General features: G+C 42.2%; 2 pseudogenes; both read left to right on the top strand.

The window, feature by feature from the left end:
* The window catches only part of LOC128064057 (zinc finger protein 665-like), an 11,171-nt pseudogene extending 10,102 nt beyond the window's left edge, over positions 1 to 1,069 (top strand).
* Positions 1,070 to 33,892: 32,823 nt separating this feature from the next.
* On the top strand, positions 33,893 to 65,510 carry LOC128064054 (zinc finger protein 665-like; annotated as a pseudogene).
* The last annotated feature ends 6,579 nt before the right edge of the window (positions 65,511 to 72,089 follow it).

Here is a 72,089-nt window from a genome sequence, read left to right as displayed (position 1 = left end):
GAAACCATATAAGTGTGATGTATGTGGCAAGGCCTTTATTCGAACAACAGGCCTTGCTGTTCATCAGAGAATTCATACTGGAGAGAAACTATATAAATGTGATGTGTGTGGTAAGGCATTTAGTCATACTGGACACCTTGGAGTTCATCGGAGAGTTCATACTGGAGAAAAACCATATAAGTGTGATGTGTGTGGCAAGGCATTTAGTCATACTGGAAGCCTTGCTATTCATCGGAGAGTTCATACTGGAGAGAAACCATATAAATGTGAAGTATGTGGCAATGCCTTTAATCAAACTTCAAGCCTTGCAGTTCATCAGAGAGTTCATACTGGAGAGAAACCATATACTTGTGGTATATGTGGCAAGGCTTTCAGTATAAGTTCAAGCCTTGCAGTTCATCAGAGAGTTCATACTGGAGAGAAACCATATAAATGTGATGTGTGTGGCAAGGCATTTAGTCGTACTGGACACCTTGCTGGTCATCGGAGAGTTCATACTGGAGAGAAACCATTTAATTGTGGTATATGTGGCAAGGCTTTCAGTGAAAGTTCAAGCCTTGCAGTTCATCAGAGAGTTCATACTGGAGAGAAACCGTATAAATGTGATGTGTGTGGCAAGGCATTTAGTCGTAATGGCAAACTTGCTGTTCATCGGAGAGTTCATACTGGAGAGAAACCATATAATTGTGGTATATGTGGCAAGGCTTTCAGTGAAAGTTCAAGCCTTGCAGTTCATCAGAGAGTTCATACTGGAGAGAAACCATATAAATGTGATGTGTGTGCCAAAGCGTTTAATAATACTGGAAACCTTGCAGTTCATCAGAGAGTTCATACTGGAGAGAAACCATATAAATGTGTTGTATGTGGCAAGGTGTTTATTTGTAGTGGAAACCTTGCTGTTCATCAGAGAGTTCATAGTGGAGAGAAACCATATAAATGAGGTATATGTGGCAGGGCTTTCAGTGTGAATGCACACCTTGCAGTTCATCAGAGAGTTCATACTGGAGAAAACCTTACAAATATAAAAGTTGTGACAAACCATTTAGGCACAGTCATCCATAACTCATGATCAAGCAGGTCAGACAGGAGAGAAACCATATAAATATGATGTATATGGCTGGTGCTTTACTTGAAATGACGAACTTAGAAACCATTGGAGAATTCATACTAGAGAGAAACATTAGAGATGTGACAGTTATGAGAAACATTTTAGTGCAAATGTCGTGAGTGTGACGAAGCCTTTAGTCAGTGTTCAGGCCTTATAACTCAGAGAATTCATAATGTATCGAAAACATTCAAGTGAAGTGAATGTGGCAGAGTTTCTAGTGCATGTTCAGCATGAACTGCCCATTAGGCACATCATACAGCAGAGAAACCACATAAATGTTATTTATGTGACAAACCCTTTGGTCGCAAGGAATGATGTTGCAGATCATCTGAAAATCCATACTGCAGTGAAAACTTACACATAAGTACAGTAAAATATATCAACTTTTTGACCGTCAGAAAATTCAAACTGGAGGAAAACTACACAAATGTTTTAGGTGTGGGAATGCTTTGATTCTGTGTTCAGGCCTAACACCATCACTTAATTTTTTGTTTTTTTCAATATTGTGATGGTTTTTGCTGTACATCAACATGAGTAGGCCGTAGGCATACATACGTCCCCTCCCTCCTGAACCCACCTCTCTCACCACCCTATCCCTCCAGATTGTCCCAGAGCACTCGCTCTTATATCAAACTCCCACTGGCTCTTTTACATATGATAATATATATGTTTCAGTGGTAGTATCTTAAATCCTGCCATCCTATTTCTTTTCTTTTTTTCAATAGTTTTTCCTTAGTGTTACTTTTTCTATCCACGTTATGACCCAGATTTAATGTTTAATTTACATTTCTTTCCTGCCTTAAGTCAGTGGGTTATTTTGAGACTTTAGTAACATTAAAATGCACATAGACAATGGCAGGGAACATAGTAGGTGCCCTGTAAATATAAAGACAGTTCCTTTAGGACTTGAGTTCAATCAATTAGTACACATAGAAATATTTATAAATAGTGCCAAGTTGATAATTTTGGTGAAAATAAATTCTAGTGTCTTCTTAAGATGTCATATTTTACAATGTGCTTTGTTGTCCACAACTGACAGATCTTTCAGAAACAGACAACAAAGAAATGAGAGAAAATCTATTACAATTTTCAACAAGAAGTAAATTGCCTAATTACCGTCAAGCGATCATCTAGTAATTTGACATTCCATTACATTGAAATTGAAGTGAAAGTGAAGTTGCTCAGTTATGTCTGACTCTTAGCAACCCCATGGACTACAGCCTACCAGGCTCCTCCATCCATGGGATTTTCCAGGCAAGAGTACTGTAGTGGGTTGCCATTGCCTTTTCCGGAAATGGTAATGGGGGAACATAAATGTTGGTATCATTTTGTATGGTTGATTTTCTCAAGTTTCCTTTGTGATAAATGTAAGCCTGCCTGCTAGCCTTTTAGAGCTGGGTAGGAGCTGTATCTTTCCAGAGTTCTGAGGGTAAGTTCTTTTCAAGCTCTGTAATTTCCTGTTCTCTTCTTTTCCTTATTATTTCCATCCTGAAGAGTACTGTCTCCATGTGTCTATTTCTCAGTCCAAAATTATACTTGTTTTTTAAGGTATAACTCACTACCTCTGCCCTCTAAGGTCTTTCCTGATCCAGCCAACAAGAAGTAATCTTACCTCCCCTACAGCATTTCTTCTTGGATATTTACTTCTTTTGTTGACGCCTTAAGCTTGGGCTGTGTCTTTACTTCTCTATATTCCCTGGTAGTACATGGCTTTCTACTCTGTACATGACTCTCACAATTACCTATGTTACTATGTGACAAGATATTTGATTTTTAGAAATATTATTTGAATATTACATTGAAGTATTGGCTTAAGTATTATAATGATGTAAACAAGTTTTCTCATATAAGTATTTGAAGCTTTCTCATCATAAGCATGGAACAGAAACTTTTATCAAGAAGAATGCATTTCTCATTAAAAGTTTCTCTCTAAAAATCTTTAAAATTTATTTTTGACTATGCTACGTCTTCATTGTGCTGGCTTCTTTCTCTTTTTGCAGCAATCAGACTATGAATTCTCCACATAAACTTGGCTGGGGTATGGTTGGAGACTGGCATTTTAATGCTTCTTTTGGTCAGTCCAGAGGATTCAGTGTCTTTTTTTTTTTTTTTTTTTGGTTGTGCTGAGCCTTTTTTTCTTTTTTTTTTGTTGTTGCACGTAGGCTTTCTCTAGTTGCAGCAAGCAGAAGTGACTTTCTAGTTACTTGTGTGCAGGTTTCTCATGCTGTAGCTACTCTTGTTGCAGAGCACAGGCTCAGTACTTGTGTAGCACGGGCTTAGTTGCTTGAGGCACATGGCATTATCTCAGACCAGGATCAAACCCGGGTCCTATGCATCGGCAGGTAGATTATTTACCACTGCACCACCAGGGAAGTTCTACTCAGTGTCTTTTAACTGGGCGCCATGTATGTTAATACACTGCCAAACAAAATGGGGGTCATCAACCAATAACTAGGAGATCTGAAAACCAGGAGAGACTACCCCAAACTTCTCTGGACTCACTGAAGAAGTGTATGGACCCAAGAGACCCTTCCCGAAATACCAAGGCCAGAATGTCGAAAACACAGTATAAGGTCTGCTTTTCTCCATCCTGCATTCCCCTCAGGGTGCACTGTCGTGGACCACTGCAGTGGGTAATAAGTTTGATCCTTGAAGAAGTGAAATGTCAAGCCATTTTTCTCCTTTAAAGTGTTAGTATGAAGTAGCCCTTTCTAAGAGTTGTGTGTTTCACATTCTAGCTTGTCATCCATACACAAAGCCAGTTCTTGTTTACTTAAACTGCTTAAATTAATTCTAATTACAGGAATATTCATGCGTTCAGCTAGCACACCACATCCAGCCCCACCCCACCAGCCCCCCACATCAACCCCCACCCAACCCCAACCTGGACAGCAGACCAGGTTTCACTTCCCAGGCCCCTTAATCACTTCAGCCTCATCAGTAGGACTCCAAGTACAGTTTGTTTCAGTTGCTCAGTCATGTCCGACTCTTTGTGACCCCATGGACTGCAGCACGCCAGGCCTCCCTGTCCATCACCAACTCCCAGAGTTTACTCAAACTCATTGTGTCGGTGATGCCATCCAACCATCTCATCCTCTGTCGTTGGACATGCAGGACTCCAGATGTTATGCCAAAACCTTTCTTTCCATTGTGACTATCCCACAGAATTTTAAGGATTTATTAAAAGTGGTACAGTTACTTAAACTAATGAGCAATCAGTGGTATGACGCAAGACGTGAAAGACCCTCAAGTACTACTTAACCCTGACAAGACACCTCTGGATCCAAAGGGAGGAACAAGCAGGTAGGTGTATGCTCCGCCCGACCCTGCCCCTCTCACATCCAGAGGCAGGCCTGTGTCCTAGGCTCTGACCCTCATTCTCCCTTTCCTTTGGAACCTACCGCTTGGAAGTCTCTGCTATCTCCACTCAGACGTGAGTTTACAGCAATTCGTGAAGCCGAAACGTGGTAGGTGTGGTTGCCCCGGGAATAGTGAGGTACTGTTTTTTGCTTTTTAGTCTTGTTACGGTCTGCGCGTAGGGTCCCCTCTACTCCATATCTCTGGTCTCGGGTCACTTAGGACCTTCCTAATCCCCCAGCCTTTCCTCCCCAAGTAAATTCAGTTGTTACCTTGAGAGGCCTGTGGTCTAATTTCCTTTCAGTGTAAAATCCTGAGGTAACATATATCGTGCATGAAATATATAGTAATTTATAGGAGGGAAGTCATTAAAATTGAGACATGACGCTTGATAATTTTGTTAATATACCAAAACTCTTGTTCAGGAACTAGCTTAGAATTTGATCTTTGCAACTGGTGGTGGAGCTGGAGTTCTTTCTCGAGTGTTAGGGAGGTGTATTACTGTCCTCTTCTGGTTTATATGACCAGGGTAATAAATTGACTACAGAGACTCTTCATTTTAGGAGATAATTTTCAGTGATGCTGGTTACTGGTATGAGCTCTAGAATCAAAGAAAAATATAAAGTGGTCTCTCTGCTCAGACATTTCCGACTGAGACCCCCATGAAGTGTAACCCGGCAGGCTGCTGTGTCCATGGGATTTCCCAGGCAAGAATACTGGAGTGGGTTGCCATGTCCTAATCCTGGGGATCTTCTGACTCAGGGATAAAACCCCCATCTCTTGCATCTCCATTGGCAGGAGGATTGTTACCACTGAGCCACCTGGGAAGCCTCTTTGATGTGATACTAGTTTTTTATTTGAATTAAAGAAGTGAGAGTTTTGGTTGGTAGTTTTCCAGTCAATGAGACTCAGTGTGGATAATGCTGAATTATGGATTGCTGACAGGTGCAGTGGAAAGTGGCATATAATAGTGGGGAAATATCTTAAGAAATCAGAGAATCTGAAGACGATTGAGGGATAATTTTAGCTTTTGTGCATCAAGGTTGACTGTCAGTGATACACTAAACCTAAGGTGATTATGTGGGGCAGATGGAAAAGGAGCAGTTAGCTTCAAGTAATGAGGCCTGGTTATTTGTGGGAATGTTGTTGGTGGAATTCCTGCCCGCAGTAGTAGATATAATGGTCATCTGAATTAAATTCACCCATTCCAGTCCATTTTAGTTTGCTGGTCCCTAGATTGTTGATGTTCACTCTTGCCATCTCTGTTTGACCACTTCCAATTTGCCTTGATTCATGGACATAACATTCCAGGTTCCTATGCAATATTGCTCTTTACAGCATCGGATCTTGCTTCTATCACCAGTCCCGTCCACAACTGAGTGTTCTTTTTTCTTTGGCTCCATCCATCATTCTTTCTGGACTTATTTCTCCACTGATCTCCAGTACCATATTCGGCACCTACCGACCTGGGGAGTTCCTCTTTCAGTATCCTATCATTTTGCATTTTCATACTGTTCATGGGGTTCTCAAGGCAAGAATACTGAAGTGGTTTGCCATTCCCTTTTCCAGTGGACCACATTCTGTCAGACCTCTCCACCATGACCCGCCCGTCTTGGGTGGCTCCACAGGGCATGGCTTAGTTTCATTGAGTTAGACCAGGCTGTGGAATCCCTTAGAAGAAATGGAGTAGCCATCATGGTCAACAGAAGAGTCTGAAATGCAGTACTTGGATGCAATCTCAAAAAAGACAGAATGACCTCTGTTCATTTCCAAGTCAAACTATCCAGTGTCACGGTGATCCAAGCCTATACCCCAACCAGTAACGCTGAAGAAGCTGAAGTTGTACGGTTCTATGAAGACCTACAAGACCTTTTAGAACTAACACCCCCAATATATGCCCTTCTCATCATAGGGGACTGGAATGCAAATGTAGAAAGTCGAGAAACACCTGGAGTAACAGGCAAATTTGGCCTTGGAATATGGAATGAAGCAGGGCAAAGGCTCATAGAGTTTTGCCAAGAAAATGCACTGGTCATAGCAAACACCCTCTTCCAACAACACAAGAGAAGACTCTACATATGGGCATCACCAATGGTCAACACTGAAATCAGATTGATGATATTCTTTGCAGCCAAAGATGGAGAAGCTGTATACAGTCAACAAAAACAAGACCAGGAGCTGACTGGCTCAGATCATGAACTCCTTATTACCAAATTCAGACTTAAATTGAAGAAAGTAGGGAAAACCACTAGACCATTCAGGTATGACCTAAATCTAATGCCTTATGATTATACAGTGGAAGTGAGAAATAGATTTAAGCGCCTAGATCTGACAGATAGAGTGCCTGATGAACTACGGACAGAGGTTCGTGACGTTGCACAGGAGACAGGGATCAAGACCATCCCCATGGAAAAGAAATGCGAAAAAGAAAAATGGCTGTCTGGAGAGGCCTTAGAAATAGCTGTGAAAAGAAAAGAAGCGAAAAGGAAAGAAGAAAAGGAAAGATAGAAGCATCTGAATGCAGAGTTCCAAAGAATAGCAAGAAGAGACAAGAAAGCCTTCCTCAGCGATCAATGCAAAGAAATACGGGAAAACAACAGAATGGGAACGACTAGAGATCTCTTCAAGAAAATCAGAGATACCAAGGGAACATTTCATGCAAAGATGGGTTGGATAAAGGACAGAAATGGTATGGACCTAACAGAAGAAGAAAATATTAAGAAGAGGTGCCAAGAATACACAGAAGAACTGTACAAAAAAGATCTTCACGAGCCGGATAATCACGATGATGTGATCACTCACCAAGAGCCAGACATCTTGGAATGTGAACTCAAGTGGCCTTAGACAGCATCACTACGAACAAAGCTAGTGGATGTGATGGACAGTTGAGCTGTTTCAAATCCTGAAAGATGATGCTGTGAAAGTGCTGCACTCTATATGCCAGCAAATTTGGAAAACTCAGTAGTGGCCACAGGACTGGAAGAGTTCAGTTTTCATTCCAATCCCAAAGAAAGGCAATACCAAAGAATGCTCAAAGTACTACGCAACTGCACTCATCTCACACGCTAGTAAAATACTGCTCAAAATTCTCCAAGCCAGGCTTCAGCAATATGTGAACCATGAAATTCCAGATGTTCAAGCTGGTTTTAGAAAAGGCAGAGGAACCAGAGATCAAATTGCCAACATCCGCTGGATCATGGAAAAAGCAAGAGAGTTCCAGAAAAACATCTATTTCTGCTTTATTGACTATGCCAAATCCTTTGACTGTGTGTATCACAATAAACTGTGGAAAATTCTGAGAGAGATGGGAATACCAGACCACCTAATCTGCCTCTTGAGAAACCTATATTCAGGTCAGGAAGCTACAGTTAGAGCTGGACATGGAACAACAGACTGGTCCAAATAGGAAAAGGAGGACGTCAAGGCTGTATATTGTCACCCTGCTTATTTAACTTATATGCAGAGTACATCATGAGAAACACTGGGCCGGAAGAAACACAAGCTAGAATCAAGATTGCCAGGAGAAATATCAATAACCTCAGATATGCAGATGACACCACTTTTATAGCAGAAAGTGAAGAGGAACTAAAAAGCCCCTTGGTGAAAGTGAAAGAGGAGAGTGAAAAAGTTGGTTTAAAGCTTAACATTCAGAAAACAAAGATCAAGGCTTCTGGTCCCATCACTTCATGGGAAATAGATGGGGAAACAATGGAAACAGTGTCAGACTTTATCTTTTTGGGCTCCAAAATCACTGCAGATGGTGATTGCACCCATGAAATTAAAAGATGCTTACCCCTTGGAATGAAAGTTATGACCAAACCTAGAAGGTATATTAAAAACCAGAGACATTACGTTGCCAGCAGAGGTTCGTGTAGTCAAGGCTATGGTTTTTTCTGTGGTCATGTATGGATGTGAGATTTGGACTGTGAAGAAAGCTGAGCGCTGAAGAATTGATGCTTTTGAACTGGGGTGTTGCAGAAGACTCTTGAGAATCCCTTGGATTGCAAGGAGATCCACCAGTCCATTCTAAAGGAGATCAGTCCTAATTTGTTTTTGGAAGGAATGATGCTAAAGCTGAAGCTCCAGTACTTTGGCCTCCTCATGCGAAGAGTTGACTCATTGGAAAACACTCTGACGCTGGGAGGGATTAGGGGCAGGAGGAGAAGGGGACGACAGAGGATGTGATGGCTGGATGGCATCACGGACTCGACGGATGTGAGTCTGAGTGAACTTCGGGAGTTGGTGATGAACAGGGAGGCCTGCTGTGCTGCATGGGGTTGCAAAGAGTCGGACACGACTGAGCAACTAAACTGAACTGTTGGTGGAATATTGTCAGAGATTAAAAAAAAATTTTTTTTTGAAAATGCTTCTAGCTTACAGAGTTTTGATAGAGTTGAATAGGAGTGGGTTGTCTTCATTAATTAAAATTAATTGGAGAAGGGAGTTTGTCCTAGAATTGTGAAGCCAGTGGCATGAGTGCTGTACACAGCTGTGTGGGATGTACAGACAGGGTTATTAATAGGCTCAGGTCTTGGTGTGCAACATTTGGGGTGATTGGATAATAAGATCTTAAGAATCCAAGCCTGTGAGGATTGGTAATCCTGTTAATGGGAGACTTCATAATGAGGGCTGTAGTGGGGAAACACATTGCTTTCAGCAGTTTATCTACTCAGAGTGGGGGATACTGATTTTACTGTGGTTAGAATGGCCAGAAGCTTTGGAATCTAAGGGGCTGTGAAGGAGGCCCCGCTTCCTTAAAGAGCTGGCGTATCTTCCATTTAGCTCACTCAGGGACCACAGATGGCAGTGAGATTGGGGCCTTTCCTATGACTTCTTCACTGAGCTCAATCGAGCCAAATCTCAAAGACCTTTAAAAGTTTGTGATATCCCAGTTCCTGGCATGTTTTCCCAGGAGGGACCGTTTCTTGGTCTCCATCGGAGAAGGCAATGGCAACCCACTCCAGTACTCTTGCCTGGAAAATCCCATGGATGGAGAAGCCTGGAGGGCTGCAGTCCATTGGGTCGTGAAGTCGGGCACCACTGAGTGACTTGACTTTCACTTTTCACTTTCATGCATTGGAGAAGGAAATGGCAACCCACTCCAGTGTTCTTGCCTGAAGAATCCCAGGGACGGGTGAGCCTGGTGGGCTGCTGTCTATGGGGTCGCACAGAGTCGGACACTACTGAAGCGGCTTAGCAGCAGCAGCAGCAACAGCATACTGAGTGCCCAGTACCCTTGCATTTGTGGCTTGTATATTTCTGTGTGTTGCCCAGGCCCAGTGGTCTCTGCTGTTTAGCCCTGTTGCTCAACAGAGCACAGACAACTGGCGAAAACATGTGGGAAAGTGGAGAGGAAGTTATTGGGGGTCTAGGAGAGTTGTGAGAGGAGGCAAGTTTTGGCCTCTGGATGAGCCTTATGAATGGTATATCCGTGTGTTGCAAGCATAGTGCTGTGACCCAGTGCAGGCTCGCTCTGCCACCTGTGAGAGAGGCCAGTGCTTCGGGAAGACGACTTCTTGAGGCAAACAATGGGATTTCATTTTGAAAACCAGCTGACCAAGAAGATGGCTAACTAATATCTCAAAATAGCTATCTTGTTGGTGTCTGGATGCCAGATTCTTTTATGAAACTAAAGAAGCAGTGAGGAAATAAAGTCAGAAGGGAGGATCAAGAGGGAGAGGCAGTGGGGAAGTAAGGTAAAAAGTGCCATCAGTAAAGGGCCATCAGTCTTGCAGTACATCTCAGGGACAGCCAGCCTTCTGTGTTGATCTCTTCTTTCCTGCAGGCATTCACAGGTTGTGAGATCAGAGCATCTCCCTGTGAGCTCAACAAAGGCACTTTAGTTTAACAGTCAGGCCAAGAGGTAGGGTCCTCTGAGGCCAGCCATTATGGATGATTACAATAACCACAGCAGTGAGAAGCAAGGCAAAGAAACAGTTCCAACTTGGAATCAGCATTGGCTCTTCCCTGCAACAGTTGTGGGAACATGTTGTGTGGAACTGTTGACAAGGGTGGTCTCAGTTTTGACTGGAGGACCTGGATGTGGGCTCATGGCTAATTGTGGGTTGCCTGGAAGGACAGCGCGCCACAGTGTCTTAGCTCAGTTTCCCTGGGACACAGATGCTCTTACTGAGGTTTGTATGCTTTGGTTGATTGGGAAAGTCATGATCACACTTAAGAAGGAAGGAAGAAAGTGGAGTTGGGAAGAGGACTGTTACCCTGCAGTGTGTTAGAATCAAGGCCTGAGCTGAGCCCACAGGGAGGGATGGGTGCATTGGCCCTGGAGGTGGAATCCAGAAGTTTCCCCACAGCATTGACTCCATGGAGTGGATTTTGTGATGTCTTTTGGAAGGGCAAGAATCATTATGCAACCTGTAAAATAACTGTTGGTAAAATCCCAGAGGGGCTTCCCTCATAGCTCAGTTGGTAAAGAATCCGCCTGCAATGCGGGAGACCTGGATTCGATCCCAATACCAGACCATCTGAGCTGTCTCTTGAGAGACCTTTATACAGGTCAGGAAGTAACAGTTAGAACTGGACATGGAACAACAGACTGGTTCCAAGTAGGAAAAGGAGTACGTCAAGGCTGCATATTGTCACCCTGCTTTTTTACCTTATGTGCAGAGTACATCATGAGAAATGCTGGGCTGGAAGAAGCAGAAGCTGGAATCAAGATTGCAGGGAGAAATATCAATAACCTCAGATATGCAGATGACACCACCCTTATGGCAGAAAGTGAAGAGGAACTAAAGAGCCTCTTGATGAAAGTGAAAGAGAGTGAAAAAGTTGACTTAAAGCTCAACATTTAGAAAACGAAGATCATGGCCTTTGGTCCCATCACTTCATGGGAAATGGATGGGGAAACAGTGGAAACAGTGTCAGACTTTTGGGGGGGGGGGGCTCCAAAATCACTGCAGATGGTGATTGCAGCCATGAAATTAAAAGACGCTTATTCCTTGGAAGGAAAGTTATGACCAACCTAGACACCATATTTAAAGTCAGAGACATTACCTTTCCAACAATGGTCTGTCTAGTCAAGGCTATGAATTTTCCAGTGGTCGTGTATGGATTGAGAGTTGGACTGTGAAAAAAGCTGAGCGCCGAAGAGTTGATGCTTTTGAACTGTGGTGTTGGAGAAGACTCTTGAGATTCCCTTGGACTGCAAGGAGATCCAACACGTCCATCCTAAAGGAGATCAGACCTGAGTGTTCATTGGAAGGATTGATGTTGAAGCTAAATCTCCAATACTTTGGCCATCTCATGCAAGAGTTGACTCATTAGAAAAGACCCTAATCCTGGGAAGGATTGGGGGCAGGAGGAGAAGTGGATGACAGAGGATGAGATGGCTGGATGGCATCACTGACTTGACGGACATGGGTTGGGTAAACTCTGGAAGTGGTGATTGACAGAGAGGCCTTGTGTGCTGCTACTCATGGGGTTGCAAAGAGTCGGACACGACTGAGTGACTGAACTCAACTGAACTGAAAATCCCGGAGATGATTTTGTTGCTTCCGTTTAGTATTTTCTGTTATTTTGAGTTGTAATGAAGAAGGTTTCCGCTGCATTTGGAAGAACAACAAAAGAGACCTTGGAGTGTATCCTTGTTAGATGTTGAAGTCTCACTGCAGCATGTACATCAGCGTACACATGTACTTTTTATTATTAGAGTTTGGAGATGACAGTTTTTGGGCTGGCTGAGGTCACTGTGACTGATAAGAAGCTGTCTTGAAACCGGTTTGCTGCTTGGGCGCCTTCATGTGTATTATTCCATCGTAAATGCATGAGTTGTTAAACCTTGGAATCTTTCTGGGGATTGCATAGCACGATGGATGGATTATTACTGCATGTGTGGATTGTGTGTTGAACCAGATGAAGTTTCATAAGGGTCTTTCAACCTCGATGGAAAATGATGCTAAACTTTGATGGCAGAGGGATTTCGTGAGGGAGGGGCCATAAAAAATCTCAGGATGTAAGGAAGGATCGGGCTCCCCAGGTGGTGCTAGTGATAAAGAATCACCTGCCAATGCAGAGACATAAGAGACGCGGGTTTGATGCCTGACTCTGGGGGAGGGCATGGCAACCTACTCCATGATCAGAGGAGTCTGGTGGACTACAGTCCACAGGGTCGCAAAGAGTCAGACGTGACTGAAGCGTCTTAGCTCACGGGCACAGGGAAGGATTATTCGTAGACTCCGGGGACCATCAGCTCCATAGCAATCTGGAGTACAGAGGCTTATTCTGGAGATGATGCAGCTGCTATTTCTTGCTGCCAGTGCAGCGGGCTTCTTTCCATGTCTTTCCAAATCACGCGCATGTGCCACATACCTGCACAATACAGGTAAGCAGGAACTCTAGTGAATGGTTGGTGGGAATGTAAATGGTACATGGAAAACAGTACAGAGTTTCCTCAAATACTACAAATAGAACATGCATAGGACCTCACAGTCTCACTTCTGATTATTATATCCAAAGGAAGCAGAATCAGTATATTTTTAAAGAATATTTGTTTATTTATTTGACTCCATTGGGTCTTAGTTGTGGATCATGGGATCTTCATTGCATCACACAGGACGTTTCATCGTGGCATGGGGGCTCTGGAGTATGCAGCCTCTGTCTTTGTAGTGCCTGGGCTTAGTTGCTCCATCTCATGTGGGATTTACGTCCCCATGTTATTTCTGAGGCTGCTATATCTGAGGCTCCAGAAGCAAAAGCAGGGGTGTGCCCTGCTTTTATGAAGGAGAGAACACGAGTTCTCTTTGTTGCAAGGCAGGTTCTTAACCTAGAATTCCTGTGACCACCAGGAATCTCCTGTGAAAAATCAGTGATTTGAACGAGTTACCTGCATTCATATAACCAATATTTCTTTATTCACAACAATCATTTGTTGTAGAAATAAACTAAATGTCTGTTGACGAATAATTCAATTATAAAAACGTGTGTGTGACAGGCTTCCCACCTGTCCCTACAGGATACATAAGAGACGAAGGTTTGACCCCTGGGTTGGGAAGATGCCCTGAAGGGGGGGCATGCCAATCCACTCCAGTATTCTTGACTGGAGAATCCCATGGACAGAGGACCCTGGTGGGCTAAGGTCCATAGCGTCACAAAAAGTAGGACACAACTGAAGTGTCTGAGCACACAGCACATGAGATAGACTGGGACCTGAGGCCCTTTACTGCAGGGCTTGCTCCTGGACAAATGTCTCCTTGGGCAACAGAACACAAAGACACTGGAAGGGACCAAAGAAACTATAGTCACCCACATGCGCAGTCAGGGCAATTCTGAACGATAAGAAGCATCAATTCTTTGGCTTTCTTCACAGTCCAACTCTCACATCCATACATGACTACTGGAAAAACCATAGCCTTGACTAGACGGACCTTAGTCGGCAAAGTAATGTCTCTGCTTTTGAATATGCTATCTAGGTTGGTCATAACTTTTCTTCCAAGCAGTAAGCGCCTTTTAATTTCGTGGCTGCAATCACCATCTGCAGTGATTTTGGAGCCCCCCCCCCTCCAAAAGTCTGACACTGTTTCCACTGTTCCCCCATCTATTTCCCATGAAGTATTGGGACCGGATGCCATGATCTTCGTTTTCTGAATGTTGAGCTTTAGGTCAACTTTTTTACTCTTCTCTTTTACTTTCATCAAGAGGCTCTTTAGTTCCTCCTCACTTTCTGCCGTAAAGATGGTGTCATCTGCATATCTGAGGTTATTGATATTTCTTCCGGCAATCTTGATTCCAGCTTGTGTTTCTTCCAGTCCAGCGTTTCTCATGATGTACTCTGCATAGAAGTTAAATAAGCAGGGTGACAATATACAGCCTTGACGTACTCCTTTTCCTATTTGGAACCATTCTGTTGTTCCATGTCCAGTTCTAACTGTTGCTTCCTGACCTGCATAGAGATTTCTCAAGAGGCAGGTTAGGTGGTCTGGTATTCCCATCTCTCTCAGATTTTCCCACAGTTTATTGTGATACACACAGTCAAAGGATTTGGCATAGTCAATAAAGCAGATATAGATGTTTTTCTGGAACTCTCTTGCTTTTTCCATGATCCAGTGGATGCTGGCAATTTGATCTCTGGTTCCTCTGCCTTTTCTAAAACCAGCTTGACCATCTGGAAGTTCATGGTTCACATATTGCTGAAGCCTGGCTTGGAGAATTTTGAGCATTACTTTACTAGCGTGTGAGATGAGTGCAATTGTGCGGTAGTTTGAGCATTCTTTGGCTTGCCTTTCTTTGGGATTGGAATGAAAACTGACCTATTCCAGTCCTGTGGCCACTGCTGAGATTTCCAAACTTGCTGGCATGTTGAGTGAAGCACTTTCACAGCATCATCTTTCAGGATTTGAAATAGCTCAACTGGAATTCCATCACCTCCCCTAGCTTTGTTCATAGTGATGCTTTCTAAGGCCTACTTGACTTCACATTCCAGGATGTCTGGTTCTAGGTGAGTGATCATACCATCATGGTTATCTGGGTTGTGAAGATCTTTTTTGTACAGTTCTTCTGTGTATTCTTGGCACCTCATCTTAATATCTTCTGCTTCTGCTAGGTCCATACCATTTCTGTCCTCTGTGGAGCCAGCCCATCTTTGCATGAAATGTTCCCTTGGTATCTGCAATTTTCTTGAAGAGATCTCTAGTCTTTCCCATTCTGTTTTTCCTCTATTTCTTTGCATTGACCACTGAGGAAGGCTTTCTTATCTCTTCTTGCTATTCTTTGCAACTCTGCATTCAAATGCTTATATCTTTCTTTTTCTCCTTTGCTTACTAGAACTAATCAGTTAATATAGTAAAGTTGTAGGATATAAAATTAATACTCAGAAATCCCTTGCATTCCTATATACTAACAATGAAAAACAGAAGGAAAAACGAAGGAAACAATCCCACCCACCTTTGCAATGAAAAGAATAAAGTACTTATGAATAAATTCACCTAAAGAAACAAAAAGACTTTTGTATAGAAAACTATAGAACTCTAATGAAAGAAAGATGACACAAATAGATGGAGCAATATACCATGTTCATGGATTGGGAGAATCAATATAGTGAAAATGAATATTCTACGCAAAGCAATCTACAGATTCAATGCAATCCTGGTCAAGCTACCAACAGTATTTTTCACAGAGCTAGAACAAATAATGTCAGAGAAACACAAAAAAACCTCAAATAGCCAAAGCAACCTTGAGAAAGAGGGATGGAACTGGAGGGATAAACCTTCCTGATTTCAGACTGTACTGCAAAGCTACAGTCATCAAGACATTATGGCACTGGCACAGAGACAGAAATACAGATCATTGGAACAATATAGAAAGCCCAAAGATAAATCCATGCACCTATGAACAGCTTATCTTTGACAAAGGAGGCAAAAATATACAATGGAAAAAAGACAATCTCTTTAACAAGTGGTGCTGGGAAACCTGGTCAACCACCTGTAAAACAATGAAACACTTTCTAAAACCATACACAAAAATAAACTCAAAATGGATTAAAGAGCTAAGTGTAAGACCAGAAACCATAAAACTCATAGAGGAAAACATAGGCAGAACACTTTCACAGCACGATCCACTATGAGCCACCTCCCAGGGTAATGGAAATGAAAATAAGAAGAAACAGATGGGACCTAATTACACTTAAAAGATTTTGCATAACAAAGGAAACTATAAGCAAGGTGAAAAGGCAGCCTTCAGAATGGGAGAAAATAATAGCAAACGAAACAACTGACAGTTGATCTCCAAAATATACAAATAGTTCATGCATTTCAATTCCAGAAAAATAAACAACCCAACTAAAAAGTGGGGCAAAGAACTAAACAGACATTTCTCCAAGGAAGACATACAGATTGCTAACAAACACATGAAAAGATGCTCAACATCACTCATTATCAGAGAAATGCAAATCAAAACCACAATGAGGTACCAACGTTTCACTCTCCTCTTTCACTTTCACCAAGAGGCTTTTTAGTTCCTCTTCACTTTCTGCCATAAGGGTGGTGTCATCTGCATATCTGAGGTTACTGATATTTCTCCCAGCAATCTTGATTCTAGCTTGTGCTTCTTCCAGCCCAGGGTTTCTCATGATGTACTCTGCATATAAGTTAAAAAAGCAGGGTGACAATATACACCTTTGACATACTCCTTTTCCTATTTGGAACCAGTCTGTTGTTTTATGTCCAGTTCTATGTGTTGCTTCCTGACCTGCATATAGGTTTCTCAAGAGGCAGGTTAGGTGGTCTGGTATTCCCATCTCTTTCAGAATTTTCCACAGTTTCTTGTGATCCACACAGTCAAAGGCTTTGGCATAGTCAATAAATAGATGTTTTTCTTGAACTCTTGCTTTTTCCATGACCCAGCAGATGTTGGCCATTTGATTTCTGGTTCCTTTGCCTTTTCTAAAACCAGCTTGAACTTCGGTGAGCCATCTTGGAAGCCCCAAATAACAAGGCAGTCAAGGAAAATTGTTCAAAGAGATATACCAACCCACTGTCTATCCTCAGTGTAAAATACCCCATGTAACCCATGGCTAGTCTCTTCCTTGTCCCAAATGAGAGTTTAAAATTAAATGAGGCCTTCGTGTGTTTTTTATTTTTTAAACTCACAGATTTGTTTTCCGTTAGATTTTTTCTGAATCTTAACAAGCTAAAATGAGCCTCTAAGTTTTAATATAAAGATTCTGATTCTAGCATCAAAGTAGGTAAATGAAAAAAAAAAAATCCATTTTAGGATGTCATTCATACCACCCTACCTGAGCCTGAGGGATATATAAAAGGTTTATAGTTGTGAAATTATTTTAAATTATTATTTCAATATTTGAACTTAAGTTTGTCTCAAAGACATGAAGTAGTTTTTTCTTGCTGTTTTCAGTTCTTTCATTCATTTTTATATCCACATATAAATTCACACTGAAAATCACTACAGTGTAATGACTTTCTTCATTCCTAATACATAGCAATGTGTATTCTTAATTTCACAGCCACCGTGCAGCTAGACAAGGGCATGAGAACTCTTTTGCCAAATAAGGTGTGAGTAATGTATTACTCCTCTCCTTGACTATATCTTTATAACTTATAAATAAATCACCTAGATAATGCTCTAGCAATCCAGTGGTTAGACTGATCTTTTATTCCCCGGGGGCTGGAATTCAATAGTTGTTTGGAGAAATAAAATTCTGCAAGCTGCTGCTTTTTGTTGTTCAGTTGGTAAGTTGTGTCTAACTCTTTGTGACCCCATGGACTGCAGCATGCTAGGCTCCTCTGTCCTCCACTATCTCCCGGAGTTTGCTCAGATTCATGTCCACTGAGTGAGTGATGCTAGCTAAGTGATGGTCTCTGTCTCCTTTCCTTTTTCCTTCAATCTTTTCTAGCATCAGGGTCTTTTCCAGTCAGTTAGCTCTTTGCATCAGGTGGCCAAAGTATTGGAGTTTCACCTTCAGCATCAGTTTTTACAATGAATATTCAAGGTTGATTTCCTTTAGGATTGACTGGTTTGATCTTGCAGTCTAAGGGACTCTTCAAGCGTCTTCTCTAGCACAATTCAAAAGCATCAATTCTTTGGTGCTCAGCCTTCTTTATGGTACAATTCCCACATCTGTACATGACTACTGGAAAAAACGATAGCTTTGACTACACATACTTTTGGCGCCAAAGTAATGTCTCTGCTTTTAAATCTGTTGTCTAGGTTTGTCATAGGCTGCAGTCACCATCTACAGTGACTTGGGAACCTCAGAAAATAAAATCTGCCACAGTTTCCACTTTGTACCCATCTATTTGCCATGAACTGATGGGATCAGATGCCATGAACTTAGTTTTTTGAATGTTGAGTTTTAAGCCAGCTTTTTCACTCTCCTCTTTTTACCCTCATCATGAGGCTCTTTAGTTCCTCTTCACTTTCTGCCATTAGGATGGCATCATCTGCATATCTGAGGTTGTTGAGATTTCTGTCAGAACTCTTGACTCTAGCTTTTGATTCATCCAGCCCAGCATTTCTCATGATGCTCTCTGCATATAAGTTAAATAAGCCGAGTGACAACTTACTGCTTTCCTAATTTTAAACCAGCCAGCTGTTCCATTTCTAGTTCTGTTGCTTCATCTGCATACAGGTTCCTCAGGAGACAGGTAAGGTGGTCTGGTACTCCCATCTCTAATAAATTCCCATAGTGGGTTGAGATCCACACAGTCAAAGGCTTTAGAATAGTCACTGAAGGAGTAGTAGATGACATATTATTGAGCCATTAAAAAATGAAGACTTTTGCCACTTAGGATAACCTGGATGAATGTAGAGAACATTATGCTAAGTGAACTAAGGCCGAGAAAGACAGCTATTGTATGATCTCACTTACATGTAGAATCTACTAGAGTGAAAGTCAGTAACAGCCAATAGGATGGTGGTTTTCTCGATCTGGGAGTTGGGGAAGATGGGGAGATGTTAAGGTATGAACTTTGAGTTGTAAAATGAGTAAGTTCTGGGGAGCTATGTGCACCATTCTAACTGTAGTAAATTCTTCTATATTACTAAATACTTTAAATGTGCCAGTAGCATAAATCTTTAGTGTTGTCACCATACAAAACATGGGAACTGGGAGTTGATGGATGTGTTGATGACTGGATTGTGATAAATATTTCACAGTGTATACATCTCTCAAATGGTCACATCATGCATGATAAGAATACACATATCCATTTCATTAGTTCTATCTCAGTAAGGCTGGAAAAGAAGAAAGTAGGAGGTGGGCTGGGTTTGCCACCTTTAGTGGTGTTCAACCCAGTGTTTCCCATGAGATGCATGAAGCATTTTGCAAAACAATGTATGGTACCCCCTGCCGTATCAGACGTCCTCAGATACTTGTGTGGGTCCTAGTCCCAGGTATGTTCACAGTGCAGCAAATCTGATCGGGATCCTGCATTGAGCACCAAGGCTCTTAGCCTCCACTTCTGGGACTGAGATCAGCCCCAGGGATGAGGAGGCCACTCTGTTCTGAGTTGGGATGGACCGGGGCCTGCTCTGTGATCTGAAGGGGATTGTTGGGTCAGCTGAGGTGCCCCCTGCTGCTGTGTGCACGGCCTCACCAGGAGGGGACTGTGATCCGAAGGAAAGTGTGGGAAAGCTCCTGTGTTGGTCTCTGTGTGGGAATTGCCTTTCCTGAGTCCCTCCTGAGACAGTGGCCACAGAGGACTGTCTATTCCCCATGGTGAGGGTTTCCCTGTATGTGTGGTTGGAGGTCAGGAAGGGGGAATGTTGACTGTAGGCATTAAACACATGTTTTCAACTTTCAGTATCAACCTCTGCAGAATGCCTGAGAAGAAACCTGGAAGAGGGGAGAAAAAGAGTCAGGAATGGCTCTTTCTTAGGTAAGGTCATATTCTCAGTTGATTCTCAGTCTGTCCTTCCTGAAATGCCCTTACTTGGACTTGCTAATTGTGTCTGACTCTGAAGAATCCTGTTTGACTCCTGTATGTGCAGACTCACCCGGGGCCTTCCCTCAAGGCCTGTTGTCTCCACTTAGATCCCGTCTCCCCATGACCCGGTGACCTGGTCCTTGTGAGAAGGCTCCCCTGGGCACCGTCCTGGGCAGGGCTTTTCAGCCACGGGTTGGAGATGGGGTCTCAGTGCTGTTGGGATTGCTTAGGGCCCATCTGGATGCGCTGTCTGCTCTCTGTCAACCAGGGTAAAGAATCTGCACGTGGACATCAGGTATTAACACTCAGAATATGTGGTAAAATCTGGAAAAGAGGCCAATAAGGGGAAATCAGTCCTGACTATTTATAGTACATTTAAAACTAAATGAGGACCTCCTTGAAAATCTTGCTGTTTGGGAATGAAATGGAAAGTGCAGAAAGAGACCTCAGGGCTAGGGGGCTTTTCATTCCATCATTTATTTTTCACTATGAAATCCAAGTTCACTGGTATTTTTTTTGTCTTCTTTGTCACATGGTGCAGCTTGCAGAATCTTAGTTCCCTGAGTATAGATTGAACCTGAAACTCCTGAAATGGAAGCCTGAGGTCTTAACCACGGGACTGCCAGGGCAGTCCCCAACTTTACTAACCTTGGTTGATTGTTTTATTGTGGAATTAACAAATAAACTTTGGATTTTTTTAGTAACTACATACCTAAAATTAACTGCAGATAAAATCATTTTTTTACAAAAATTATTTAGGTGTTCTGGGTCTTTGTTGCTGTTTGGTCTTCTCTCTAGTTGCCAGCAGTGGGGGCTGTTCTCTAGTCCTGGTGCATGCGATTCTCGTTGTGGTATCTTGTTGCAGAGCATGGCTGTATGAGGCTTGGGCTTCAGTAGTTTCAGCACGTGAGCCTAGTAGTTTGGGCTCTTGGGCGTTACAGCACAGGCTCAGTAGTGGTGTCACTTGGTCTTAGTTGCCCCGAGGCATGTGGCATTATCCTGAAGCAGAACCCATGCCTTACCATTGTGCCAGGAGAGATGCCCTCATATTATTTTTGAATATAGGTATTTTATAGAGATTGCACTCAAAGTATTCTATATATGATTTTTATACGTATACTACTTTTTCTTTTTTTTAAGACTAATATAGTATTAGAGTTGAGACTTCCCCATTGGTACAGTGGATAAGAATGTGCCTTCCAATGCAGGGGATATGGGTTTGATCTCCCTGGTCAGAGAAGATTCTGCATGCCCGGGAGTAACTAAGCCCATCCACCACAACTACTGAGCCCATGCTCTAGAGGCTCTGAGCCAAAACTGCAGACCCCATGTCTTGTAACTACAGAAGCCTTGTGCCTGCAGTCCACCTGCAACCTGTTGTTAACAAGAGATGCCACTGCAGTGAGAAGCCCACTCACCACAACTACAGAGTATCTCCTGCTCAGTGCAACTAGAAAAAGCCACACAAAGTTACAAAGACCAGCACAACCTAAATAAATAAACATGTTTTTTTAAAAAATGTAATATTGACAAACTTAAGTACAGTTGATTCATTTTCATGGCCCCAGAGATGCTGAAATACATATGACTAAAAGTGATAATGAGAAAATGATTTTAAAATGTGTCAAAAGGCAACTCTTCATTTCAGTCAACTGTGTATTTACATGTGCATGCCTGTGTGCATGGATATGCAACTCTATGGTTTTATTGCAAAACATCAGCTCATAGATAAGCTTTGTACTTTTAACAGTTGAAATTATATCTTTTTTTAAAATTTTATTTATTTTTTTAAATTTTAAAATCTTTAATTCTTACATGCGTTCCCAAACATGAACCCCCCTCCCACCTCCTTCCCCATAACATCTCTCTGGGTCATCCCCATGCACCAGCCCCAAGCATGCTGTATCCTGCGTCAGACATAGACTGGCGATTCAATTCTTACATGATAGTATACATGTTAGAATGCCATTCTCCCAAATCATCCCACCCTCTCCCTCTCCCTCTGAGTCCAAAAGTCCGTTATACACATCTGTGTCTTTTTTGCTGTCTTGCATACAGGGTCGTCATTGCCGTCTTTCTAAATTCCATATACATGTGTTAGTATACTGTATTGGTGTTTTTCTTTCTGGCTTACTTCACTCTGTATAATCGGCTCCAGTTTCATCCATCTCATCAGAACTGATTCAAATGAATTCTTTTTAACGGCTGAGTAATACTCCATTGTGTATATGTACCACAGCTTTCTTATCCATTCATCTGCTGATGGACATCTAGGTTGTTTCCATGTCCTGGCTATTATAAACAGTGCTGCGATGAACATTGGGGTACATGTGTCTCTTTCAATTCTGGTTTCCTCGGTGTGTATGCCCAGCAGTGGGATTGCTGGGTCATAAGGCAGTTCTATTTGCAATTTTTTAAGGAATCTCCACACTGTTCTCCATAGTGGCTGTACTAGTTTGCATTCCCACTGACAGTGTAGGAGGGTTCCCTTTTCTCCACACCCTCTCCAGCATTTATTGCTTGCAGATTTTTGGATCTCAGCCATTCTGACTGGTGTGAAGTGGTACCTCATTGTGGTTTTGCTTTGCATTTCTCTAACAATGAGTGATGTTGAGCATCTTTTCATGTGTTTGTTAGCCATCTGTATGTCTTCTTTGGAGAAATGTCTATTTAGTTCTTTGGCCCATTTTTTGATTGGGTCGTTTATTTTTCTGGAATTGAGCTGCATAAGTTGCTTGTATATTTTTGAGATTAGTTGTTTCTCAGTTGCTTCATTTGGTATTATTTTCTCCCATTCTGAAGGCTGTCTTTTCACCTTGCTTATATTTTCCTTTGTTGTGCAGAAGCTTTTAATTTTGATTAGATCCCATTTGTTTATTTTTGCTTTTATTTCCAGAATTCTGGGAGGTGGATCATAGAGGATCCTGCTGTGATTTATGTCTGAGAGTGTTTTGCCTGTGTTCTCCTCTAGGAGTTTTATAGTTTCTGGTCTTACATTTAGATCTTTAATCCATTTTGAGTTTATTTTTGTGTGCGGTGTTAGAAAGTGATCTAGTTTCATTCTTTTACAAGTGGTTGACCAGTTTTCCCAGCACCACTTGTTAAAGAGATTGTCTTTACTCCATTGTATATTCTTGCCTCCTTTGTCAAAGATAAGGTGTCCATATGTGTGTGGATTTATCTCTGGGCTTTCTATTTTGTTCCATTGATCTACATGTCTGTCTTTGTGCCAGTACCATACTGTCTTGATGACTGTGGCTTTGTAGTAGAGCCTGAAGTCCGGCAAGTTGATTCCTCCAGTTCCATTCTTATTTCTCAAGATTGCTTTGGCAATTCGAGGTTTTTTGTATTTCCATACAAATCTTGAAATTATTTGTTCTAGTTCTGTGAAAAATACGGCTGGTAGCTTGATAGGGATTGCATTGAATTTGTAAATTGCTTTGGGTAGTATACTCATTTTCACTATATTGATTCTTCCGATCCATGAACATGGTATATTTCTCCATCTATTAGTGACCTCTTTGATTTCTTTCATCAGTGTTTTATAGTTTTCTATATATAGGTCTTTAGGTAGATATATTCCTAAGTATTTTATTCTTTTCGTTGCAATGGTAAATGGAATTGTTTCCTTAATTTCTTTTTCTACTTTCTCATTATTAGTGTATAGGAATGCAAGGGATTTCTGTGTGTTGATTTTATATCCTGCAACTTTACTATATTCATTGATGAGCTCTAGTAATTTTCTGGTAGAGTCTTTAGGGTTTTCCATGTAGAGGATCATGTCCTCTGCAAACAGTGAGAGTTTTACTTCTTCTTTTCCAATTTGGATTCCCTTTATTTCTTTTTCTGCTCTGATTGCTGTAGCCAAAACTTCCAGAACTATGTTGAATAGTAGCGGTGAAAGTGGACACCCTTGTCTTGTTCCTGACTTTAGGGGAAATGCTTTCAATTTTTCACCATTGAGGATAATGTTTGCTGTGGGTTTGTCATATATAGCTTTTATTATGTTGAGGTATGTTCCTTCTATTCCTGCTTTCTAGAGAGTTTTTATCATAAATGGATGTTGAATTTTGTCAAAGGCCTTCTCTGCATCCATTGAGATAATCATATGGCTTTTATTTTTCAATTTGTTAATGTGATGAATTACATTGATTGATTTGTGGATATTGAAGAATCCTTGCATCCCTGAGATAAAGCACATTTGGTTATGGTGTATGATCTTTTTTAATGTGTTGTTGGATTCTGATTGCTAGAATTTTGTTAAGGATTTTGCATCTATGTTCATCAGTGATATTGGCCTGTAGTTTTCTTTTTTTGTGACATCTTTGTCAGGTTTTGATATTAGGGTGATGATGGCCTCATAGAATGAGTTTGGAAGTTTACCTTCCTCTGCAATTTTCTGGAAGAGTTTGAGTAGGACAGGTGTTAGCTCTTCTCGAAATTTTTGGTAGAATTCAGCTGTGAAGCCGTCTGGACCTGGGCTTTTGTTTGCTGGAAGATTTCTGATTACAGTTTCAATTTCCATGCTGGTGATGGGTCTGTTAAGATTTTCTATTTCTTCCTGGTTCAGTTTTGGAAAATTGTACTTTTCTAAGAATTTGTCCATTTCTTCCACGTTGTCCATTTTATTGGCATACAACTGCTGATAGTAGTCTTTTATGATCCTTTGGAAATTATATCTTAAATATATTATGTAGCCTTAAATTTTTTCTACCCCAGCACACGAATGATTTCAATAGTAATACGATTACTGATATTGTGTTGGGGGGGAGAGGTCGAGGAGTGACCCTATACAATGACCTTTCATAGCTTTCCATTGCTCTTCAAATTCCTTGATGTTATTTTAGTTTGCTCAAGGAACTCTTACTGATGGACTTTAATGCTCTGTTACTTAACTGTTTGATTCCTTAGGTTCAAAGGAATTTGGCTTGACTTTACTCCCTCCACTTTTAGTATAAAAGGGGACTGAGTTCTAAGTTGGATGAGATGGTTTTGGGGGTGCAAGTCCACCATATTTTCAGTTTGCTGACTTTCTGAATAAAGTCGTTATTCCTGCCCCAGCAACTTGTCTCTCAATTACTGGCCTGTTGTGTGGAAAGCAGTAGAAGCTTAGAATGTGTACTAAAGGAACAATGCGGTTTTCATCAATTTTTAAAGATGTATTGCTCTTTTTGGCCACATGATGCAAAGAGTGGATTCAATGGAAAAGACCCTGATGCTGGGAAAGATTGCAGGCAGGAGAAGAGGGTGACAGAGGATGAGATGGTTGGATGGCATTACCCACTCAATGAACACAAGTTTGAGAAAACTCTGGGAGATAGTGAAGGACAGGGAAGCCTGGTGTGCTGCAGTTCATGGAGTTGGAAAGAGTCAGATTCGACTTAGCAACTGATCAACGAAAATTGCTCTTTTAAAAGCAATGGTTAGTAAACTTCGTCAATTTCAAAAGAAAAAACAAAAAAACAAAAAATCAAGGTACTGACAGAAGTTCCCATCCCATACCTTAGTCCTCCAGTCTCAGACTGTAGGTTTTAACCTTGTGTCTCAGGAACTGAGCCATGTGGAAAGAGGAAAAGTTGTGATACAGGATGTCACTGTAAAATGGCACATTTTCCCCAGGGATAGTTTTGTATTTATTTTAGTTTGCAATACAGAGAGAAATCCAGAAAAATTTCTTGTTTTCTTAAGATGGTTAAATTATTCTAATGTCAGGAAATGTTCTGCATCCAATTACCACCCTACAAGAACTCTTCAGAGACCCAGGTTCCCAACCCCTGAAGTGCCAGGAACAGGACAGGCAAGAACCTGCTGACAAAAACATTTATTTATTTATTGCACTTGAAACTATGTGGGTTATTTTCAAATACCTTTTGGTATTGATTTCTCACATAGTTTCACAGCAATAAGAGAGCAGGCCCTGTATGATTTCAATACTCTTTATTTAGGCCATGAAACTTTTGCACCTTGTTTTACATCATGTTCCAGTGTCTCCTGGTTAATAGTCTATGGGAACTTGAATAAAACTTATATCCTGCTCTTGTGTGAAAATTGTGTAAGTCTTAATTAGGTTGAATTGGTTCACAATTCTTTTCAGGTCTAGTATATCCTACTTTCCTGTCCATTCTATTAATTTTTGAGAGTTTAATATTGAAATTCCAACTGAAAAGCTTAATTTGTCTACGTAAAAATTGTAATATATAGTGGAACTGTCTGTAACTATTTTGAAAGCCTCATGTAAATGTGTTGTCATACTTTCATAATTTCAAAAAATTTTAGAAAGGAAAATCTTTATTGAAACTTTTCTACTTGTTAGGAGGACATATCCTAGTTTCCAACATACTGGTCTCCAAAGTTATAAGCTTTTGCCTTAAAAGTGTAACGGGGGGACACAGCGACCTGGGAAGGCCGGCCGCTTCTGCCTGCACGGCTGCGTGGAGCCCCGCTGCAGCAGTGCTTCTGGTCCGCGGAACCCACCAGCTTCCTCCTCTCCACTGTGCCCAGTGCATGTTTTCCTCGCATCCCGAAGGGGAGCTAAAAGTGACCCAAATCCTCAAAATTTCCAGGAGGCTGTGGGGGAATGTATAAAATTAAAATTAAATCAGAAGAATTTAAGAAGAGAACTGTCTAGCAGCCAACAGGCACTACAAGAAGAAATCAAAGCTAGGCACGGATTCCAGATTTTTAAGTCTGTCCCCATACCCTGGCTGCTTAGATGTTGTTGCTAAAACACTGGATGAATCTTACTAACAGGGGCTTCCCTTGTGGCTCAGCTGGTAAAGAATCCGCCTGCAACGCGGGAGACCTGGGTTAGATCCCTGGCTTGGAAAGATTCCACGCAGAAGGGAAAGACTACCCACTCCAGTGTTCTGGCCTGGAGAATTCCATGGACTGTATGTATAGACCATGGAGTCGCAGAGTCGGACAGGACTGAGCGACTTTAACTACTACCACCGTTCTTTCCTCAACGTATGACAGTTTATTTTATTCATAGACATTTCCATATTGTAATTATAGGAGAATATGCTATCTATTTAGACGTTAAAGGCAACAAATGTAAAAAAACAGGCTGTAATTCATGGGGCATCACAGGACTGTTAAACACCTCGCGACCCCTTGCCCGCCTTGCTCTCGCTCTGCAGACCTGGACGTTCCTCGCCCCGCCCCTCGCGTGCAGCGATCCGCCCAGCCCCCGCCCCGGAAGCTCCGCCTCGGAATCCGCGCGTGCGCAGTTTCCTGCGGAAGCGGAAGGCCGCGAGAGGAGGTAGCCCGGCGGCCCTTGAGTTTTTTTTCCAGTGTAAACGTGTGCAGCGCGCTTAGCCGTCCAACCCGCCCTCGCCACGCCCATCTTCATGGTCCCGCTGGTTCCGCGGCAGTAATATCCCAACACCACGCTGTCCGCCCCAAATAAACCCAGAGGCCGCGGTTGCAGGTCGAGTGTTCGGTTCGAAATCGCTCTGAGGCTTGTCCTTGCCGTTTGCTTTTCCGCCTTCGGCCCCAGAGACACCGCTTTCGGGATATTTTCCTGCTTAAAACTTAACCGTTAGTACCTACGCCTGTGCCTTGTAAAGTTCCCTGGCGCGAGGGGCATTCGGGCACCCCCACCTCCACCGCCTCACCCTGTCGGCCCCTGGAGGTCGCGTCGGCAGCCCCGCTCCCGGAGAAGCCGCGTCCTCTCCCCGGTCCTAGGATTCTGGAGAGCTCGCCCGGCCCGAGACCCCTCTGGCTCCCAGCCTCTCTGTCCTCGCGTCTCCTCAGGCCGATCGTTCTGCCCCGCAGGCCTCCCTTCCTGGTCAGTCCGTTTTCCTCACTCCTGGGCTGCACGTGTGGCACCCAGTGTTTTTCCGTCACGAGTCCGTCTCGTTGGAAAAGGTGCTCTTTTGATAGGGGGGCGTTTCATTTACTCATCATTTCTGTAGATACGTGGGCGAGGGGGATCAGAAGAAGCAGTGACTGAGAGTGAAAGGCAAACTCAGAAGTGGAAAACAGTGAGAGAACCCACGGGGTCGCCCAGGATGGCTGAGGCGGTTGTAAAGGGGTGGTAAAATGAAATAGACTTAGCTCTTAAAGTAGCGGGTGGGTGAAAGAGAAATGGACAAAGGCGTGGGATCTCCAGGAGTTGGAGACAAGGAGACAGGGGCCGTGCGTCGGCGGTAGGAGGGCTGACAGGGGTGATCCTGGGAGAGAAACAGGGGTAGGTGTTGACTAGAAGAGAAGAGAAGGAAGTAAGCCTAGACACCTGGAGTGCCCCAGAGTGGGAGTGTAACAGGGAGAGAAGGGGTGTGACTAGAAGGCAGAGAGGGAGCAGAGTTGGAGAAAGAAAGAGACAGATGTATAGATGTTTAGGACAATTAGAAGGGTGGGGGTGGGGAGAAGAGCAGCAAGAGGAGAAACAAGTTGCCGAGGGGGACAGGCCAGGTGTGAGGGAAGAAATAGGAGGGCAGAAACAGCATCCCACCTGAGGCAGTGGACATCAAAGCACTGTTCCAGATAGGGAGGTCTTCCTGTTTTTCTGGTTGTGGCAAACGAAGGGGGAACGTTGATTTTAAGCCTTAAGCAGCCTGTTTTCCACTTGCCAGATCAACTTCTAAAAACTTAGATTGTCTGAGGAAGAAGCTGGGAAGACTTTCTCAGGTAAAATCATATTCTCAGTTGATTCTCAGTCTGTCCTTCCTGAAATCCCTTCTTTGGACTTACTAATCATCTCTGACTCTGAAGTATCCTTCCTGATGCTTGTACATGCACACTCACCAGGGAACCTCCCTCAGGGCCTGTCGTCTCCACTTAGATCCCAACTCCGCATGACCCAGTGGCCTGGACCTTGTGTGGAGGGCACCATCCTGGGCAGGGCTTCACACCCACAGGTTTGAGAAGGGGTCTCAGTGCTGTTGGGCAGGAGGGATTGCCTCGGGTCCTGGATGTGCAGTCTGCTCTCTGTGAATCAGGATTAAGAAGCTTGTGTGTGGAAGTCAGGTATTACCATGCACAGTACCTGGTAAAATCTGGAAGTAGACCTAAAAGGGGAAATTTGTTCTAAGGTAATTGAAGCTAAGTGAGTGAGTCACTGACTTCAAACTCTTGATTGGAAATGGGATGGAAAGTTCAGAATCAGGTATCAGTGATAGAGAGTGTGCTATTCCATCATCTGTTTGAAACTGTGACATGAATCTAAGTCTCTGAGATTTGGAAATTCACTGTCATTGCCTTCATTCTTGAGATTTTGTCTTTTCACTGTGTTCATTTTGTGGTTTGGCACAGAGATGTTTTTACTTTTGATACAGGTGAGGTTTCCTATTCATTGTTTAACCCATAGATTCACCATTTGTTATGGCAACTGTCTTTTTTCCACTGCGTTTTCTTAGCATCCTTGTCATTAGATTTTAAATATATGCAAATATTTATATGCATATGGTTATATTTTGAATATAGGAAAATATATGCAAATGGTTGTTTCTGAACATTCCCTTCTGTTCCCTTGGTGTATAAATCCGTGTTTATGCCAGTACTACACTATCTGGATTATATTGTGATATGGCTTGAAATTTTAAAAAGGGTGGCCTTCATCTTTCATCCTTGTACTTACTGAAGAGTATTTTTGCAGTTTATGGTCCCCTTCAGATTCTTTATGACTTCTGGCAAGTTTTTTCTATTTCTGCAAACATTTCTATTGTAAGTTTCATAATGAATTCATTAAATCTGTGGGACACTTTGAGTAACTTGGAAATATAGAGTACTGAGATTTCCAGTCCATGACTACTAGATTTATTTGTTTATTTTGGATTTCTTTTGCAAGTGGTTAAGTAGTTTTCAGTGTATATGTTTCACCTCCTTGGTGAATTATTCCTAAATATTTCATCCATTTTTAATACAATAGTAAATAAAGTTGTTATGTGATTTTCTTTTAACATTGTTCATTGTGTATAGAAATGCAGCTGATTTGCACATTGACTTTTGTATCCTGCAAGTTTGCTAAAATTGCTGTTTGATGTGGCAGGAGGTTTTTTGTGTCTGTGTGGAATCTACAGTGTATACACAAAAGACCTTGTCCTCTAGGGAAGAAGGTAACTTTCTAATTTTTCACTTTGGGAAGCTTTGATTTCTTTTTCTTGTGTAATTGCTCTGGTTAGGGGTTTCAGTCCTTTGTTGAACAGTGATGCAGAGTGCATGTCCTTGCCTTCTACCCAATCTCAGAGGATAATTTTTCAGTCTTTCACCATTGAGAACAATGTTAGGTGTGCTCTTTTCATACATCATATATTTTAGTTTGAGATACTTGTTTTGAAAACAAAACAAAACCCCCAAATGGATGGGAATGGATCAAAAGTGTGAACAGAGATGAGATCTCAGGGCAGAGAGGAAAGCACAACATTAACAGTGGTTGGAAACTTCTAGTAATGGTACATAGAGATGAGAGCTTACAGTGAACAACGTCAGATTCATGATCTCTGAAGAAGAAGATACAGCTTTGGGACCAGGGACCAGACTTGATCACTAAAGAGCTTTTGTGTAGCAGAGTTTTATTAAAGTATGAAATGGGACAGAGAAAGCTTCTGACATAGACATCAGAAGGGAGATGGAGAATGCCCCCCCTTGCTAGTCTTAGCAAGGGAGCTATATACTTTCTCAACTGGTTATTACAGTAAGTCAAAAGAATGTCTCAAGGTCATAAAGGTCTTACCAGACCCATGCCCAGAATTGACATTTCAAGATGACAGGATTAGTAAGAAGGTTCTCAAGAAGGAGAAGCCTGTCCTCAAGCAGGATGCATTGTTGTTCTATTATCTTCAGTTCAGTTCAGTCACTCAGTCGTGTCCAACTCTTTGCGACCCCATGAATCGCAGCACGCCAGGCCTCCCTGTCCATCACCAACTCCCGGAGTTCACTCAAACTCATGTCCATCGAGTTGGTGATGCCATCCAGCCATCTCATCCTCTGTCGTCCCCTTCTCCTCCTGCCCCCAATCCCTCCAAGCATCAGAGTCTTTTCCGATGAGTCAGCTCTTCGCATGAGGTGGCCAAAGTACTGGAGTTTCAGCTTTAGCATCATTCCTTCCAAAGAACACCCAGGACTGATCTCCTTCAGAATGGACTAGTTGGATCTCCTTGCAGTCCAAGGGACTTCTCAAGAGTCTTCTCCAACACCACAGTTCAAAAGCATCAATTCTTCAGCGCTCAGCTTTCTTCACAGTCCAACTCTCACATGCATACGTGACCACTGGAAAAACCATAGCCTTGACTAGACGGACCTTTGTTGGCAAAGTAATGCCTCTGCTTAGTACAGAGGTTAAGTGGAGTCGTTTTGTTGTGTAATCATCAGCTCTGGGCTTAAAGAAAAAAGTTTATCCTTTTCTCCTCCTTGATAATTCCAGACTGCTTTCTGTCCTCCTCGAGAGCGCCAGACCCCTTTCTCCTCCTCGGGTACCCTGGACTTCTCAACCTACCTAGGAATTGACTCTCTCACTTCGTTGGCCGAAGAGGTTTGTTTATTAAAATCCCAGAGGAAGCTTAACCTTTCCCCGAGTTCTCAGCCTGTCCTTCAACATGTATCATGTGTTCTTTCACCCGCCAGTGGTGCTGCAGCTCCATCAGACACAAAGGCAAGGTTTGTATCCGTAGCACTCGCCATCTCCCTGCCATGAGCTGGTTGTTCTTGAGTGTGAGGAGCATGAGGTGGGCTGCCTTGCCCCCTCTTCTCTCTTTGTGGGCTTGGATGTATTGGCTACTCAATTCTTAGTCCATATAGATCAGAGCTGATGCCCCAAGCGTCTAAGCCCTGATCCGGTGCTGCTTTCATCACAGTTGTCATATTTGGAAGATAGAATCGGCAAATGGGAAAGTACTGGCTGCTCTTTAATTTTATCTGGCACCTCAGAACCTGTAATGAACTGTCTTAGTCCCTGTCTGCCTCTTGAGATCCCTCAGCCGTTTCTGCTGTTCTGCTTTTGCTGCCATACATGTCAGGGTGTGTGGAATAAGCTGGTGGATGGATCTTCTGTGCCTGTTACTTGGGAAGACTGTAAGGACAGCAGTCCCACAAAGGGAATACATGTGAATCTTTCAGGCTCTTAGCTTGGCATCTCTGGGTGGACCAAATAGTCCCATCTCAAGGTCTTAGGATATGAGACCCTCACATCTCATAGTTTTCCACTCTTGTACTGGTCTATCTAGTCTGGGAGTGTAGACTCTTCCTGACTTTGCTTTCCCCTTAGTTTGTATAATTTTTCCTTTTAAATTTGATTTTGAAGTATGTGGCTCTAGGGTCTGAAGTCATGTCCAGTTTCTTTGCTGTGGTAATCCGCCTGTGTTTACAGGGCAGCTTCTCATGGACTCTGTGGTGTGGGTTTACTGGGTAAGAGAAAACTTTTAAAGGAGAATCCTTTCCCTTGTTGGTTGTAATATTTTCCTGCTGCATACAGAATTACCACTTGAAGCTACTTAGTATAGTGGTCATCGTGTTCTGTGATATGAGAAAGTATCTGAAGACCTTGACCTGTACATCTTTTTCTAGCTTTGAGTTATGTCAGAGAAGCCTGCGTGAAGGGCACTGTGATAGTGTTGTTCACGTGTACTATCACCATGCCCTTTGAGCCTCACCAAGAGGTGTAGGAACTTCTCCTGACAAGGGTACTGTCCAGGTTCACACCCTCATATTTGTGAGGCTGTTGACTAAACTGTTGCTGTTGCTGCATGCTTGTCACCTGGGTGCCCTTGATCATTCTGCCTCCACACTTAATTTTGTAGCAACTTAATGACAGAGCTTATGTAGTGGACTGATAACTGCAGTGATGAACCATCATTTGTTTTTTTTCAAGGCATAGCTACTTTCCTCTTTTTTATATTTGTATGCATTATAAATGATTGTCTTTTATTTTTGTCATTAAGTTTCTATTTTATGTTACTCTTTGTATTTTATTTGCCACATGTGGGATGATTGGTTAAGAAAGCTCCCCCACCCCTATGGTGGAATTGGTGATCAGTACATTTTAGAGCTCTTATGTATTCTTGATGATTTAAACTATTTAAACTATTTTCTTTATGTATTCTTGATGACTTAAACTATTATTGAATATATGCTTGGCAATTTTTTGGTAATATAGTGTACATTGTTTTTTCACTGCTGAGGATGGTTTGCTGCACAATATTTGATAATTAGGATGTGTGCAATTTACCTCTTTTTATTTTGTTGGGGTGAGCTTTTGGTTTGTATCTGATAAATCATTGGTGAAACCACTGTCGAGAATCATTTGTAGGTTATCTATACGAAATTATGGATGCTAGGCAAACCTGTTGTGATAATCGTTTCACAGTATACGTATCAGTTAATCTTTTTCTCTGTAGCTTAAACTTACACAGTGATATTTGTCATTGTAAGAGTTGCTTATACAACCCCCTTCATGTCACTGTTTAAAGAGTTGGGTTTAGAAAGGGGAAGTAATTAAAACACGTTGGATAAAAGAAACAATAACGCAGTTTATAATCATTTAAAGTGTCTTGCTCTTAAAAGGCTGTGGTTAGTGACCCAAATGATCACATCCCTTAAGTCCTCCATCTCAGACACCCAGGTACTGACCCTGAGTTTGTTGAACTCAGCACTATGCTAAGGTTACTGTTTTGTAGGGTATGAGTAGGAAATAGCCCATTTCTACCCAGGCAGAGTTTTGTAATATAGAGACTAGTCCCATTCTTGTTTCTTAAAACTGCCTAAGTTCCCCGATCCCTGCATTGCTTCAGCCTCACTAGCAGGATCTGAGCACACCATGCTGTGAAAAACAGCTTTTTATTTAGAATAAACCCTTTTAGTTAAGAGGAAGTATCTTGGCTTCCGACATAACTTGAAGCTTTTACCTGAGCAGTGTTACAGACGGTAACTTAATGCTGTCAAGGTAACAGGCCCCGCCCCCTCCGCGCCCCGCCCCTCCCACGAACTCTGCGCACAGCGAGTGCTCGCCCCGCCCCTGGTCGGAAGTCGCGGCTCTAATACCAAAAGCCCTTCCACGAGGTAGCCGGAAGTCGGAGAGCGCGGAGCCGAGGTCCCCGAGCGGCGCCTACGCTTCCTTCTAGAGTAAGTGCAGAGCTCGCCACCCCTCCAATCCCCACCTCCGCCCTCGCTCTCTCGTCCTCATGGTGTGGGAATTGCCAGCGACCTGAAAACCCTGGCACCCGGAGCTCGGCCCCGAATAGACGCTGCCGCTGCCGCTGCCGCTGCCGTTGCGGCCCAGTTATCTTTTCGTTTGGGTTTTAAGTGTTGCTGAGGCGGTTTCGGCCCTCGGTCCGCGTAGACACCGCCTCTGGCCTCGCCAAGTAAAGCCCTCTCTCGCGAGCTGGAGTCGCGCCCGCCCCGTCGCCTTCTCGACCGCTGGAGGCAGAGCCCAGATAGGCCGCGCGCCCTCTCCCCGGTCCCAGGATTCCGGAGAGGCCGCCCCGCTCCTGAGCCCCCTCCCTCCCAGCCCGTCTGTCCTCGCGTCTCCTGAGAGGCCGGTCCTTTTGCCCCGCAGCAGCCCCCTTTCCTGTCAGCCCGTCCCCTCACCCCGCATAGGGCCATGTGACAGCCAGTGCTGTCCCATGCCCAATTCAACTCGGTCGGAAAAGGTGCTCTTCCGGTCCGGGGGCGTCTCGTTCTGTCGCCCACTCAGTAAATTCAGGAGGCAGGAGGATCAGGAGAGGCAGAGTCAGAAGGACTGAGAGAAATAACTGAAACCGAGGAGAAAAGCAACAGGAGAACCAATGGGAACACAGAATGGCTGAGGGATTTGCAAAGGGATAGTCAAGTCAAAGAGGTTAAGCCTTGAAAATAGCCAAGCGAGTGAAATAGAGAAGTGTTAATAAATTAGAAAGCCAGATCTCCAGGGATTGCAAAACAGCATAGGGAGAACTGCCCTGTCTCAGTGATGGGAGCGGGGAGGCGAAGGGCGATGAGGACGTCAGAGGTGGAGAGTCCCTAACAGGGTTTTGGCCGGGTTTGAGTCCAGGCCTCTTGGGTCAGCGTCCCGAGTTGTGTTTTCACTCGTTTGGAGTCCCGCCACAAGGGTTCAAGTCTCAATCTGAGGTGGCCGGTTTTATGGTGCTGGCAGAGAAAGGTAAGGAGCAGAGGAAGAAAGGGCTGGAAGGAAGGATAGCCACATGGCCTGCCAGAGAGTGAGGAGGAAGGGAGAGTCACAGCGAGAGGAGGGGAGTAATCTGGAGCGCAGAGAGGGAGCCGAAATGGGGGAGGAGAGAGGCAGACATAGGTATGGATTTTTGAAAGACTCAGGAAGGTTGGAGAGAGAGAGCATTTCGAGGGGGAACGAATTGCATTAGCCTGGGACAGGACACGTGTGAGGGAGGAAATAGGACAGGAGCAGCAGGAGAGCAGAGGGGGAGAAAAAGAGACACGGAGACCCAAATGAAATAGGGAGCTAGGTGAACAGAGGGGTCAGCTCGATCCAGGTGTGGCCAGTTGTCTGGATACAGATGATTTTTTTAGTTATACAGAGGAGGATGAGAATTTCAAAACTCCTGTCTATAAGGCTTGTGGTCTTGTTTTATTAGTTGTGGCAGAAGATGACTTTCATTTGCAAACCCTGTTGAGCCTGGGGCAGTGGCTTGATTCACTGAACTGTGAGTGACCCTCTTCCCTTGTCCTATCATAAGATAGAGGTCAAGGAACAAGAGACCTGGGGCAAGAAATGACTGACTCTAGAGTGTCACTCTGCGGTAGCTTTTTTTTTTCTTTAATGAATTTTTTTGGCTGTGCTGTGCCGTGCACTCAGGAGTTGTGGCTCCCAGGTTTTAAAGCACAGGCTCAGTAGTTGTGCACAGGCTTAGTTGCTTGTACTTGTGGGATCTTCCTGAAGGAGGGATAGAACCCATGTCCCCTGCATTGTCAGGCAGATTCTTATCACTGTATCATTATTGGGTAGCATTTTCAAAGGAACACTTTTTTCTTTTTCTGAACGGATTCACATTTTCTCCTTTCTTTATGTATGGTGCTTTTTGTAGCTTGGACTAGGTCTTAATTCATTCAGTTTCTGTACTCATTTTTAACCTCAGAAATAAGCTTTTTTAGTTTCCAGTATTCTACTCTTATCATCCTTTTCTAAATATGATTATTCTCCACATTTTTTTAAAGTTTGACACCAAATTTTCAGATGAAAAATAATTCTCAGGTTTTTTTTTTTTTACAGTTTTTTTTCAGATTCATTCCTTGCCTGAGTGCTTTCTTCCCTTCATCTCATGCATTTTAAATTTTTTTGGTAAGTAGTAAATCATCGTAGACTATTTTGTACCATACTTAGCAAAAGTGTCACCTGGTTTATCAGTTCTAATGAGGTAGATGAATCTAGAGCCTATTATACAGAGTGAAATAACTCAGAAAGAGAAAAACAACTACTGTATATTAATGCATGTATATGGAATTTAGAAAGATGGTACCAGTGATCCTACATGCAGGGCAACAAAGGGAGACACAGATGTAAAGAACAGACTTTGGACCTCAGTGGGAGAAGTTGAGGGTGGGATGATTTGAGAGAATAGCACTGAAGCATGTAAATTCAGTTCACTTCAATGGCTCAGTCGTGTCCGACTCTTTCCGACCCCATGAATTGCAGCACGCCAGGCCTCCCTGTCCATCACCAACTCCCGGAGTTCACTCAGACTCACGTCCATCGAGTCCGTGATGCCATCCAGCCATCTCATCCTCTGTCATCCCCTTCTCCTCCTGCCCCCAATCCCTCCCAGCATCAGAGTCTTTTCCAGTGAGTCAACTCTTCGCATGAGGTGCCCAAAGTACTGGAGTTTCAGCTTCAGCATCATTCATTCCAAAGAAATCCCAGTGTTGATCTCCTTCAGAATGGACTGTTTGGATCTCCTTGCAGTTCAAGAGACTCTCAAGAGTCTTCTCCAACACCACAGTTCAAAAGCATCAATTCTTCGGCGCTCAGCCTTCTTCACAGTCCAACTCTCACATCCATACATGACCACAGGAAAAAACATAGCCTTGTCTAGACGGACCTTAGTCGGCAAAGTAATGTCCCTGCTTTTGAATATGCTATGTAGGTTGGTCAAAACTTTTCTTCCAAGGAGTAAGCGTCTTTTAATTTCATGGCTGCAGTCACCATCTGCAGTGATTTTGGAATCCCCCAAAATAAAGTCTGACACTGTTTCCACTCTTTCCCCATCTCTTTCCCATGAAGTGATGGGACCAGATGCCATGATCTTCGTTTTCTGAATGTTGAGCTTTAAGCCAACTGTTTCACTCCCCTCTTTCACTTTCATCAAGAGGCTTTTTAGTTCCTCTTCACTTTCTGCCATAAGAGTGGTGTCATCTGCATATCCGAGGTTATTGATATTTCTCCCGGCAATCTTGATTCCAGCTTGTGTTTCTTCCAGCCCAGCATTTCTCATGATGTACTCTGCATATAAGTTAAATAAGCAGGGTGACAGTATACAGCCTTGATGTACACCTTTTCCTATTTGGAACCGGTCTGTTGTTCCATGTCCAGTTCTAACTGTTGCTTCCTCACCTGAATACAGATTTCTCAAGAGGCAGGTTAGGTGGTCTGGTATTCCCATCTCTTTCAGAGTTTTCCACAGTTTATTGTGATCCACACAGTCAAAAGGCTTTGGCATAGTCAATAAAGCAGAAATAGATGTTTTTCTGGAACTCTCTTGCTTTTTCCATGATCCAGCATATGATGGCAATTTGATCTCTGGTTCCTCTGCCTTTTCTAAAACCAGCTTGAACATCAGGAAGTTCATGGTTCACGTATTGCTGAAGCCTGGCTTGGAGAATTTGAGCATTACTTTACTAGCGTGTGAGATGAGTGCAATTGTGCGGTAGTTTGAGCATTCTTTGGCATTGCCTTTCTTTGGGATTGGAATGAAAACTGACCTTTTCCAGTCCTGTGGCCACTACTGAGATTTCCAAATTTGCTGGCATATAGAGTGCAGCACTTTCACAGCATCATCTTTTAGGATTTGAAATAGCTCAACTGGAATTCCATCACCTCCACTAGCTTTGTTCATAGTGATGCTTTCTAAGGCCCCCTTGACTTCACATTCCAGGATGTCTGGCTCTACATGAGTAATCACACCATCCTGATTATCCAGGTCGTGAAGATCTTTTGTGTACAGTTCTTCTGTATATTCTTGCCACTTCTTCTTAATATCTTCTGTTTCTTTTAGGTCCATATGATTTCTGCCCTTTATCGAGCCCATCTTTGCATGAATTGTTCCCTTGGTATCTCCAATTTTCTTGAAGAGATCTCTAGTCTTTCCCATTCTGTTCTTTTCCTCTATTTCTTTGCATTGATCGCTGAAGAATGCTTTCTTATCTCTTCTTGCTATTCTTTGGAACTCTGCATTCAAATGCTTATATCTTTCCTTTTCTCCTTTGCTTTTTTGCCTCTCTTCTTTTTGCAGCTATTTGTAAGGCCTCCCCAGTCAGTCATTTTGCTTTTTTGGACTTCTTTTCTATGGGGATGGTCTTGATCTCTGTCTCCTGTACAGTGTCACGAACCTTATTCCATAGTTCATCAGGCACTCTGTCTATCAGTCTAGACCCTTAAATCTGTTTCTTACTTCCACTGTATAATCATAAGGGATTTGATTTAGGTCATACCTGAATGGTCTAGCGGTTTTCCCTACTTTCTTCAATTTGAGTCTGAATTTGGCAATAAGGAGTTCATGATCTGAGTCACGTCAGCTCCTGGTCTTGTTTTTGTTGACTGTATAGAGCTTCTCCTTCTTTGGCTGCAAAGAATATAATCAGTTTGATTTCGGTGTTGACCATCTGGTGATGTCCATGTGTAAAGTCTTCTCTTGTGTTGTTGGAAGAGGGTGTTTGCTATGACCAGTGCATTTTCTTGGCAAAACTGTATTAGTCTTTGCCCTGGTTTATTCCGCATTCCGAGGCCAAATTAACATGTAAATTACCATATGTAAAATAGAAGGATTGGTACAAGTTCAATGCAGGAGGCAGGGCACCCAAATCCAGTGCTCTGGAACAACCCAGAGAGATCTGGTCAGGAGGGAGGTGGAAGAGGGTTCAGAATAGGGGGGCTGCTTCTGCTGCTAAGTCGTGTCAGTTGTGTCCTACTCTGTGCAACCCCATAGACGGCAGCCCAACAGGCTCCTCTGTCCCTGGGATTCTCCAGGCAAGAATACTGGAGTGGGTTGCCATTTCCTTCTCCAGTGCATGAAAGTGAAAAGTGAAAGTGAAGTCGCTCAGTCGTGTCCAACTCTTCGAGTGGACTGCAGCCTACCAGGCTCCACCATCCATGGGATTTTCCAGGCAAGAGTACTGGAGTGGGGTGCCATTACAGTCACTAGTAGTCTGTTAATGAAGGAAAGGAAGGTTTTAAAACTCAGAATGGCACCAGGCCCCTCATCTATAAGATGCATTTTGGGATAATCTTGGCAGCAGATGATTCATCCCAGGCCGTAAAATGATTAACTTGAATCTTGTTGAAGGGCAGATTACCATACAAATAGTTTTGTTTCCATAGATTAGGGGAACAATATCTGAGTATAACATACTGGTTTGTGAAGTAGGTTCTGAGCCATTAGGCGGAACCGACTTGAAGACATAGCTTAAGACAAATATTTCCATAAGAAAAATGGATTGGTTAACTCAAGGTTTGATAATAGTTAACTTCAGGTGAAACCAGCTGTCATTATGGCAACAAAGTATGTTAAGAGAAACCTCCTTTTAAATTTGGATAGAGAAAGAAAAAAGTATTGCTAATTTGTTTCTTCCTGCCGCTTAAGAGGTAAAAATGTCTGACATTTGCAGCCTATTTGCTCCATTTGGAGACCCCTGGCCTTACTGCCTGTTACCCTCTCATTCCCCCCTTTCCTTTTAGAAGAATTATGTTGCCTTGGAAAAGGGGCATCATTCTCGTTCCATAACTGCTTCCCAGCTGACAAGGGGTGTTTTCCCTAAATTGGTGAGCCAACATATTCTCCTAACCCTCATACCGTAGATGTCTGATCCAGGGCCCCCAAATAGTAGTTGGAAGAAGCTGCAGCAGTAGTAGGAGTTCGAGCAACTATTGCAGGAAGAGGGACCCCTTCCAGGGCCCGAAACTGGGCTCTTGTCTAACACTCGGAAATGCATTGTCCAAGGAGACATAATATGTGCTGACAAAGCAAGAGATTTTATTGGGAAGGGGCACTCCAGTGGAGAGCAGTAGGGCAAGGGAACCCAGGAGAACTGCTCTGCCACGTGGGTCGCAGTCTCAGGTTTTATGGTGATGAGATTACTTTCCGGGTGGTCTTTGGCCAATCATTCTAATTCGGAGTCTTTCCTGGTGGCGCACGAATCGCTCAGCCAAGATGGATGCTAGCGAGAGGGATTCTGGGAAGTGGACAGACACTCCGTGTCTCCTTTCGACCTTTCCCGAACTCTTCAGGTTGTGGTGGTTCATTAGTTCCTTATTCCTTATCAGGATCTCCTGTCATAAAACAACTCATGCAAATGGTTACTATGGTGCCTGGCCAGGGTGGGCGGTTTCAGTGTGCTTCCCCTAACACAACCATTTGTAACTTAAAAGCTTTCATGCAACTAGAAACAAATCCAGTTACACAGTTACAGATGCAGGGAGCAAACAGCAAAAACAAAACAATCAGAATTATTGTAAGTAAGATAGTTTTCCACCATGGGGCACTAGTTAACATCTCCCCAAATGAGGCAATTGAGACTTCAGGAATATCCATAGCCCCAGTCATTTTGTTCATGTGTTTAGTAAAATGAATAACATTAGGGCTCATATCAGGTATATATGTACAGCATTGGGTATGAATAATGGCACAAGTTCCTCCTTGCACAGCTGTCAGAATATCTAAAGCCAATCTGTTTTGTAAAACCACCTTTCTAATTTGTGCTTGTTCAGCAATAAGAGCTGAAATAGCTTTTTGAGAATCTTGTAATGCCTGTTGAGTAAAATTAGTCAAAGCATCCACTCGTGGCATAACATCTGTAGTTCCCAAAGAGGGAACAAAGACTGCAGCCAAATAATGATACCAGTGAAATACGGACCTTGCCCACCGAGTTTTAAGGTGGGATAAATTAGCAGGCTTTTCTGGAAGCTTTGAAAATATAAAGCCGTGAGTAAAGGCTGACCCAAGGTGCATCTTGCTATCCAACCAAGGGGAAGCCATGCCCATAGGTAAGAGCCACATATCCAGTAGGTCCCGTTTGGAGCAAGCCAGCTGACTGAGATATCCAGTCCCAGTTAGTGCCTGACCAGACAAAGGGAGGACCTGAATTGGGGTTGGAAAACACGGGAATGATTACGTTGCATACATCCTGAGGCAAAAATCCCAATTGTTTCCAATCATTGTAATGAAGTTGTTGGCTGACTTTTGGGAATGGCTCTGTTTGTTCCCAGCACATAGTGGCAGTAGATACTAGACGTCCTTTTTCAGGAGTTAGCCATATAACCTCATCTCATATTTGATAAACCTCAGGTAAAAAACCATTAGATCCAGACCTATTTGCCTTATGTGTAGCGAAATAGTCATTAAACCAAGACAATGTATAATCAAAATTAAAAGTCATGTTATGTCCATAGTTAAAGTACAAAGTGTTGCACCAGTCTGTTTTAGGGTTGGTGGATGTCATCAGATGAAGAGGCATCACATATGATTGTTTTTGAAGGTATTCGCAGACTTGGAGAAAGTCTTTTTCTTGAAGTGGCGATGTCCACCACAAAAGCCTTTCATGATGAAGAGGGGAGTACTCCACAGACCCAGCAGTTAGACCAATTGTGTAATGCAGCGTAGGAGTGAGCCCAGACAGGAAGGTATTGTCTTGAGGATCAAACGGCACACTCAGGATTTTTGGAGTCAGCAGAAGTAGGCTCACATAGATTATCAAGCGCATCTGAAAAGTACAAAGTCAAAGCATAGAAAGTAAAGACATAAAATGAAGTCACTTAGTTGTGGTCAGGGTGCCACCTCTTAACTCTAAGTGTGATGTACCCATGAATCAATTCCTGGCACTTTGACAGCTGTGGAAGAAAGAATAACCTGCTAAGGGCCTTCCCAGAGGGGCTTGAGGGATGGGCCCCCAGATCCCAATGTTTTTATGAGGACCTTGGTTCCTGGCTCAAATAGAGGCTTGCTTGACTCAGAAGCTGGGTCAGGAGTCGTCTCCCGGAGTTCTGTTATTGCCTGTTGAAAAGCTGAGACCTGAGTTGCATAACTAGTTAATTCCAAGGCTTCAGGGTCTATAATGATGTCTGTGTGTAAGATGCGCCTTCCATAACTACATTCAAAGGGGGACAGTCCCTCCTTTTGGGGGCAGTTCAAGCCCTCATGAAAGCTATGGATAGGACTTGTCCTGCGTCTCTTGAGTTAATTTGCACAGATGTCTTTTGATAATGTCATTAGATTTTTCAACCTTTCCTGAAGATTGGGGCCTCCAGGAACAGTGTAAGTGATATTCTATTTCTAGAGGTTTAGATACCCCCTGAGTTAACAGCAACTGTAAATGCAGAGCCATTGTCACTCTGAAGGCTCCGTGGCAGCCCAAACCTGGGGATAATTTCATGGATTGGAATCTTTATAACCTCCTTAGCCTGCTTACTACGACAGGGAAAAGCCTCAATCCATCCAGTAAAAGTATCTAACCAGACTTGTAAGCAAGAATATCAATTAGCTTTTGGCATATGAGCAAAATCAATTTCCCAGCCCTCTCCAGGATACTTTCCATTTCGTTGTAATCCAGATATTGCTAGCTTCTCAGTCTTTGGGTTAAGTTTCTGATGAACCTCATACCTTTTGATAATGTTCTTTAAAGTTTTCATTACATTTTTACCTTCAAACAAACGAGAAGCCATCTGATAAGTACTCTCTGCACCCAAATGAAAACTCTGGTGTAAACCCTTAAGAATTTTCCATTGAGCATTTTCAGGAATTATTAATCGTCCATCCTCAGACTGTAACCATCCTTTATCTGTAATCTTTGCTCGTCTTTTCTCATATCTTTCTAATTCTTCCTCAGTGTATTGTGGTTTTTCCTGTTCTACAGGATCTGTCCAAATCAAAGGTGTCTACAGTGAAGGGGTTTCATAAAGTGCCCGCTTTTCTGGCTTGAGAGTCAGCCAGCTGATTACTTTCAGCTGCTTTACTCCCATCCCTGCTGTGTCCTTTGCAATGCAAAACAGCCACTTCTTTAGGAAAATATATAGCAGTTAAAAGTCTCTCGATCCCTCTGAAATGGTTAATAGGTTCTCCTGTTGCTGTTTTAAACTGTCTTTCTTTCCATATTGCAGCATGAGCATGTAAAGTCAAATAAGCATACTTAGAATCCATGTAGATATTTACTTGCTGCCCTTTGCTTAACTCTAGAGCTCCGGTCAGAGCCACAAGCTCCGCTAACTGAGCACTGGTTCCCTGGGGGAGAGATTTTGTTTCTGAAACCTGTTCAGCAGTCACCATGGCGTAATCTGCTTTATGCTTTCCATCCCGAACAAAAGAACTGCCATCTGTAAATACTTCATGTCAGGATTGTCTAATGGGGTATCCATTAGATCCTCCCAAGCTGCATAGTTTAAAGTTAGGAATTGCGAACAATCGTGATCAGGTGTTTCATTTTCCTTCTCAGGAAGGAAAGTGGCAGGATTTAAATGTCCACAGACTTTAAGCTTAGTTACTGGTTCTTCTAGTAACAATGACTGATATTTAAGAAGCCTACTGTCTCCATCCAAATATTAATCTTAGAATTTAAGATTCCACTCACATCATGAGAAGTCAGGACAGTAAGATTTCATTGATTAATTATTTTTAAAGCTTCAGATGCTAAAAAACCGCTGCCCCAATTACTCTTAGGCAGTGGGGCCACCCACGTGAAATTACGCCTGATTTTCTGCTTAGATAAGCAGTAGGTTGCTGGTGAGGCCCTTGGGCTTGTGTGAAAATTCCCAAGGCCATACCTTTTCTTTCAGTGACAAACAAATTAAATCCTGACCCTGTGGGCAAGCTCAAAACGGGAGCTTGCAGGAGGGCAGTCTGAAGAACCTTAAAAGCCTTTTGAGTATCTGGAGACCAAAGCAGTTTGTCTGTTTGGGCCTGCTGAGTTTCAGCTAGAAGTTTATATAAAGGCCGGGCAAGTTCCCCATAACCTGAAATCCAAATATGACAGTAGCCTATGATTCCCAGAAATCTTCTCAATTGTCTTAAAGTCATAGGTAGGGGATGATTTAGTATGGGTTTAATTTTCTCAGGGCCTATGGCCCTAGTCCCTTCTGATATGATTAGGCCCAGATATCTAACAGATTGTTAACAAAGCTGAGCCTTTTCTCGTGATGCCTTATAAGTGCAGCCTGCCAGAATGTTTACGAAATCTTCTGAGGCTCCTGAACAAGCTTCCTCTGTCACAGCACAGAGCAAAATATCATCTACATATTGTAACACCACCGCTTCGGAGCTATTAAAGTTTTGTAGATCCCGTGACAAACTTTGTCCAAATAAGTGAGGACTGTCATGAGATCCCTGGGGCAAAACTGTCCAGGTTAACTGAGAAGCTGGCTGCATAGGGTCTTCAAAGGCAAATAGAAATTGACTTTCCTCCACCAAAGGCACAGAATAGAAAGCATCTTTCAAATCAATTACTGAGAAATATTTGTCTCGTTGAGGAATTTCAGACAATAAGGAACTACAGCCTCATTTATTATTTGTAAATGTTGAACTAGTCTCCATTTACCATTTGATTTCTTTATACCCAAAATAGGAGTGTTGCATGGACTGTTACAGGGAACTAATAGTCCCTGCTCCTTTAAATTTTCGATGATGTGTTTTAACCCTTAACCTCAGGTTTCAGTGGATACTGCCTCTTATGTGGAAATAAGTGGGTCTTTGAGCTTGACAACTATAGGAATAGCATTCTGTGCTTGACCCACAGATTTTCCATCAGCCCATACTGCAGGATTTACATTTTGTTCACCTAAAGGGAGAGAACCGTGAACTTCCTGATGTTCAAGCTGGTTTTAGAAAAGGCAGAGGAACCAGAGATCAAATTGCCAACATCCGCTGGATCATGGAAAAAGCAAGAGAGTTCCAGAAAAACATCTATTTCTGCTTCATTGACTATGCCAAAGCCTTTGACTGTGTGGATCACAAGAAACTGTGGATAGTTCTGAAAGAGATGGGAATACCAGACCACCTGACCTGCCTCTTGAGAAATCTGTATGCAAATCAGGAAGCAGCAGTTAGAACTGGACATGGAACAACAGACTGGTTCCAAATAGGAAAAGGAGTACGTCAAGGCTGTATATTGTCACCCTGCTTATTTAACTTCTATGCAGAGTACATCATGAGAAACGCTGGACTGGAAGAAACACAAGCTGGAATCAAGATTGCCGGGAGAAATATCAATAACCTCAGATATGCAGATGACACCACCCTTATGGCAGAAAATGAAGAGGAACTAAAAAGCCTCTTGATGAAAGTGAAAGAGGAAAGTGAAAAAGTTGGCTTAAAGCTCAACATTCAGAAAACGAAGATCATGGCATCCGGTCCCATCACTTCATGGGAAATAGATGGGGAATCAGTGGAAACAGTGTCAGACTTTATTTTGGGGGGCTCCAAAATCACCGCAGGTGGTGACTGCAGCCATGAAATTAAAAGACGCTTACTCCTTGGAAGAAAAGTTTTGACCAACCTAGATAGCGTATTCAAAAGCAGGGACATTACTTTGCCGACTAAGGTCCGTCTAGTCAAGGCTGTGGTTTTTCCTGTGGTCATGTATAGATGTGAGAGTTGGACTGTGAAGAAGGCTGAGCGCCGAAGAATTGATTCTTTTGAACTGTGGTGTTGGAGAAGACTCTTGAGAGTCCCTTGGACTGCAAGGAGATCCAACCAGTCCATTCTGAAGGAGATAAGACCTGGGATTTCTTTGGAGGGAATGATGCTGAAGCTGAAACTCCAGTACTTTGGCCACCTCATGCGAAGAGTTGACTCATTGGAAAAGCCTGTGATGCTGGGAGGGATTGGGGGCAGTAGGAGAAGGGGACGACCGAGGATGGGATGGCTGGATGGCATCACTGACTCGATGGACAGGAGTCTGAGTGAACTCCTGGAGATGGTGATGGACAGGGAGGCCTGGCATGCTGTGATTCATGGGGTCGCAAAGAGTCAGACACGACTGAGCGACTGAACTGGACTGAAAGGGAGAGAAAGGGAGGGCTCCATATTTATGAAAACAGAGGCATGGACCTTGTTCAGTATATTCCTCCCCGAAAGGGGTGAGGGAGACTGGCACAATCAGAAACTCGTGGGAAAATAGCACAGAATCTCAGTTACAACATAAAGAATAACTGAAATAATACCCTTTGGCTCGTCCAGACAGTCCCACTATGGAAGTGGATTGGGAAGGAAGTGGGCCAGGGGCTTCAGTAAGCACGGAGTAAGTTGCCCAGTATCTAAAAGGAAATGACGGATTGGCTCCCCACAGGTATTAATACCCGGGGTTCCTCAGGTGTAATTAGGACAGGAGCTTGTGTGGAGCCCCCGGGCACCTTCCTTCCTGATTGTCTTGAGAGTCTGACCCCAGGTGTCATTATGACAAACCAGTATTTTAAGAGAAACCTCCTTTTAGATTTGTATAGAGAAAGAAAAAAATATCACTAGTGTGTTTCCTCCTCCTGCTTAAGAGAGAGAAAAATGTCTGACACTTGCAGCCTATTTCCTCCCTTTGGAGACCCCTGGCCTTCCTGCCTGTTACCCTCTCAACATCTTGTAATAAAACAGACATATTTTCAACTGTGGTTTTACCAAAGACATGAATTGTGTGTATGTGTTTATGTGTGCACACACAAATGGATATTTCTGGTCTCAGCTCTTTACCAGAGAATAACAGAGGTATGACATTAGATCTTGTGAAATCAAAGGCATTTCTTTGAGAAATGGGAAAATAAAAGGACATTTAACATGATAAAACCAACAAAATGCTTCGTTCTTTCGTTTCAAAAAAAGAAAAAAAAAACCACACCTAGTTTAACTGGTTAGCCTAATGGTCTGTTTTCTCCATTTTCTATGATCAGTGAAAAAAAGTGAGCTGTGAGGTGATATGAAGATGTTTCCTTCAGGTCCCTTTTTGACTTTTCTGTGCAAATGAGGAAGAATGGGCTGGACTGACCTGGAACCTTCCAACAGAGACTCTTTCTTCATAATGAAAAAGATTGCTCAGATCCTATTTCCAAGCTGACCCCTTAACAATGTTTGTTGTACCAGTGGATATATATTTGCAGTTCTTTATTTTTAAAATATTTTACTGCAATCGTATAATAAAGAATTACCTGTTTGGTGTCAGTTTGACCCAATCTTGAAAGAAAAGTTTCTTTTGCTCAGATGCATGACAGATGTTCCTGGTCTTAAATGGGATGGGCAATAAGGACAAACTTGGCCCCCTTGCCCTTCAGCCTCCCATTTCATTATTCAGTTATACCCGGTTCTCTTCACTCAGCTCAGACCTTCTCATAAACGGCTTCTCTCTGGGCCTGAGGGAGCCCACTTGTAATATGGAGATGAGAGACTAGACCGGAATCTGAGCGTGAGCAACACTGACCCCTGAAATGATTAGCTAATTGGCTGTGTGCCTGTGTGTGGCAGTTCTGGTTTGGAGGGAGTTTCTGGTGGTAATGAGAATTTTAAATAGATCCCAGTCCTCCCTGAATGAAAAAGGAAAAGGAAAACTGTGGGATGGAGGCAGGATCACAAGCTCAGAATTAGATGACTTCTATGAATAAGGCTAAATCTGAAGGGAGATTTTTTTTTTTTTTTTTTACATCCTGATGGTCAGACCTCCACTGGCTTTCATTTGTTCTTGGGTCAAAAGCTTGACTCCTCGCTGTTTCTCCACAGGCCTCTGTCAAGCTCGGCCCTGTCAGTGTCTCCAGTCTCATCCTGGGAGTTGACCCTTTGCTCATGGTTTAGCCTGTCCTGGTCTCATTTACTTTTTCTCTGTTTTCAAATACCAAAACCATTTCTGTCTGACATTGTAGTTCCTTTTCTTACCTTCAGGTCACCCTGACTGAGGCCCTTTGTCACCCTTCAAGTCTAGGCTCAGAGAGGTCTCCCCATGCCCTCCTAACAGTCTCTCTCATGTTACCCAAGTTTATTGCCTGTGTATCAGTTGCCATCCACAGAAATTAATGCCCTTCTTCATGGGTTATTTTGAGTCCTTCCTGGTTCCCCTCTTTTCGGGCTCATAGTGTTCTTCTTCTTCCCAGCATGGCTACAGTACCTATTACTGGAAATGTCTTTAGATGACAGGACTATGGGTTGGGCTGAAATAATCCTCAGGGAAGACCAAGAGAACAGGGCAGGTGATGAAGATGTTTCCCATGTTCTGGACATTTCAGCTGTAATTGATCTTTACCCCATGTGACTACTTAATTACTCAAAAGATGAGCCAAGAAATATAGGAAGTCCTGAAAAGCCCTACAGAACTGGTGTCCTCAAGCAGTGGGCTGAGATGTCCCCATGTTTAGTCTGCTGGGTTTCATCCTCTGCAGCCCCCAGATCTAAGCTTTGTCCATCCAGGACCAGTCACCATGGTGGACAGCAGCTTTGCCATCTAGGAGTTCATGTGCTCCGTGTCAGCGTTGTGATTTCATTGCGCTGAGGATGAGCAGAAATCCCAAACCTAATGGGGCAGGAAGGAGACGCTGCCCCCTGCGCCCCCCAAGAGCTAGAATATCTTCCAAGTAGGTGTGGGTGGAGAAAACAGGAGAGAGTGAGACCTGGAGACCCTTGCTTTGAGACTTCCTCATCTCAAATGCCTTTGTACGTGGACTCCATAATGTTCCCAGGTGGTGGCAGACTTTCCCAGGAGGGCCAGTCTCTTGATTTTCATCCTGCATGTGCAGTGTCCTTTGGGTGGTAGCTCTTGGGCACTCCTCTTGTGATCCCCTTTGTCAAGAAACCCCTGTGCGCTTTAGTCTTGCTTAGTCCAGTCATGCAGGGAGGAGAGGTAGACAAATGGGGAAAGCGGAGGGAGCCTGGTGGGGTCTGCAGGAGGCTTGTGGCAGTACTTGGGGGCATCAAGGTGAGCCCAGTGAATGGAGTGTGCACCCATCCCAAGTGTAGTTGCAGGGACAAGGGGTGTGTGGATCTGTTGGAAGAGGATATCTCCGTTCAGGCTGTAGAACCTGGAAGCGGGTTTGTTGGAGAGCCCTTGTGGAGTGGTTTGAGGTTCTACTGCCTGAGCTCGTGTTCCCCAGGACAGCAGTGCTGAGGCTGACATGTGCCTGCACAGGTTTGATTTGACAGCTCATGACCACACGTGAGCAGCAATGAAGGACGTGGAATTCAGCCAAGAGAAGTCTTTTCCACTGTTAGAACTGTGGCCTGTGCCGAGCCCCAGGCATCTGTGGGTGGAGGAAGATGGGAGCCTTGGGCTTGAGGGGCTGGTTCTAGCAGGTGCCCCCAGCATCCACTCCACACCCTGGCTTTTGTTGGCTCTTTTAGCAGGCAGGCACCGTAGAGTAACAGGGAAACTCTCAGGTCATTTTTTGCATCAACTTTGGTATCATTGTGTACTTGGAGTTGCCGGTGTAGAAAGGTTCATGTGCATTTGGGAAGATACCAAGAGAATCTGGAGTGTTTCCTTGGAAGATGCTGAGGTCTCACTGGGCCATGTGCATCATTGGAGTTATCCCTCTTTTTCATAGTCTTTGGAGATTTCTATCTTTGACCTGGATCACTCACTGTAAATGAAAATACAGTGTCTTGTGTCTGTGGATCCTTGGGTGTCCTCTTTTGTATTTTGCCTCATGCATGAGCTATCAGGGCTTGGAATGCTTTGTGTTTGTGTAAGAGGGTTCGAGGCTCATTATGGGCTCTGTGGACACTGTGTTGGACACCATGAAAGTCTGTAAGTTTGTTTGAGTCCCGCTGGGAAAATAGGAGTACTAAGGTTAAGATCACAGAATGCTTGTTATAAGGTGGTCCTGCTGGGTAGGGATCTCTGGGCCCAACCTGAGAAGAGTCATAAAGTCCTCTGACATAGGGGAAGATGGCTCCAAAAAATCAGAGGGCAGCGATGCCACAGTGGTCTGCAGCCTGGAGGCTTGCCCTCTAGAAGATGCAGCTGCAACTTTCTTGCTGCCAGGCTGGGTTCTGTGTTATCCACTCCTGTCCCTCCCAAAATAAGCACACACACAGGCACAGTACAGAAAACACGGAATCTTAACTGCATTGTTGGTGGTAATGTAAATGGTACTGCTGTGTTGGAAAATAAAATGGAAGTTCCTTAACAAATTAATATAGAACAGGCCTACCGTCTGTCAAACCCATTTCTGACAGATATCCAAAGGAAAAGCAACCAGTTTTTCAGGGATATGTCCACAGTCCCATGAATGTGATTGGATTTGCAGTAGCCAAGGCATAGACACAACCCAGATGTCTCTTGATAAAAGAATAGGTTACAAAAATGTGGTATAGAAATATTTATTATATACTGTATATTCATGAACTATTTTTCTCTGTATATGAATATAAAAATCAAGAATCCTGCATTTATGCCAGAATGAATGAACCTAGAGAACATTATGCCAAGTTAAATAAGCCTGACAAAGGAGGACAGACCCTGTGTGGAAACTAGACTTGTCAAACTCACAGAGCCATCGAGTAATAAGGCTTTTACCCGGAGCTGGGTGGAGGGAGAAATGGGGCACTGGTAGTCAAAGAGTAGAGAGTTTTCTGTTGTAAAATAAGTAAGTTCTGGGGATCTGAGGTACTGCATGCTACCAGTAGTGTTTCTATATCCTTGAAATTTGCCCAGAGAGAAATAATACAGTGTAGTCATAGGTGGAAGTATAACTTCTTCGACTATAATAATTAGTGTATGAGTCTATAACATGATCACTTTATACACAGTACATTTATACCATTTTTGTTAGTTACACCTTAATAAGGCTGGGAAAGAGAAAGAGAGTTGAGAGGGGGGTGCTTTACTCCTCTAAATGGTGCTCAGTCCAGGTTTCACATTTCATTGATGACGCATTTTGCATACACATGTGCCAGAGTCCAGCTCCAACAGCTAGGGAATCAGCCTGAAGAGATGAGCGATGTCGGTGGAGAATGATGCAGCCTCTTACTCAAGGTACGGGACTGCATGTTTATTTCAAGCTTCAGTTCAGTTCAGTTCAGTCACTCAGTCGTGTCCGACTCTTTGTGACCCCATGAATCACAGCACGCCCGGCCTCCCTGTCCATCACCAACTCCCGGAATTCACTCAGACTCGCATACATCGAGTCAGTGATGCCATCCAGCCATCTCATCCTCTGTTGTCCCCTTCTCCTCCTGCCCCCAATCCCTCCCAGCATCAGTCTTTTCCAATGAGTCAACTCTTCACATGAGGTGGCCAAAGTACTAGAGTTTCAGCTTTAGCATCATTCCTTCCAAGGAAATCCCAGGGTTGATCTGCTTCAGAATGGACTGGTTGTATCTCCTTGCGGTTCAGGTTCTCTTTTATCCTTTGACAAAAGCACTAGGTCAGAGGTTTGGCAGTTTCCCCTCACCCAGATTTATTGTCTCCATAAAACATTGTTGCCCTTCAAACAGAGTTTCTGCTTCAGTGATTCTTTCAGAATCCTGTTTACTTTAACTTGTGATTACATTATAACTCATACTTATGTCTGGGCTGCAAACCACATTCCTGTTTATTTCTTATCTTTCTAAATCCTGTTTGCACCTAGCATCTTAAGCTATCTCCTAAAAAGGCTTCTAGCTATTAATATCTCTGAAATTCATAATCTGTATAAGTTATAGTAAAACATGCTAGCACTACCACATTCCTTAAATTTTTAGCTTCTAGGTATTCTTAATTATTCCTAAACCCTAAATTTGGCAAACTTTCGTTGCCATAAACATTTCCCTCACAAATAGGTCTCAGATGACAGTCCTTCCCAAGGCCTCAAGCTGCAGCCTACGTGCTCATCCTGGAACACTCTTGAACAAATGTCAGTGGTTAACTTTATGGATTATTCTCTGGGCACAACTGCAGAAGGCTTTGTGCCTTCTCATGCTCCTCTCAAGGACAATAAACACCTTAACATTCTTTTCAGTCAACTCAACCGAGGAAAGGAAAAAACAAGTCAGAATCACAAGGCCTAACTCCTTCATCCCGGGTCCGTGTCTGCGGAACAAGGAGAGGGGGTTGGGGCCGTGCCTCCATTTTGTCAGTAATGCCTAATGCAGCTCCCGACACACATTTTTGTACCCTCTGACCGAAGATTCCCCTTCAGGTAGTTTGTGTTGGTCCACAGCTCGAGAATGTTTAAGATGCCCCAGTTGATTCCAGTCTGGATCCCTCACTGAGCATCAGGACTCTGAGTCCTCCCAGTCCTGAGGGCTGAGATCTGGGCTGAGGAGGGGATGCTCTGTTCTGAGTGGGGATGGATCAGGACCTGCTGTGTGACCTGAAGGAGATTGCCTGGTCACTGGAGGTGCCTCCTGCTGCTGTGTACATAAGGCCTCAGCAGGAGGGGAGTGTGATCCAAGGGAAAGTGTGGGAAAGTCCCGTGTTGGTCTCTCTGAGGAAGTTGACTGTCCTGAGTCCCTCCTGAGACAGTGGCCACAGGGGCCTGTCTGTTCCTCATGGTGAGGGCTTCCCTGTGTGTGTGTGGTTGGGGCTCAGGAAAGGGGTGTGTTGACTGTAAACATTAAACAGCATGTTTTCAACTTCCATGATAGACCTCTGAAGACTCGTGTTGCCTGAGGAAGCCCTGAAGTTAAGGAAGAGGAAAGAAAAGGAGTGAGGCATGGTTCTTTGTCAGGTAAGGTTATATTTAGTCTCTCCTTCCTGAAATGCCCTTCTCTGGACTCGCTAATCGTTTCTGACTCTGGAGTGTCCTGTGTGACTCCTGTACATGCACACTCACCCGAGGCCTTCCCTCAGCCCTGTCGTCTCCACTTAGATCCCATCTCCCCATGACCCAGTGACCTGGCCCTTGTGAGGAGGCTCCCCTGGGCACTGTCCTGGGCAGGGCTTCTCACCCACAGGTTGGAGACGGGGTCTCAGTGCTGTTGGGCAGCAGGGATTGCTTAGGGCCTATCTGGATGCGCTGTCTGCTCTGTCAGCCAGGGTAAGGAAACTGCATGTGGAAGTCAGGTGTTAGTATGCATAATAGCTGGTAAAATCTGGGAATCAGATCAGTTGAGCCTGTCCTTTCCCTTGTGTGTATCTTGACATCCTTGTGAATATACCTTACATATACTCAAAGAATTATTTCTGAGTACTGTGTTCTGTTCAGTTGGTTTGTCTGTTTTTATACCAGTACCACATCACCTTGATTACCTTGTAATAGGTGTTGAAATAGAAAGACCTCCATCTTCCTTCTTCAAGATTTTTGCTGTTTGCTGTTTGTATAGTTCTGTGACTTTCACCATGTTTTATTCTGCTTCTACAATGATTGTCATGGAAATTTTGATAATGAGTTAATTGGTTGATTGACCCTTTGTGTGGTTATTAAAGAATCTGTTTTGATATAGCATGTTTCTTTTGTAATCTTTATGATTTATATTGATGAAACTTTGTCATGTGGGAAAGAAGATACATTTACTTCTTTTTCAATTTGCGGACCTTTGATTTCTTTTCCTCATCTAATTACTCTAAGGGTTTCAGTGCTTTGTTGAACTGTAGTGCAGAGTGTGCATCCTTGCCTTCTTCTTGACCTCAGAGGAAAAGCTTTCATTCTTTCCCCGTTGCTGTGCTCTTTTCATAATGGAATTTATTATGTTGATGTTGGTATAATTTATTGTCTGTAGTTTGTTGAGTGTTCCATCTTGAAAGGTTGTCAAATTGTTGTCAAATGGTTTTTTCTGCATCGAGTTGATCCTGTTTTTTTTTCCTCCTTTAATCTGTCAGTGTAGTGTGTCATATTAATCAATTTTTGTATGTTGACTTCTCCTTGCCTTATATGAATAAAATCCACTTGGTCATGGTGCCAGATCTTTTTGTTTATTTTTTAAAATTATTTTAATTGAAGGATAATTGCTTTACAGAAGTTGTTATTTTCTGCCAAACACCAGCATGAGTCAGCCATAGGTATACATATGTCCCCTCCCTCCCATCTTCCTCCCTGTCCAACCCCTGTAGGTTGTTAGAGAGCCCCTGTTTGAGTCCCTGAGTCAGTCAGCAAATTCACACTGGCTCTCTATAAATGGTAATGTAAGTTTCCATGTTACTGTCTCCATACATCTCACTCTCTCCTTCCTTCCCTCCCACCTTCATCTGTTATCTGTGTCTGTTTCCCCAGTTCTTTTTAATATGTGTTGAAGTTGGTTTGCAAGTATTTTAATTATGCATCAGTATTCGTCAGGGGTATTGGTTTTTAGTTTTCCTTTCCTGTGTCTTTGGGAAATCAGCAAACTATTAGAACCGTGCTTGCTCCATAGAATTAGCAGGATTAATGGTAATTCTTCTGTAAATGTTTGGTAGAATTTGGTCCTGTATTTTTCTTAGAGGTTTCTGACTACTTTTTAAATCTCTCTAGTTAAAATGGGCTTCCCTGATGGCTCAAATCATAAAGAATCTGCCTGCAGTGCGGGAGACCCAGGTGCTGTCCCTGGGTCGGAAGAGTCCTTGGAGAAAGGAATGGCTCTCTAGTCCAGTATTCTTGTCTGGAGAAATTCCATGGACAGAGGAGCCTTGTGGGCTACAGTCCATGAGGTCACAAAGAGTCAGACACGACTGAGTGGCTATCACTTTCGACACTTCTCAGTTTTTTTATTTCTTAATAAATAAAATAGTTTGTATGTTTCTGAGAATTTGCCAGTATCTCCTATATTCTGTCATTTATAGGCATTATTGGTCATAATACTTCCTTATCTTTTTGACCTCAGTTGTAATCACTCCTGTTTCATATCTGTTTTTAGTTATTTGAATCTTTTTTCTGTTTTCCTTAGTCAAGGTGGGGGTTTTCCTATACAGTTTTTTCAAAACATCAACTCTTGGTTTGTTGATTTTTATATTTTTCTACTTTCTATTGTATCTCTGGTTTAATCTTTCTTATTTACATGTTTCCTTCTGCTAAACTTGAGTTTAGTTTGTTTTCTGTTTTCTGCTTCCTAGAGGTCTAAAAATAGATTTCAGATTTAAGATCTTTTTTTTACTGTAAGCATTTAACAGTTCAGACTTTCCTTTTAGTACAGAGTTCTGTGTTATAAATTTTGCAATGTTGTCTTTTCATTTTCATCCATGTATTTAAAAATTTCCATGTGATTTTTTTCTTAGACCCATTTGTGGTGTAAGAGTTGTTTAAAGTCCACATGTGAGGAATTTTCTTTTTTTCTTGTGTTTATTTCGTTGTTGTTAGGGAAGATACTTTTATGGTATCAATCTCTTAAAATGGTTAATTTTGGCCTAACGTGGTCTCTCATAGAGAATGTTTTCTGTGTCCTTGAGATACCTGTGTTTTCTGCTTTTGTTGGGCCATGTGATCTGTACATGCCTGTTCAATGTTTGCTTCATTTTTCTGAGATATCTAATGTTAGATGTATATATATATTTTTACTTGTTACAGCTTTTTGGTAAATTGACCATTATTTATCATTATACAATATTTATCTCATTGCACTTTTTTTTCGTTCAGTTTATTTTGTCTGATATAACAGTCTCCCCTGCTCTCTTTAGGATGGACTGTCTTTTTCCATCCTTTCACTTTTCACCTTTCCATGTCCTTAGGTTTGTGAGTACTACCTGTTTCAAGTCTCTGACAAACTCTGTGTCTCTTGCCCTGGTTTTTTCTTCCTGTTAGTTCTTCTAGTGGCCCCTGCTCCTGTCCATCTATGGTGGTGAAAGACAGGCACCCTGGACAGCTCCTTTCATGCCACTGTAATCTCAGAAGAAATGTATTGAATATTTCCTTCCTATCATGATGTTTCTTCAGATAGTCTTGCTTAATAACTATATTTTTTCCATATTATTTTTTGCCGTTATTTTTAATTCTCCAAGAAGTTTTTTTACTTTGCCATTGTGATAATTTTTGGGGGTCATACTCTAATGACTCTTCTAATTTCAAATCACTGTTTTATTAATGGAAAAAAAAGCAAAGAAAGTCTTTGGCTTCTGTTAATGCCTTGCTATAAAATCTAAATGGATAAAGTTATATTTGGATCTTTGTATATGGTAATTTTATTATGAATTGAGTTCAAGTATTCTTTTTTTTTTTTAATGTTTTTACCAGTTTTCTTTTGGTAGCCTAGTATAGAATCCTGTTGACAACTCAGCTGAGTACAAAGGATACATTTTTATCGTCTGAAAGATGCTGAAACACGTGAATAAGAGGATGATATAAATTTGTCCAATAAATCTGTCAAAAGATGAATCCTCTCATGTCAGTTAATTTTTTATAGATAAGCATGCATGCATGTGCAAGTTTATGGTTTAGATAGAAGACATCATGATTTAAAAACTATATAACACCTTTTTTTTCAGTTGAAATTATGTTATCAGTATAATCTGTGGCACTGAAATTTTCTAAACAAGCCTGTTAGTGTTTTAAGTAGTAAATTACTAACAGTTGTGTTTCTGTATTCACGTCTGTAATAACCTTTCAAGCCATTCCACATTGTTCACCTTGCACTTTTTTTTTTCACATTAATACAATATTTATTTGTTTTTCTTCTGTCAAACCGTGAGCCCACCACTTTGTCCAGGCTGCCTGGGGAGTTCCAGGAAAGGGAACATACAGGGCAGACACTGGAGAAAGAACTATGGGAGGTGGAAACAGCTCCTTCACATCATGAAGAAGATGAGCTAGACCACCATCAGGCAAAAGAGCCCCATGGCCTTTGAGAGAGCCAAGCCCATGGTGTAGAAGAGCTACTGTTTCAGAGAAGGGTTCCTGGCATAACAGTGATGAAGCTCCCGAACACAGTCCCACTTCCAGCCCCAGAGCCAGCCACCCCTTCTGTGGCAGCTCCAGCTCCAGGGAACTTGGCTGCTGTGTCAAAGTCCCTTGAAATGGCACTGGTTTGGAAGCTGTGGCTAGGAATAAGTGAGATGGTCCAGGGACCTGGGGCTGCCAAGCTGCTGTGGTTCTCATGGGTCAGTGTCTCTGGTCCTTCACCACCACTGTGGACAGTGATCACTCAACAGGGGGAAGTTCTCCTGATCAGGGAGGGGGTAGAGACGAATTTGGCGCAGGTGTCCATGTTCAAGGGATGAAGGCCCAAGGCCCAAGAGCTGCTCCCCCTGCAGAGAAGACAGAGGGGCAGGGAGGAGGCTCACCTTGGACTTCTTTCAAGTTTTCTTTAGGAGCCCTCTGTCAAAGGACTTTCAATGTTCTCTGTATTACTTCACTGTTAGATACTTAAGCTTCAGTTGCTGAGCCCAAGCTTCTGAGTTCAGGTGCTTCATGTAACATTTCTTACCTTCTTGATCTGAGTCGAGTTTCTCAGAGTGTCTGTGACACAGGTTTTCTTCTTTAAGGTGGGAACAGATGGTTCTTTAATGAGCTATTGTATTGATGACAGGTTCTTGCCTGTAAAGTACGTATTTAATGTTTAGAGTAATACTACAGTAATTTAGAGCAACAGGAAGGCTTCAGACACTTTTGGTCTTTGCTGCTATTATCAACATCATACCTGAAAATTTTGGCCTTTCCATTAAAAGTGCTGTGGACTTTGTCATCTCTGAAGACACCACTCATGCTGTACCTCATCGAGATAATGAATTGCACTCACTGGGTAGAACATAATATCTAACACTTCTGTATAGCCAAAACAGTGTTGAGCTTTATTTTTATATATTTCATGGATTTTGAACAATGATAAAAAACCCATATTAATTGGAGGATCTCATAAGGTCTTAGGAAAAAGCATAATAAATTAAAATTAGAGATCCATACTTTCTCCAGATACCCCTGCATGGATCTGTTAGAACACATACTTCAACCAAGTCAATCCGTACCCCTTACTACCCTTTCTCTTTTGCATGAAAATGAGAACTTTTCATGACCCTTTTGGTGACATGTGGTTTCATTTCAGGAACGACTGACCTCTGAGGATGTGGCCATCAAATTCACTCAGGAGGAGTGGGAATTCCTGGACCCTGCTCAGAGGGCCTTGTACAGGGACGTGATGCTGGAGACCTACAGGAACCTGCTGTCTGTGGGTGAGGATGACTTCCTTCCAGAGTTGCCCTTGGGTATCTGCATTTTCCCTGTGTGCCCCTTGGGAGGCCCTGATGTCTTTCATCTGAGAGTTCTGGTGACTGGGGCATGACACAGGTTCACAAGGTTAAACGGACCCTCTTCAGATGCTGTGTCTGTTTCATGTCATATCTGAGGTTGTCTCAGAGCTTAATTATGTACAAAGCTCACTGGCAAATGTTAACAGAAAATACCAAAAAACCTGATTTCCTATTTTCTTTCTTTTGACTTTTGCTCAGTGTTTAAAAAAATGCACAGCACTTTAGGTTTCTTTCTTCTGATAATGCTGAATATCTATTTGTTTGTTTTCGCTTGCTTGTTTATTTTTTTTTTGGCTGCACCATTCTGCACGTGGGATCTTAGTTCTCTAAGGATCAAACCTGCACCCCCTGCACTGGAATGCAGAGTCTTAACCACTGGATCACTAGGGGAGTCCCAGAATTTCTGTTTCTGATCTGAATATTATCTCCACATTGGAGCCTGAGAAAAAGCTTTGGACAGTGGGGAGTGATGTAAAAGTAGCCAAAAATACAACATATAAGGAAACACGAGTATCTCAAAATGACTGGTTTTTTTCTGTTTAGGAGTGAGACAAGTTGGTGGATTGGATCCTGTGTGGTTGTTACTTAGGAAAATGTAAGAGTGGGTAGAGAGATCGTCTTTTTGATCCTAGATCCTACGAGGGGAGCATGTATGAATCTCACAGGCTCTTAGCTTGCCACCTGTAGGAAGAGGGCATGGTCCCATCTCAAGATGCTGTAATGTCTGACCTTCATGTTGTATTAGTTTTACTCTTGTGCTGCTCTACCCCGTCTGGGAATGTCAGCTGTTCCTGATGTTCCATTCTCCTTACTTTGTATCATTTTACCTCTTCAATTTCTTTGAAATATATTCCTGAGGGTCTGAAATTTTATCTGGTTTCCTTGCTGTGATAATCCACCTATGTTTAATTGGCAGCCTCTGGTGAGTCTGTGTGGAGTGGATTTAGTAGGTAACAGAAAACTGTGATGGACACACTATTCCTAATGTTACTTTCTTGCTCTGTACAAAGTCAGGACTTGAAGCTATCCAGTAGAGTGGTCAGTATGTTCTAGGAAGATGAGAGAGAATCACGAGAGCCTGATACATCTTTCCAGGTTATTTTCTGGCTTTGGAGACTCTGTCAAGGGCACCATGACAGTGTTGTTGATGTGTATCAAGGACCATATATTTTAGCCTCTGTAAATGGTATGGGAATTTATCCCAGGACAACTTTGTCCAAGTTCACATTCTCATATCTATGAAGCTATTGGCTGTACTGTTGTTCTGTGCCTTGTAGGTATTTTTTTATTTTATCATTGAGTTCAAATTTCTGTGTTACTCTTAGTGTTTCTGTTTTGTATTTGCAATGCGTTGGATGGTTGATTGGGAATGGTCCTTATGGTGGAACTGGTGATCAGTCCCTCTTACAATTCTTTATATTTGATTTCCACATATTTTCTCTTTTACTGTTGATTGTCTTTTCAAACTCACTGCACTTTATTGCAGAGTAGTTTATAATTTTGACATAGTTCAATTTATTAATATCTGGTTTTATTTTGTGGCCTGTGCTTTTGGTGTTATATCTGGTAAATCATTTTTGGATCCAATTTCCAGAAACATTTCCTGCACGTTTACCTCTACGAGTTTTATACATTTGAAACTTAGGTTTAGGTCTTTGAACCATTTTGAGTTCGTTTTTGTCTGTTAGTGTAAGATAATGTTCCAAGTAAATTCTTTTGCTGGTGGGTATTCAGTTTTGTCAACATGTCTTGTTTCATAGACTGCTTCCCCCATTTAGTAGTTTTTACACCCTTGTGAAACATCTTTTAGGAACATCTCCGCAAGAGGTGTTTTTGTTTTTGTTTTAACCATTCTTTTTAGGTATGCTGCTGGCTCTGCTGCTAAGCCGTGTCAGTCGTGTCTGACTCTGTGCGACCCCACAGACGGCAGCCCACCAGGCTCCTCTTTCCCTGGGATTCTCCAAGCAAAAACAGTGGCGTGGGTTGCCATTTCCTTCTCCAGCACATGCATGCCAAGTCGCTTCAGCTGTGTCTGACTCTGTGCGACCCCATAGATAGCAGCCCACCAGGCTCCTCTGTCCCTGGGATTCTCCAGGCAAGAATACTGGAGTGGGTTGCCATTTCCTTCTCCACTTTTTAAGTATAGTTAATTTACAATGTTGTGTTTCAGGTATACAGCAGTTTACAAGATACTCAATATAGTTCCCTGAGCTATATGGTAGGTTCTTGTTGTTTATCTATTTTGTGTATACATTAGTTTGTAAATATTCAGACTCCTAATTTATCTCTCCCTTTCCTGCCCCCATCTCCATCCTGTACTATCCCCTTTGGTAACCGTAAGTTTGTTTTTTATGCTGGTGAGTTTATTTTGTGAAGAAGTTCATTTGTATCATTTATTTCAATTCAGCATATAATATCCTATGGTACTTGTCTTTCTCTGTCTGATTTCACTTAGAATAATCCCTAAGTCTGTCTGTGTTGCTGCAAAAGGCATTACTTCATTGTGTTTTATGCTGTGGAGGTGGCAACACACTCCAGTGTTCTTGCCTGGAGAATTTCATGGACAGAGGAGTCTGGCAGGCTGCAGGTCATGGGGTCTTAAAGAGCTGGACACAGCTGAGCTCCTTTCACTTCACAATATTCCCCTGTATATATGTACCACACATTCTTTATCCCTTTGTCTGTCAGTGAACATTTAGGTTGCTGCCATGTTTTGGCTGGTATAAATAGTGCTGCTAAAAACATTGGGGTGCATGTATCATTTTGAATTCATTTTCATCCTTTGTGGATATATGCCCAGGATTGGAATTGCTGGTTCATGTGATAGCTCTATAATTAGTTCTTTATGGAACCTCCATGCTATTCTCCAAAGTGGCAGTACCAATTTATGTTCCTTCCAACAGTGTAGGAGGGTTCTCTTTTCTCCACACCCTCTCAAGCATTTATTGTTTGTAGACTGTTTGATGGTGGTCATTCTGACCAGTGTGAGGTGATACATTTTTGTGGTTTAGATTTGCATTTCTCTCATAAATAGAGACATCAAACATCTTTTCAGGTGACTGTTGGTCATCTGTTTGTCTCCTTTCGAGAAATACCTGCTTCGATCTTCTGCCCAGTTTTTGACTGGGTTGGTTGTTTGTTTTGATATTAAGCTGTATGAACTGTTTGTATATTTTGGAAATAAATCCCTTATAGGTAGCATCATTTGCATATATAGTCTTGTAGTCCAAAAATTGAATTTTTGTTCTTTTTTTTGTTTCCTTTGCTTTGCAAAAAGGTTTTAAATTTAATTAGGTCTCATTTGTTTGATTTTGCCTTTATTACCATGACTCTAAGAGATAGATTCAAAAAAATTTTGCTGACATTTATGTCAGTGTTTTGCATTTGTTTTCCACTATGAATTTTATAGTATCTGGTCTTGCATTTAGATGTTTAACACATTTTGAGTTTATTTTTGTATGTGGTGTTAGAGAATGTTGTAATTTCATTCTTTTTCATGTAACTGTCCATTTATTCCAGCATCACTTATTAAAGAGACTTCTTCATTCTATATTCTTTCCTCCTTTGTTATAGAATAATTGACTCTAAGTAAATTGGTTTATTTCTGGGTTTTCTGTCCTGTTCTACTGATCTGTGTTTCTGTTTTGTGCCATCATCATACCACTTCCCTGGTGGCTCAGACGGTAAAGCCATCTGCCTACAATGCAGGAGACCCAGGTTCAGTCCCTGGGTCAGGAAGATCTGCTGGAGAAGGAAATGGCAACCCACTCCACTATTTTTGCCTGGGAAATCCCACCTGGAAAATCCCATGGATGGAGGAGCCTGGTAGGCTGTAGTCCATGGAGTCGCTAAGAGACTGAGCGACTTCACTTTTCCTTTTCACTTTCATGCATTGGAGAAGCAAATGGCAACCCACTCCAGTATTCTTGCCTGGAGAATCCCAGGGACAGAGGAGCCTAGTGGGCTGCTGTCTGTGGGGTCGCACAGAGTCGGACATGACTGAAGTGACTTAGCAGCAGCAGCAGCAGCAGAGATTAGCCTACGTTGGTGGCTCAGTGGTCAAGAATTCACCTTCTAATGCAGAAGATGCAGGTTTGATCCCTGCGTCAGGAAGATTCCATGTAGAAGGTAATGGCAACCCACTCCACTGTTCTTGCCTGGGAAATCCCATGGATAGAGGAGTCCGGTGGGTACAGTCCACAGTGTCGCAAAAAGGCAAACACGACTGAGCAACAGCAACATAGGTGGGGATTGCATTGTTTATTGGCTGTTAGAAAACTGGTGAGTATTTTATGTCTTAATTTATGTGTCATTTACAGATGATGGTCTTTTACCGTGTATTCTGCAATACAGCTGACACGTACTACTTGTTAACATTGTAAAATGCCTTTTCTTTTTGGGTACATAGTTTCTATAGCAGATGTAGAGAACTATGTTGTTTCAAAAAATTGTTTTAGTCATATTCTTCATTTTCTCATTTGTTTTCAATTGTAAACAACCAATTATGAATAGTTAATTATGAATTGGGTAAGCTTGTTTTTGGATTATTTACTGTTACAATATATAATATATTGTTTAGAATTTATGTACTGTAAGTTTGCAGAATACAATGATAGTGTAATATTTTTCTTTTCAATTTGAGACAACTGTTGATTGATATGTTCCTAAGGGTCCTGGTAGAAAAACACTCTGCTTTTGAGAGTTGGCATATTATTGTCCAATGTGAGTGTGTTTGGCATATGGTTTTTAAAATTAGGCTACCTTAATGGTGAATTTATGTTATGCTTTCTTAAGTTAAGAATTATATTCCTTTAGTGTTTCTAAACACTTAAGGTGATCATTGTGGTGTTTCATAACTTGATGTAAGCATTACTTTTGGTGTAATATATATTCAACATGAAACATTTACTTTTGAATTATTGTGAGCAGGATACCTATGATTCTTTTTATCTTGTAGATATCTCTCCTACACATGTGATCAAGCATTTACAACCCAAAGTGAACAGTGATAAACTAGAAACATTCCACACATTGATGCTGGGAAGCCCTGAAAGCTGTGAAATCAAACATTTTCATCTTTGGGAAAGTCAGGAAAATATGTGTGACTTTGAGTGTCAGGGGAGAGATGACAAAAGAAATTACAAAGGCACACCTGTAAGCTTTAATGGAAGTGTGCCTGATGGAAGAGATTCGCATGATAGAAAGGATGCAGGCATCAAGCCCTTTGGAAAGAGGTTTGGATTTAACTTTCAGGATAAACTGCAGATACTTCAAACTGGTGGAATAATTTCTGAATATCATGAAGTTGAGAATTCTGTCAACAACACTTTCTCATTTTCACCAGTTCAAAGAATTCCTCCTTGTGTCCAAACCAGTGTTTCTAATATATATGGGAATGATTTTATGAATCCTTCAGGAATAACACAAGACCTCAAAGCAAACAGGGAAGAACCTTACAAATGTGATGAGTGTGGCAAGGCCTTTACTTACAGCTCAGACCTCAGGAGACATAAGAAAATTCATACAGGAAAGAAATTATTTAAATGTGATATATGTGACAAAGTCTTCAGCCAAAATCCACACCTCGCTCGTCATCAGAGGGTTCATACTGGAGAGAAACGTTACAAATGTGATGTGTGTGGCAAGGCCTTTACTTGGAGCTCAAACCTCAGTAGACATAAGAAAATCCATACAGGAAAGAAATTATTTAAATGTGATATATGTGACAAAGTCTTTGGCCAAAATTCAAAGCTTGCTCGTCATCAGACGGTTCATACTGCAGAGAAACCTTACAAATGTGATAAGTGTGGCAAGGCCTTTCGTGAAAAGTCAACCCTTTTAAGGCATCAGACTGTTCATACTGGAGAGAAACCTTACAAATGTGATAAGTGTGGCACAGCCTTTCGTGAAAAGTCAGTCCTTTTAAGGCATCAGACTGTTCATACTGGAGAGAAACCTTACAAATGTGATGAATGTGGCACAGCCTTTCGTGTAAAGTCAACCCTTTTAAGGCATCAGACAGTTCATACTGGAGAGAAACCTTACAAATGTGATGAGTGTGGTACAGCCTTTCGTGTAAAGTCAAACCTTTTCAGTCATCAGACAGTTCACACTGGTGAGAAACCTTACAAATGTGATGAGTGTGGCAAGACCTTTCGTCTAAAGACAACCCTTTTAAGTCATCAGACAGTTCATACTGGAGAGAAACCTTACAAATGTGATGAGTGTGGCAAGACCTTTCGTCTAAAGACAACCCTTTTAAGTCATCAGACAGTTCATACTGGAGAGAAACCTTACAAATGTGATGAGTGTGGCAAGGCCTTTTGTGTAAAGTCAACCCTTTTAAGTCATCAGACAGTTCATACTGGAGAGAAACCTTACAAATGTGATGAGTGTGGCAAGGCCTTTTGTGTAAAGTCAACCCTTTTAAGTCATCAGACAGTTCATACTGGCAAGAAACCTTACAAATGTGATGAGTGTGGCAAGGCCTTTTGTATAAAGTCAACCCTTTTAAGTCATCAGACAGTTCATACTGGAGAGAAACCTTACAAATGTGATGAGTGTGGCAAGACCTTTCGTCTAAAGTCAACCCTTTTAAGTCATCAGACAGTTCATACTGGAGAGAAACCTTACAAATGTGATGAGTGTCACAAGGCCTTTCGTGTAAAGTCAACCCTTTTAAGTCATCAGACAGTTCATACTGGAGAGAAACCTTACAAATGTGATGAGTGTGGCAAGGCCTTTTGTGTAAAGTCAACCCTTTTAAGTCATCAGACAGTTCATACTGGAGAGAAACCTTACAAATGTGATGAGTGTGGCAAGGCCTTTACTCAGAGCTCACACCTCAGGAAACATAAGAAAATTCATACAGGAAAGAATTATTTAAATGTGATATATGTGACAAAGTCTTCGGCCAAAATTCAGCCCTTTTAATTCATCAGTCGGTTCATACTGGAGGGAAACCTTACATATGTGATGAGTGTAGCAAGGCCTTTCGTCTAAAGTCAACCCTTTTAAGGCATCAGACAGTTCATACTGGACAGAAACCTTACAAATGTGATGAGTGTCACAAGGCCTTTCGTGTAAAGTCAATCCTTTTAAGGCATCAGACAGTTCATACTGGAGAGACACCTTGTGATGAGTGTGGCAAGGCCTTTACTGACAGCTAATACCTCAGGAGACATAAGAAAATTCATACAGGAAAGAAATTATTTAAATGTGATATATGTGACAAAGTCTTTGGCTGAAATTCAAAGCTTGCTCATCATTAGACGGTTCATACTGGAGAGGAGCCTTACAAATGTGATAAGTGTGGCAAGGCCTTTCGTTGAAAGTCAACCCTTTTAAGGGATCAGACAGTTCATACTGGAGAGAAACCTTACAAATGTGATGAGTGTGGCAAGGCCTATCGTGTAAAGTCAACCCTTTTAAGTCATCAGACAGTTCATACTGGAGAGATACCTTACAAATGATATGAGTGTGGAAAAGTCTTTGGTCTAAAACCACATCTTCAACTTCACTGGAGAATTCATACTAGAGAGAGACCTTTCAAATGTAATGAGTGTGGCAAGTTCTTCAGTCAAAATTCACACCTTAAAAAACATTGGAGAATACATATAGAGTAACCTTTCAAATGTTTTGAGTGTGGAAAATCCTTTACTCAGGTCTCAGCACTCACTAAACATCAGAAAATCCATACATGAGAGAAACTCATGTGAATGTGGTATATGGTAGAAGTCTTCAAAATTCAAAGTTCAAAATTCACACCCTACAGTTGCTCAGAGAATTCATCCTACTGAGAAACCATACAAATATCATGAGTGTGGCAACATCTTAGGCTTCATGAGAAAATTCATACTGGATAGAAGCCAGATATATATGTATTTATTAGGTCTTTAGAACATGAATTTATTCTAGAAAGATTCCTCACCAATTTCACAAATGTTTAAAAAATAATAATAATAACCTTATCCTCACATCTTGCCAGTAGTATCAGAGTATTTTTCCTGGAGAAAACACACAGCAATGTAACGTGTGTGGCAAGGATCTTACCCAAAAGTCACAAGATAGGAACGTAGTGGAGCCATACTTTCCAGACTCAGTGGTTGTGGCAAATCCTTTACCTTTTTCACTGTATGTATTCTCTGATGACTTTAGTTCAGGTACTCAGCAACTGCAGTAAGTCTATATTTGAAGAGAAGCTATAGAGATCTTTTTGTGTAAAAGAAACCCGAATTCTACCTCAGCAAAGATGATTCTTTGGGACAGTAGTCCGCCATCTTTTTGGTCTCCTGGCTTTCTGAATAAAGTCACTATTCCTTGCCCAACAAGTAGTCTCTCAGCTTATTGGCCTGTTGTGTGGTGAGCTCTAAGAGCTTGGCTTTGGTAATACATTGATCAAGTGCATTTGCTACATGTGTTTCACGATGGTCTCTGGGAAGGAATCAATGAGATGAAGGGACTGACTTTATTAGATACAATTCATTCACATCCATGTTCCCTGGAAAAACACACAGTCTGAATTACAAAATTCAATAGTGAGTGTGAATTAGCAACAGGGAGGGGAGAAAATAATGTAAAACTAGGACATGACTCATCATGGTCAGTAGGATCAGGAAGCCCTTCCATACATAGTCCAGCCTGTTATAAAACATAATGTTCTACCAACTGACCTTGAACAGAGTAGGCAAGATGTTAAAAGGCCTGGGCTTTTCGTAGGAGGAGAGGGAGAGTTACCAGGGACTGATGGTGTGCTAGGAACAAAGCATAGGAATAGGGTCATGTTCTCCATTGGATAGAAATAACTGTTGTATGTGTGATTAAAGAAGAGTTACTCTTATTTGTGGGAATTGAAGACAGAGCTGTCATGCTCTTCGTAGACCGGGACCTGAGGAATGGAGTCGACGAGAAGAAGGAAGCAGGGGACCCAAGTCTCAAGTGAAACAAGGGTGCTTTATTTGCAAAAACACATGTTTATATATCTTTATACAAGGCAGCTTTAGGCAGTAAAAACATTGAGGAAAAACAAAGCGAAGCAAAAAACAATCATGAAAGGACCAGAAAGCATTCCATATCCTGAGGAAGAGGGGCATAACTGAATAGATTACCTTTAAGTAAAAATTCACTGAAGGGAATCCAAGCAGGTGCCCTTTCCCATGACCTCAGTCCTGAGAACTGCGTGCAGCTCTGCTCGTTCCTGTTTTCCAGGAACTGATAAGGAATAGAGTTGAGAATCGCCACACAAAAGAAGGAAATATCATGTTGGATCCTTTAAAGTTGAATGTCCCCTGACAGTTCCCCCTTTTTTACTTTTTCATAATTGGAATGACTGTAGATACTTTTGTGAAAAAGGCCCTGAGCAAGTGAGTTTGTTTAGTTTGAACAATGTTAGTTGAAAGCCATTGGTATGTTACAATTATAATCACCAGGATAATTATCAGTGTTATAGTTCCAGATCCAATACTATGTGTAATGCCTTGAAACCATCTTTGAGGGTCTAGCCCAGATAATTGATCAGCTAGTTGTTCAGCTAAGGTTTCCAAATTGTTGGAAGAGGGTAGACTGTTAGAGGAGGTTTCAGGGATTTCCTTTTGCAAAATTGTACATTTAAGGAAGCATTATTATGCGTATCTTGCAAACGAAGTTTGATATTTTCCCAATTGTAAGCGCTATGGTTGAACCGAAGAGGAGTGATACAAAACTGAGTAGAGTTCCAATCACAATTTAATAATACTTGTTTTTGTAAATCTATTAATTGATCTCCAACCCATTGGATAGCTGTTTTTTAATTCCTGAATTTTATCTTGAACTTTTTCATCTTTCTGAACCTGAGTGACCGATACAGTATGAGCATCTTTAGTCCAATTTTGAATAAAGTTTTTTATTTGAAATGAAGTTTGTAAAGCAGTGTCTGTGACAGTAGCAGTGGTGCAAATGGCTGTTGACCCCAAAATGCCAAGAATCAAGCATCTAATTAATCGCTTAGATCGTCAGAGTACTTTAATGAGTAACTGGGAGGTAAGTCTTGCCATGGGATCCTCTTTCCAGGGTCATTGGAGATCTACTGGCAACCACAGACTACGTCGAGATTGAAGACTCAAAAGGGATTCGTTTTTTTAGAGAAATAGAGGAATTAAGACAAGTATACAATTTGCAATCTATACAGATCGTAAAGTCTTATTAAATTGTAAGTTTCCTGTGGTGATAACAAAAGGAAGGGGAACGCAAGCTTGTATAAAATATGAATGATTATAATGGAAGGAATAGTTACTGTGACTATGACTGGTCCCTGTGAAATATCCAGTCCAGGTTCCAAGTTTTCAGTATTTGTAGCAAGTTTCCAGATGTCCAGTTGTTCAGGGCCAATTTGTTTATTGAGGACAATTTGAGGGCGAGGAGGTGCCATTCCACCATCAAGCCAGCCAAGGAGTCCTTTGTCATGGAAGTGTTCCATTGAACTGTTGGTAATCTTCCATGTTACTTGAGTAACATAATCACACATAGTACTGTTAATATCATCTGAGCAGTTCGATAACCACATACCATAGGGTACCCAATCAACAATGCTGTAATTGGCCACAAACATGAATTTCCATGATTTAGCTTGACATCTATCTCAACAAACAGGAGTATATTTAAAATCCTTATAAGTAAACCCCTTACACTGCAACTTTTGTCCTTGTCCTAGAGTTTTGGTGGTATTGACGTGGTTCTCATAAAAGGACAGGGCAGTAAACAGTCTAAACAATGTGTGGAAGTTCTTTTTTGGAGGCAGGATGAAAGCCCACGTTTGTCAACTAACAATACATAATTCTGCTGGGCCCATGCATAAAGGAAGGATTTTATAGCCTAGACGAATGTTAATTAATCTTCCTTCGTCCTCAGGATGAGAGGGCCCCTCCAAGCTCCAAGGAGGAGGCATATGTACTGAGTCATTAGTGGATACAGCTGGTCCTATATCTGTCCATTTTACAACCTGCAGTAAAGGGGGGGTTAAATATATAAGCCCAATAAGTGTGATTAATCAAGTCAGCTGCAGCAGGGGAAGCAAAAGCAAGCATAGCGACAGAAATATTTTTAGGATTCCGAGGCATTCCCTGTTGAGAAACTAGATTTTCAGCTTGATTAGTAAGGGTTTTTATTTGTCCTCAAGTGGGGAAATCATAAGGTCGATGACCTCGAGTGCAGCGTTTGTTGTAAATTTTTCAAGTTGCCATGGCTTGTACTGGAAACTCCTCCTCCTGGGGATTTCACCGTTTCTTCTCTATCTTGAATGCCGGTGGCTCCCCTGGGGTGGATTTTCCGAAGAGGGAGCCAACTGATTTCGTTGGGTCCATCTGAAGAAATACAAGCATATCCCTTTCCCTGTAATATTAATTTTCCAGATTTCCATTGTTTAATCAACCCGTCTTGATACCAAATGGGGAGAGGAAGGGAGGTATCCTTCAATGCCTCAAAATGTTTTTTCTGCTTTGTCAAAGTATCCCCTTGTAGCAAGTTTAAAAATTTTAAGCAAATAAAGCTGTATTAACAATAGTTTCAGGATTAAAGAGTATATTGCGTTGGAATCTGTTGGGGTCCTTTAATGGACCAGAACCTGGCAGTCCAGAGTTGACGATAAGAAAGTGAAAGAAAGAAAGAAAGACACAGCACCCAAGCTCTGATAGAGCAAAGGTGCTTTAATCTTTCTGTGAGTGTACATAGGCTGTTGTACAAGAAATTTCTTTCGATAAAAATCAGAAAACCAAATGTACAGAACCATTACCAAGGGAACAAGCGATTAATAATGGTCACAAGGTCAGGAGACAATCCATATCTCAAGAAAGAGGATCGAGACAAAGCAGTTGGAATCCTCCTGTTAAACATTCCCTGACAATTCCCACTTATTTATAATATTTGTAAGAAGGGTTCTGACCATTTGAGTTTGTTTAGTTCTAATAATTTTGCATGAAGGCAACGAAGAACAACAAATATAATTGTCAAGACAGTCACCGAAATTACAGTTCCAGACCCTGTGCTGTGAGTAATGCTTTGAAACCATCCACGTGGGTCTAACCCAGATAATTGATCAGCTAGTTGTTCAGCTAAAGTTTGCAAATTAGTGGAAGAGGGCAGATTTTTAGAAAAGGTTTCAAAGATTTCTTTTTGTAATAATTGTACATTCAGAGAGGCATTGTCATGTATGTTTTGTAAATGAAAATTGATTTGTTCCACGTTCTAGGTACTATTGTTGAATTGAACAGGTGTTACACAAAATTGGGTAGAATTCCAGTCACATTTTAGCATCACATATTTTTGTACATCTGTTAATTAATCTCCAACCCATTTGATGACTGTTTTTAGTTCCTGTATTTCATCTTGAATATCCTCATCTATCTGAGCCTGAAAGGCCCACGTAGTATGAGCATCTTTAGTCCAGTTTTGGATAAAATGATGTGTTTGAATTGCGGTTTGTAAAGCAATGCCAGTGACGGCAGCAGTGGTGCAAATAGCTATTAATCGCAAAATGCCAAGAATCAGCCATCCAATGAATCGTCTAGATCACTGGAGCAGTTTAGTAAGTAACTGGGAAGCAAGTCCAGCCATGGGGCCTTCTTCCCAGGGCCGCTGGAGATTTATTGGTAACCACAGACTACGCTGAGATCGAAGAATTGAAAGGGAGTCATTTCTTAAGGAAACAGAGTTAAGACAAGTATATAATTTGCAATTTATACAAGCTACAGAATGTAAAGTCTTATTGAATTGTAAACTTCCTATAGCTAGAACAAAAGGAAGGGGAGCACAAGCTTGTATGAAATATGATTGATTATAATGAAAGAAATAGTTTCTATGACTGATTAGCCTCTGTGAAATGTCCAATCCAAGTCCTAAGTTCTTCGGTGCTCGCAGCAAGTTTCCAGGTGTCCCATTGTTCAGGCCCAATCTGGTTATCGAGGACTATTTGAGGACGAGGTGGGTGCCATTCCACTGTCAAGCCACCCAAGAAGTCCTTTGTCATGGTAATGTTGCATTATAGTGTTAACTAACCTTCTATGCTACTTGAGAAGCATAATCACACGCAGTGCTGTTAATATCACCTGAGCAGTTAAATAACCACATGCCATGGCGTCCCCAATGGACAACTGTATGATTAGCCACAGACATTAATTTTCCTGATTTGTTCTGACACTTGTCCCAACTAACCGGAGTATATTTGAAGTTCTTATTAGTAAACCCTTTGCATAGTGTTCTTTGTTCTTTCCCTAACTCTTTCCCTAAAGTTTCAGTAGTATAAACGGTTCATGGACAAAGAAAGGGCAGTAAATAATCTAAGCAGCATATGAAAGTCCTCTTTTGGAGGCAGGGCAAAAGCCCAAGTTTGTCTGCTAACGTTTATGCATAATTTTGCTGGGCCCAAACACAAAGGACGGACTTCATAACCTAGAGAGACATTAGTTTCCCTTCTTCTTCAGGGTGAGAGGGCCCTTTAAGGCTCCAGGGAGAAGGCATATGTATGAAGTCATTGGTTAATATGATTGGTCCTTTCTCTGTCCATTCTACAACCTGAAGTAAAGAGGGGGTTGGGTATGTAAGCCCTGTGTGATTGATTAGTTCAGCTTGAGTTTGGGGGAAGCACCAGCAAGCAAAGCAAGCAGGGGAACAAAAACATTTTCAGGACTCCAAGCCATTCTCTATTGAGAAACTGGATTTTCAGCTTGATTAGTAAGGGTTTTTATTTATCTCCAAGATGGGAGATCGTAAGGTTGATGCCGCCGAGGGCAGTGCTTTCTGGAGATCTTTAGAGCTACCATGGCCTGTATTGGAATTTCTTCCTCCTGGGGTTTTTGTTGTCTCGTTTCTATGTTGAAGGCCCGGGGCCCCCTTGGGTCGGATCTTCCAAAGAGGAAGCCATGTGGGTTCATTGGATCCATCTGGGGAAATACAGGCATGCCCCTCTTTCTATAAGATTGATTTCCAAGATTTCCATTGTTTATTCAACCTGTCTTGGTACCAAATGGGCAGAGGAAGAGAAGAGTCCTTCAATTCCTGGAAATGTTTTTCTGCTCGTGTCA

This window comes from Budorcas taxicolor, chromosome 18 (assembly GCF_023091745.1).
Source record: "Budorcas taxicolor isolate Tak-1 chromosome 18, Takin1.1, whole genome shotgun sequence".
Lineage (NCBI taxonomy): Eukaryota > Metazoa > Chordata > Mammalia > Artiodactyla > Bovidae > Budorcas > Budorcas taxicolor.
The sequence above is the reverse complement of the archived record's forward strand: the minus strand, read 5'-3'. Positions and strand labels throughout refer to the sequence as shown.